The 72,089-nt window shown below is 33.8% G+C and overlaps 5 protein-coding genes across 5 annotated transcripts; 3 read left to right on the forward strand and 2 right to left on the reverse strand.

Moving 5' to 3' along the window:
* Positions 1–4,015: 4,015 nt before the first annotated feature.
* LOC114713157 (exocyst complex component EXO70B1-like) lies at positions 4,016–4,915 on the reverse strand. Its single transcript, XM_028897745.1, has one exon. The coding sequence runs from the start codon at positions 4,913–4,915 to the stop codon at positions 4,016–4,018; it is 900 nt and encodes a 299-aa protein (XP_028753578.1).
* Positions 4,916–8,321: 3,406 nt separating this feature from the next.
* Positions 8,322–8,711, forward strand: LOC114713158 (uncharacterized mitochondrial protein AtMg00860-like). Its single transcript, XM_028897746.1, has one exon. It carries the CDS (start codon positions 8,322–8,324, stop codon positions 8,709–8,711), a length of 390 nt encoding a protein of 129 aa, XP_028753579.1.
* A 1,573-nt stretch (positions 8,712–10,284) lies between these two features.
* Positions 10,285–17,181, forward strand: LOC114713159 (uncharacterized). Its single transcript, XM_028897747.1, has 4 exons — positions 10,285–10,513; positions 15,997–16,526; positions 16,767–16,880; positions 16,962–17,181. The coding sequence occupies exons 1-4, from the start codon at positions 10,285–10,287 to the stop codon at positions 17,028–17,030; spliced, it is 942 nt and encodes a 313-aa protein (XP_028753580.1). The 3' UTR covers positions 17,031–17,181.
* A 14,088-nt stretch (positions 17,182–31,269) lies between these two features.
* LOC114713161 (uncharacterized) lies at positions 31,270–32,553 on the reverse strand. The gene has a single exon (XM_028897748.1). It carries the CDS (start codon positions 32,551–32,553, stop codon positions 31,270–31,272), a length of 1,284 nt encoding a protein of 427 aa, XP_028753581.1.
* Positions 32,554–55,249: 22,696 nt separating this feature from the next.
* LOC114713162 (UBP1-associated proteins 1C-like) lies at positions 55,250–56,329 on the forward strand. Its single transcript, XM_028897749.1, has 3 exons — positions 55,250–55,732; positions 55,974–56,087; positions 56,169–56,329. The coding sequence occupies exons 1-3, from the start codon at positions 55,250–55,252 to the stop codon at positions 56,235–56,237; spliced, it is 666 nt and encodes a 221-aa protein (XP_028753582.1). The 3' UTR covers positions 56,238–56,329.
* Positions 56,330–72,089: the final 15,760 nt, after the last annotated feature.

Consider the following 72,089-nt stretch of genomic DNA (forward strand, 5'->3'; position numbering starts at 1 on the left):
TGAAAACCAAAAAGATTAGAAATTCTAGAAGACCTTTGTGACTTGGAGTGAGAAAAGAGAAAGTGGGAAGAAATGGCTTGACTTTCATTAATGATATATTATTTCTGGTTCTAATTATAAGATCTTCTTTATCTCATTTGTAGTACAAATAAAATCTTATAATTAGAACTGAATGTAGTATGATGGTATATATACATAATAGTTTAGATATAACTGAATAACAAACTTTACAATTCAACTTAACTTAACAGAATGTTAATCTCGATCCTACACTTGTCAACCTTTATGATGGCAAAATTGGCAATCTTGTGTTTGATTAAAGTATAATATGCAAGGCATTTTGATTCTATAACAGTATCATCTGCAAATTGCTATATACAAGCCCAGTCTCTTTGCTGCTGCAAATCAATGGTAACCAATAGTAAATAATTAAAGTATGTTTAAGCTCAAGACACTCGTTTAAAATAATTATTATTAAATGCACACTCCTGGTCAAATAATGCATGCATGGAAGCTCAATTCTTCAAATAATGCATGCATGGAAGCTCAAGTCTTTTTAATGACTATCCTCTTGCAAACACAAGGACAACATTATTAGAAACTTGTTTGATGCTCACTAGATACCGTTTTAACATATCCTGGCGAAATTCAAATATGCTATCCCAATCCTTAACATAAAAATTAGTTGACTAATTTGAGTAGATTAAGAAAACTAGCTAAGTTAGTTATTTGTAATACATAGGTGTATCTTTTCTAAAATATTTTTGCTAATAAAATATATTGGCTAGAACTACTATTATTACAAGGACTATTTTTTTAAAAAAAAATGAAAGACAAAGTAAATTGGGATCTTATTCTTAATACCACAATAAAAATCAAACAAGCTCTTATATATATATATATATATATATATATATTAAGTACTGGAACTAGTATTAAGTATCGAAAGTAATTTATTTAGTTTCTTTGATAGGTCAAAGCCAGATACATAGTTATTACATTCATTCATAGAAAAATATTTGAATGTGTGTTTTGCAAGCGGCCATCCAAAAACATGCTAAAGTAGTTTCTACCTCAAGTAGTCTATTTTTTTTTTGGAAAAAAATTTGTTTGGTCTTTTACTTTGACCCATTCACACCTTTTGATTGTTGTGATTGAAATTTCAGTTGTTTGGTGTCTTTATTTAACACCTGGCGTGCATGAGAGATTGCAAGTTAAAATAATTCTCTTGATATTCTTTTTTTTGAATTAAGTAAATTACCTCTCTTCTTGTGAATATTTAGAGCATAATAGAAAGTTAAAAACTGCACATCTATATATAATGGGCTGCATTCTGGCCATTAGATATTAAAAATGAGTATATATGGAGAAATGAACATAAAAGGATATATGGAGCATAACTGGATTCGTGACCAATCCCTTAGTCTTGCACACCCTTTGTTACTACCTCCGGTCCTAATTATAGATTTTATTTGTAGACTATAAATAAGGTTTTATAATTAGAACTGAAGCTAATATTACAAATTTAATACCAAAAGCATAGTAATTAACTACTTCAAGAAACTTAACAACATTGGTATACTTGAAGGGTCCATTTTGGTTCATCCTCCGTACAGCTCAATATAATTATCAAGCCTTTAAAAGCAACATGTGTGGAATCCAGAGTAGTGAATCTTGTACAACCTTGCATTTTCTTGTATTTGTTGAACATGTTTTTTCGCCCTACAACCTTGATCATTCCTGTATATGCACCGATAGTATTTTCTGCCGATAAAATCCCATATATAGGAATCCATGAGTTGTTTAAATGTTTATAAATTTCACATTAACACCCAACTTACATAAATAAAAGCTGAACTAGCGGGGAGCAATAAATTAAAGTAGATAGGTTTATTATCCCAGAAAAAACTTGCATTTATACAAGTCAATATAACCCTTTAATTTGTACGTACAGTTTATGAAATTACCTTGGGTGCGTGCAATTGAGGATCGTCTTCTCACCATACTCCCTCCATTCATGAAAATCTTTTGCACTCGGTAATATCACCGTCCATGTTGGTTGAATATTTCTGCAACAGATTCATCGTACAATCAGATTATGCTTTGATATTTTAAGAAAAGCAATAGGAAAATCTACAAATGATTCTGCGTAATAATACCCAAAAGGCCAAAACACGAGCGCGCGCGCACTTGTTACCTGGGGTTTGTGTGCTCGTCTTTTCCCAGAAACAGCTGGTCTATATGACCCTCTATAACTTGGACTCCGAAATCTCCAGTTTCGACATCACTTAGGAACTTGATCATGAAATTCTCATAGGCAAGCAGCATAGTTCTCCTCAGTGAAGTCGTAATGACGTTTCTAAGGTGGTCATCAAAGATAACCCATGGAGACTGGTTCTCATACAAATCTTCTCAAACTGCAACTTAAAGAGCTCAAACCTGTCTCTGGCAAGTTGGGATTGAACAAGTGTCCCCTCAGAGTCCATAATGTTCAACAGTTCAAGCACTCTATCCCATGAACTTCACTGGTAAGTCTCACGGTATTGGTTCACCTTTAAAATGTGTTTGTGCATCCAATGGCCACCTAACAGGTCTGCAAGTTCACTGTTCATGGCATTTTGAACTATGTATCTTATATTGTTCATCATGAAAAAAGAGCACAGAGCTGGGTCATTATCATAGATCTTAGAGTTAGCCTCCAGATTGGTCTCCAGCAAATCCACAATCCGAAGCATTTGCTCAGATAAAGAGGGAGACGAGCACGATGATGGCAGCGATGAACCACGGGTGCCCTCGAAAGCTCTTTCGAGTTGCTGCCGACATTGACAAGCAGCTCTTAGGTAGTTCATTACATAACGGTTTGTCGGATGAAGCCTGGCTCTTGCTAGCTGCGTGCCATGGAATGAAAATATTATGGGCATATATAATAACTAGTATTTAATTATTTAAGAGCTTAGGTATTTTTTTGAGGTGCATCAACATTAACTAGAAATCAGTTTCAATACTCGTCATCTTGATGAGCATTCTAAACTCATCAGATCTCGATCGTATATATCTTATTTGAATAGTTCAAATTTAAAATATTTAATTAATTATTTTTAAATAGAAAAAATTATTTTATGAAAGAACGATAGTTAAGAGATTATTTATATTTTAAATTATATACATATTAAAATAATTATTTTGAATAAATAAAAATAAAAAAATTAAATCTAAATCATTCAAATAAAATATAGATGATTCAGATATGATGAGATGAATTTAGGTTTAATTCCCATTAAATTTTGCGTAGGCAAGTTTGATTCCTAATGCATTTAAACTTCGGCAAAAATGCCGATGATATTCCTCCACCCAATTCTTCCCTCTCACAACCAACCTCACCGTCTCACAATTTCGCGGCGATGATTTGATCAGATCGGATTGTACGTGATCCTCGAAGCAGTAGCCGATCGAGTAGAGATGGATGGACCACAACATTGGCGAGCAGCGGGACAACTGGAACACCCGCCTCCTCAACTCCATCACCCTCGCCGGATCTACCCTGGCTCCGGCTTTCAAGACACAGCTGGCGGAGGAGCAACTCAACACTACGGGGCTCTTCTGGAAGCTCCAGAACGAGATGGAGATGAAGCTCTCACGATCGGAATTAAAAGTCAGCGACAAGGACGTTAAGGACACGATGGCCAAGGTTCTGGCTCTTCATAAAGCTTACCAACGTCCTCTTTTGGGAGCAGTGATGGGAAAATTTCCAACAAGTTCGAGTTTGCAACTTGGTGGCCATCTTATTCATCAAAGAGAACCGCCTTAAGATCGAAGGAAGCGAAGAACGAATAGAGTGAGGGACTAGAGATGGAAACAAGAGATGATGGGAGAAGCTCGTAATTTTACGCGTCATTATATGAAGCATATAATTTCATAAAGTGAAAAAATGATCAGAACGGGTAAATGCAAATCAGGCATGGAGACTCGTGTGTATTTACCTTTGCCGAGTCTTGAAGAATCAGATTCTCTAGCTCTATGAAGACCCTTTGATTGCTTCTCCGAGTCTTTTACTCGCTGCGATAGCTTCATCGTGGAGAAACTCACAAATCTTATTACGGAACAGTGATTCCATGTCAGGCAAAATCTCCTCCAATGTGTCCAAAACGTCGACAATTCTGAACAAACGCTCCGGCGACAGCGTTGTGGTCGAAACGGCTTTGGCGTAATTCAATAGCTGTGTCGTTATTCCCCGACAAACTTCCATGAAGGACAGTTCGTCCCGAAGAGAGAGCGCCGAGAAGACGACACTGCAGGCATGCCGTTCCTGAGGAAACAGCGTCTTAACGACGAAGTGACAAGCTTTTGTCCATTCTTGGATGTCGTTTTTGAGAGTTTTCATCGGCAACCTGTGGACTTCATTGATGCTGAGATTTTGAAACCCGGTAGTAGTCATCTTGTCGTTTAAGAACTGTTTTCGCCAAGTGACAAAAGCGTCGTAACACTCTTCAACTAACCCAGATGCGATTGCGTCCTTTTGTTTGGACTCAAAATCTGAAGGGTAAACGAGTCTCTCAGGATTTTCTTTGTCATTCACAATTCCCAGCTGAGTGGAACACAATTGTTTTCGGAGATCGGAAGCAGGAGTATCAATTTTTATTGCCCCGTTCTCCTGGAGGGCAGTAGTACAACTAACAGTCTCCAATGGAGAATCTAAACTCCAAGGAATTAGAACGATGGCAAGGTAACATAAAGCTGCTCCGATCAAAGTGAGAAGCAAGTTGATCTTCATGAGTTGGACGGTGAGAAAACCCAGGAAAAATTTGAGAAGATCATCCTCGAATCCAAGTTGAATATTCTGCATTTTCAAGCTTAAAGACGTGAAAGTAAATGAACCACTAGAAACGACGCTGAACACGTCCGATTTTATCTTCATGAATTGGTCATAGAAATAAGAGTAGAGGGAGGTAAGGAACAAGACCAGAAATGCTACGTGATATCCGAAAAATAAATTCCGAGGAGGTTTCCATGTCTTCGCAAACAAGCTCTTGTAGGGGACGATGATACTCAAAAGAACATACAGAAGAGTCTTCCAAGTGTTAAGCTCTCCAAATATGAAGTGAAAAGATGAACTCAGAAGATAAGATAACAGCCCGATGATGGCCGATAGGAACCCCAGGTTTCTCCAGAAGTTGACCTCGGTTGCGTCCGGGATTCGACAATATTGTTCAACATATCCATGCAAACAAAGGAAAGAACTTTTAAATTCCCATCAAAATGGAATTTCTTTTCTGCATGATTCTCTCTCTGGGTTTTCGACTCTTCCATTGATGGAAGTTTATATGGCAAAAACAAGTTTTACCAACATCCGTTCGGCCTGGTATGAGGCAAGCTGAGCTGACTATGACACAGCTGTACATTTCTGAGGTTACAAGAGCACAACTGTGTTTTAATGGACTTTGATTATCCAAGTTAGATGCTTGAAAAGTGTTCTAAAGAGAAAGAAAGATGAAGAGAGAAAAGAGAGAGTTGGTGGAAAAAGAAGAAATGTTGCGCCTGAATACTCAAAACCCAAGGCCCTATGTTGCATTCCCTTCGAAAGCTTTACAACTTCAGTAACATGATTGATCTCATTCTAAGGCACACAAACAGACAAAGAGAGTGGGGCATGAGAGAGTGTATGTAATGAACGGAGCGGACGGCCCAATACAAGGTCCCATAACAACCCATGAAGAAATGGATGCGGTCAGGCCCAGACGAAATCAGAGAATGAGAAGAAGAACCTGGAAGCTGAGGGACCCAACCAAATCAGCATAAAAGGATCAGAGTTGGTTAGAGAGGGATGATTGGTTTTGATTCAGAATCTCTCTCTGTGGTCTTTCTCTCTCCTCGGAGGTTTCTTTCTGTTTTTCTCTCTCATAATCCTTTCGACCCTGTTGCATTACCGATTACGTCGTTGTTGCTTGATATATATTTGTATTGGCTGAGGTTACAACTGTAACAGATTCATTAATAGAAATATACATTCAGCCTCTTGATTTTGTGATCATAACAGATTTGGTGCTTTCGTTGAGAGAGAAACGATGGCTGACAACACTAGAATGAAGGAGCTACAAGCTGAACAGAGGAAAACCAACGAGTTTATTGAAGATTCCAAGGAGCGTTTCAGCAAGATAGAAGGCATGTTCGAGAAAATGATGTTGCGAATGGATGCCATGCATCAGAAGATTGAATCCTCTGGAATACATTCCTGAGAAGGATCGCTTTCATCTGAAATACCCGTTGTGCAACTAGTAGCTTATGTAAGCAAGCGGATTAGGATGGATTTTCCTCGCTTTGATGGAACTGATGCTTTGAACTGGATATTTAGAGCTGAGCAGTATTTCAGATTGTATGAAGTACCGGATGCGCAGAAGCTAATCATCGCCTCGATTCATTTTGACGGGGAGGTATTACCGTGGTTTCAAATGATGGAAAAGGCTAACCGGATTCCTTCATGGTTTGCTTTGACAGCTGCGATGGAGCAACAATATGGTCCCTCGGAGTTTGATTGTGCCTGATCACAACTCTTTAAGCTGACTCAACGAGGTGCATTGGACGACTACCACGAGAAGTTCATTGCCCTTTCCAATCGAACGGAAGGTATTCCGAAGGCGGCCTTACTGGACTGTTACTTAGGTGGGCTAAAATCGGAACTGAAGCGAGATGTGCTGGTGCACAAACCCAATACGGTTCTCAAAGCCATGTCACTAGCCCGTCTCTTCACAGAAGCTAGTGATTACGGATCATCGTCAAAGTCACGTGGCGGGAGTTATGGAGGGGGTAGCTACCAGAGTAAACACGTGAGTAGTAACTCTCAGAACACGGCGAGCTTGACAGTCATTAATAGTGGTGGAGGAAAAACTAATTTGCCCCCTCTACTACCCACACCGAATAGACCCCCAATCAAACGGATAACGCCGGCTGAGATGCAGGTGAGAAGGGAAAAGGGTCTCTGTTATACATGCAACGAAAAGTTCTCCCCGACTCATAAGTGCGCAAACAAGTAGTTAATGATGTTGCAGTGTGAGGATGAACCACTGGAAGAAGTTGAGGTAGAAGCTGATGAGACCTTTATGGAAAGCACGTTACACCACTTATCAGTACATGCGATGAGAGGGACCCAAGGGCTAGCTACAATCCGTTTTAACGGATCGATACAGGGCACCAAGGTACAGATCCTGCTTGACGGAGGAAGTTCGGACAACTTTTTACATCCTCGGATAGTTCAACATCTCCAATTACCAGTGGAGTATACTACAGAAGTTCGAGTGGTAGGGGGACTGGACAAGAAAATAAGAAGGACCAATCAAAGGGTTACAAAGGTCCCAATGTAGATAGGAGAGAATGTTATACCTATGACCATGCTCGTCTTGCCTGTTGTTGGGGTGGATATGATCATGGGGGCCGATTGGTTGGAAACGTTAGGACCCCACGTGGAGGACTACAGCTCGTCCACTATCAAATTCTTATCAAACGGTCACTGGGTAATATTGAAAGGATTCTATGGGAACTCGATTTCATAGGCAAGTGTTCATCACCTCACCCGCCTGCAACAGACCGATGCTTGGGCAAAATGCTTCATGGTAGAACTCATGGACCCTTATATAATGGACATACCCGCTGATGTACCTCCTGATTTAGCTCAGAAATTGTGACATTACAGCTCTGTTTTCCAAAAACCACGCGGATTACCTTCGTCTCAGGGACATGAACATCGAATTGAGCTCCTTCTGGGAACCCAACCAGTGAAGGTTCGGCCATATAGGTACCCGGTAAGCCAGAAGATAGAAATAGAGAAAATGGTAGAAGAATTGTTGTTAGAGGGGATGATCCAGCCTAGTAGTAATCCCTTTTCTGCTCCCGTAATATTGGTCAAGAAGAAGGACGGTACATGGCAATTTTGTATTGATTATCGAGCTTTGAATGCCGTAACCGTTAAGGACACTTTTCCAATGCCCACTGTAGATGAACTAATCGATGAATTACATGGGTCTATGTATTACTCGAAACTAGACCTTAGATCGGGGTACTACCAGATTTTGATGAGAGAGCAGGACAGGGAGAAGACAGTGTTCAGGATACACCAAGGGTTATATGAATGGATGGTTATGCCCTTCGGGCTCACCAATGCACCAGCAACATTTTAGGCACTTATGAACTCCCTCTTTAAACCATATCTGCGGCGCTTTGTGCTCATTTTTTTTGACGACATTCTGGTTTATAGTGCCACCTGGGAGTTGCACCTGGATCATGTAGAGATTGTACTAGACACACTGGCTAGACACCAGTTATTCGCTAAAATGACCAAGTGTGTATTTGGGCAATGCCGTATTGATTACTTAGGACATGTCATATCAAAGAAGGGAGTAGAAATGGACGAGTCCAAGATAACAGCTATTAAGCAGTGGCCAGTTCCACAGAATGTTACACAACTAAAGGGGTTCCTGGGACTAAGTGGCTATTACCGACGGTTCATTCAGGGGTACGCTCAAATTGCAGGCCCTTTGACAAAATTACTGACCAAAGATGGGTTCCGATGGAATGATGAGGCCCACCTGGCTTTTGAAACTCTAAAAGAAGCGATCGTCCATGACCCAGTGTTAACTCTACCAGATTTCTCCAAACCATTTGTGTTGGAAATAGATGCTTCAAGGGTGGGAATTGGGGCCATGCTTAGTCAGGAGGGATGACCTGTCGCATTTTTCTCAAAAAAATTATCCACCAAGATGCAAGCACAATCGGTGTATGTCCGAGAGCTGTTTGCAATCACAGAAGCTGTCGCTAAGTTCCGTCAGTACCTCTTTGGCCACTATTTTGTGATTTGCACAGATCACTCTAGCCTGAAGCATCTAGGCAACCAAGTGATCCAGACTCCAGAACAAGAGGCATTCCTACCCAAGTTGCTCGGTTACCGATTTGACATTCAGTATAAACCAGGAAGGCATAACCAAGCCGCAGACGCTCTGTCCTGAGTTTCTTGCATGGCTCATTCTTCATTACAGAACATGTTCATGGACAGGGTGTACGAGAAGGTGCGTACCTCAAACTGGATTCAAGAATTAAAGAACAAGATTATGCGAGATCCATCTATGACAAGTGACTATCAATTGAAGCAAGCCAATTTATATTGGAGGAACCGATTGGTGATCCCTCATGATGTCCCTGAACTAATTAACGACATCCTATATGAATTCCATGCTTCGGTCTTAGGAGGACATGCTGGGTATTTCCGCACTTTTCATCGAATTGCCCAGTTGTTTTACTGGCCTCGGATGAGACAGAGTGTGCGCCAATATGTGCGATATTGTACTGCCTGTCAACAAGCTAAGGTGTCTCAGCTGCATCCCGCAGGGCTATTGGACCCACTACCCATCCCGGAAAGAATCTGGGAAGACATTGCTCTAGATTTCATTACCGGACTACCACCAGTGAAGGGACACTCTGTTATTATGGTCGTGGTGGACCGATTGTCAAAGTATGGTCACTTCATATCATTACCGGCTACTTTCACGAGTCATATGGTAGCGGAGGCTTTCCTCCAAAATGTTGTCAAGCTGCATGGGATCCCAAATACCATTGTCTCTGATCGAGACCGTACTTTTACAAGTCCTTTTTGGCGTCACTTGATGAGGTTGCAAGGCTCCACTCTCTGTTTTTCGTCAGCTTGCCACCCAGTCAGACGGTCAAACAGAAGCACTCAACAAAAGCCTCAAGCTCTATCTCCGGTGCTTTATGCATGAGCATCCACGACAGTGGCTGTAGTATTTGCCATGGGCGGAATATTGGTACAATACCTCATTTCAGACAGCGATTGGCATGGTTCCTTTTAAGATCATGTATGGAAGGGATGCCCCACCAATATTACGGCATACCACTCAAGAAGATACACCAAAAGATGTCTACCAACAGCTCCAGCAGAGGGATGAGATATTGGAAACACTTAAGAAAAACTTACAGCGAGCTCAAGAAAACATGTGATACTATGCTAATCAGAAACGAATAGAAATCGAATTTCTGGTGGGGGACTTAGTTTGGGTTAAACTTCAACCGTACCGACAGCACTCAGTCGAACTTCGAAAATACCAGAAACTTGCTTTACGATAGTTTGGCCCATTCCGTGTTCTGGAGCGCATCGGTAAGGTCGCTTATAAATTAGAGTTGCCTGCAAACGCTAAGATCCATCCCGTTTTTCATATTTCTCTTCTGAAGAAATTCGTCGGGAACAATGAGTTACAGCCATCAATTCCCCTTCCTTTATTATCTATGTCGGAAGGACCTGTGGTACAGCCTGAAATTATTCTGGGTACACGTTTCGTCCAACGAGGCGACAAGTGGGTGCAGCAGTGCTTGGTTCAGTGGAATGGCCCCACCCTAAATTCGTGGGAAGATAGAGATCAGTTGTTGAACTTGTATCTTGACTTGGACCTTGAGGACAAGGTCCTGGTTAATGGGGGGAGTGATGTAATGAACGGAGCGGACAGCCCAATACAAGGTCCCATAACAACCCATGAAGAAATGGATGCGGTCAGGCCCAGACGAAGTCAGAGAATGAGAAGAAGAACCTGGAAGCTGAGGGACCTAACCGAATCAGCATAAAAGGATCAGAGTTGGTTAGAGAGGGATGATTGGTTTTGATTCAGAATCTCTCTCTGTGGTCTTTCTCTCTCCTCCGCGGCTTCTTTCTGTTTTTCTCTCTGATAATCCTTTCGACCCTGTTGCATTATCGATTACGTCGCTGTTGCTTGATATATATTTGTATTGGCTGAGGTTACAACTATAACAGATTCATTAATAGAAATATACATTCAACCTCTTGATTTTGTGATCATAACAGTGTATAGTGATACCAGATGGAGACATAAGTACCAACTTCGAACCCCTCATTAATTTCTCCATCGACCAAAGTACATAATATAAAGCGTGATTTTAGGATCACAATCGTGTAATTGTGTCTTGAATACTAATGGTATGTGTGAGCGTGATGATTATTTTTATAGTTAAGCGTAAATATTTTGTACATTTTAGTTAAATTATTTTAATTATAGTTAGTCTAATTCCAGTTTGAATTATTGTCTTGACCGGTTTAATGACCTGTTTAGTTTTCAATATCTTATTTAATTTATAAATTAATATACATAAGAATATTTTAGAAAGATGTATTAGAATTAGATACTACCTTCGGTTTTTAATATAAGAGCTAGTTTGACTTGTAATTTGATTCTAAATATAATATCTCAATCCATTTTGCTTTTAATATTTATCTTCTTCTTTTTTATCAAGTAATCCCTATATATGTTGCATATGATAAGGAGTTACTATCAATTGGTAATTCAAACACACATAACTAATAAGGTCATTTTATAAACAATAACATCTATTTGTTACAGATAACTAATTTAATTAAATTTTTTAATCTTTTCAAATTAATCAACGAGGTCTTATATTAAGGGTCGGAGGTAGTAATTTATTTAGTTTTTTCTTATATGTCAAAGCCAGATACATAGCTGTTATATTTATTCATAGAAAAATATTTCAAAGTATGTTTTGCAGACGGTCATCCAAATAAATGCTAAAATAATTTCCACCTTATTATCGTTCACTTTCAAGTAGTAAAGTAGACTGCCTATTTTTTTTAAAAGAAGTTTTGTTTGGTCTTTTACTTTGACCCATTCACACCTTTTCATTGTTTAGATTGAAGTTTCAGTTGTTTGGGGTCTTTGTTGTTTAACATTTGGCGTACGTGAATGAGAGATTGCAAACTAAATTAATTCTCGTCATATTTCTTTTTTGAATAAAGAAAATTACCTCCCTTCTTGTGAATATTTAGAGGATAATAGAACGTTAAAAACTGCACATCTATATATAATGGGCTACATTCTAGCCATCAGGTATTAAAAATGAGTACATATGGAGAACATAAAGGATATATGCAGCATAACTGGATTCGTGGCCGCTCCCTCAGTCTTGCACGCTCTCTGTTATTACAAACTTAGTAGGAAAAGCATAGTAATTGACTACTTCAAGGAACTTAACAACATTCATATGCTTGAAGGATCCATTTTGGTCCATCCTCACTACAGCCCAGCTGTTAAGCTTTGAAAGCAGCATGTGTGGAAGCCAGAGTAGCGAATCTTGTACAACCTTGGGTTTTCTTGTATTTGCCGAACATGCTTTGTCGCCCTACAACCTTGATCATCCCTGTATATGCACCACCAGTATTTTCTGCCAATACTACAATCCCAAATAATATATGAATCCATGAGATTGTTTAAATATAATGTCTATAAATTTCACATTAACATCCAATGTCCTAGTCGGGAGCAATAAATTAAGGTAGATAGATTTATTATCCCAGAAAAAATTGCATTTATATAAGTCAATATAATCCTTTAATCTGTACAGTTTATGAAATTACCTTGGGTGTGTCCTACTGAGGATCGTCTTCTCACCATACTCCTCCCATTCATGAAAATCTTTTGCACTCGGTAACACCACCGTCCATGTTGGTTGAATATTGCTGCAGCAGATTCATCGTCCAATCAGATTATGCTTTGATATTTTAAGAAAACCAATAGGAAAATCTACGGATGATTCTGGGTAATAAATTATTTAGTCAGATCCATTTTCGGATAAATTGAGATTAAAAAAACAATTATGCTTTATAAAATAAAAAAATAAATAAAATACCCTAGAATTTGTTAAAGAACAAATAAGTGCGGGCAAATTTCCAAATCCTAATTCAGACATCTTGTATCATTTTAAAATTTTTAAATCTTACAAAATTACACAAATGTCCTTCACTATTCTTTTTTTAAATATTGCCACTGTAGCACTCTTAGCCAATTTTAGGCTACCGGAGTTCTGACGCCCGTGACCGACGCCCGTGACCTTGTGGGTGGCTAGCCGCTAGAACTTCGATGACTGCTCTTTTTTATGCTTTGACTTTATTTGTTTTTAGAGCTCCGATGATTACTCTTGTTTAGCTACTGACTGTTCTAGTATTGTGATTGACTACTCTAGTTTCATTTCAAAAATTCAAAAAATGCATTAAATGTTGTTGGAAATCTAGTTGTTATTTTTTGTTTAGTTATTTACTACTCTTGTGCAATCAATAACTATATAAAAGTAGTCACCAAAACTTTGAAAATAAAAGTAATCAATAGTTAAATTAAAGTAGTCAATAACTATATGAAAGCAGTCATCGGGAATAATGATAGTGTTGTCATTTCATAATATTTTAATATTTTAAAATACTGCAAAGAGTCTGATTTGAGATTTTGAAATTCATTCACCCTAATTTATTCTTTAGCATTTTTGAAAGTATTTTGATGTCTTTCTTCCTATAAAATACTAGTACTAATAAGATGTCATCGTATACAATGGGGTGGCAACTTTTGTGAAGTAAAGGTTAGGAAAAACTATTTCGATACGTTTGACAATAATATTGTTAACACTGTTGAAATTCTCTCCTCACTTTAATTATATATCTTTTATATCTAAAAATGATTATTCTGTGTTCTATATACTACCTCTGTTACCTAATATAAAACCCAATTGATTAATTTGAAAAGATTAAAAAAATTAGTTAAATCTGTTATTTATAATAGATATGTGTTTTCTTCTCTAAAACACCCTTATGAATCATGTGTGTTAGTTAAATTATTATTTAATGAAATATTTAACATGCGCAACTATTGCAGAGATTATTTTATTAAAAAAATAGATAAATATGAGAGACAAAATAAATTAAAACCTTGTATTTAGGACCAACTTAAATATCAAACCAGTTCTTATATTAAACACAGAAGGCAGCATATTTAAAGAAAACTAATATTTTCCTTTGCCGCCTGTTTCAGAGGGAAAAATGTAACGATGATTATTTAAATTTGTTTCGAAACTAGAACATAATTAAGAAAAATTGATGCACAGACTTGGTCAAAAAAGATATTTTTTAAAAAAAATTAAGGTATAGCGATTGATCTTAACTGCATTTCTTAACTCACATGAAATCCTCATTTTTTTTAATCATATAATTCACGCATTTATTGCCTTTTATTTAAACTCACAATCTCATGTTTAGAAAAATTCATTACGTTGCGAGAGAGATGGGCCCACCCTTTTCATGGCATGAGAACCTTTCTGAGGCGGCAAGCAAGGACGTATAGATTTTACGATGTCTGAGAATAGATTTTGTGTTCTCTCTTAGCAAAATTTGTCTAGTCAACATCCGTTACGCGTTTTCTCTGACTGCTACAAAAAATTGTTAATATAGAAAAGAAAAAACTATTTTGGGTACCTATATTTTTTTATTTTTAATTTAGTATCTATGTATTTTTTCTCTTAATTAAATATTTAATTTTACGTTATTAACATCTTTAACTCTTACATAGAAACTAAAAATACTAATAGAACAAAGTTATAAGAGCTCATGTTGTTAAAAAAAAATTAAATTATTTAATTAAGGAAAAAAAACACAGATATCAATTTAAAAATTAAGAGAAAGTATAGGTACCTTCAATATGGTTTTTTTTTCCAAAAATTTATTTAAAAATAAGGTAAAATTATACAAACTTTTCTTAAACTTTATGTCATATGTCAATCATCTGATTAACTTTTGAAACTTTATCATAATCATGTCTCACTTTAACAATATCATTATTTATTTGCTAATAGTGACTTAAATTTTAAAAAAATTTATCTAAACATAACTCAAAATTTGAGAAGATTATAGTCATGCAGAAATAACATCTAAGAAATATAAACTTCATAGTTTGGGATTACATGTATATTCTTCGAAGTTTGGAGATTCCATTAAATTCTAATTACAAGTTATTAAGAAAAATTATATACACCCGAGAATTTTATGCAATTTGAAGTTAGAATAATAAAAAAATGGATGCAACTCTAAATCATATACTTTGAGGCTACGCAATCTTGCTGTGAGGCGATTAAACAAGCCCTGGATTTGTATTGTTTTTGGTCGGGAAAAGAATTAAATCATACTAAATCTTCATCAATTTTTAGCCCAAATATTCCTCACGATCTGAAAATTCAGTTGTCAAGCTTCATGCAAGTTTGTTTTTCTGCTCGACTAGCTACGAACATATTTGGATACTTTAGATATTTTGGCAGGAATAAATCTCACATCTGCAACCATGTTCTTTCTACAAGATTAAAAGTAGAATTGTAGCTTGGAAAGCTCACCTTCTCTTGTCTGTATCACTACAAACAAGAAAAAAATAGTGAACTACCAATATTAGTGCCTCTGATCGAGGTTATGGATTTTGTGGCAAAGCAGGTACTTAATTACTGCTCCTGATTAATTAAGGAGAAAATGATAATAAAATACCTTCTGAATTTCAAAATGACAAATAAGGCATCCGAATAAACAAAATGACAAATAAGGCATTAAATATCAATTTGAAATTTTGATTTTTGATCTCAAAACATGTTGCAAAACCCATTGAAAAAGTAGTGACTCTCACTATGAAAGTTATAAATCCCACTATATGTTTTCGTAAAATTCAGCGTGGAATTATATTAGTTTTTTTTATAGAGAAGTTGCCCAACCCCTCAAAACAGGTTGTAAAACCTATTGATCAAGTATTAAATCTCACTATAAAAGTTGTAAATCTCATCATGTGTTTGTAAAATTCAGCAAAACTTGCCCAGCCCTTCAAAACATGTTGCAAAACCCATTGACGAAGTAGTAACTCTCGCTATGAAAGCTGTAAATCCCACTATGTGTTTTGTAAAATTCAAAATCAAAATTCCAAATTGGTAGATGATGCCATCTTTGTCTTTTTGTTTATTTGAATGCCTTATTTACCTCTTCATTTAGAATCCACGCAGTTATTAGTTCTATTGTAAAAAACAACTGATTATCTGAAATACCCTTACAGATGTGTCATGTTAATAATTGGGAATTGAATTGTGCCTGTACTTGGTTCCCAGAATCTTAAGTTATTAACTAAGCTTTGTTGCTGGCTGCACTGCCACCAAATTCATTCTCCTTGATTTATTTGTTGCTTTTCAGCCTCTGCAACACAAGAGCTACGAGTAAGCAAACACTTCTTCTCCATGCCGATGGAAAGAAACACAGGGCAAAAGCTCGGGCATTCCATGCTGCAAAGCAACAACCAACTCAGATGGGCGCATCTTCTCCGGATGCAAAGCTTCCAGTGGAGCAAGCTTCCAATGATAAGGTCCAACTCAACAATAATGGACAGCAGACAAAATTGCAAGATCCATCTGAACACAATAACTTGAAATCGGGGAATGAAATCTCTCAATCAAATAAAAAGAGGAAATCTGATGTGGCGGAGGATGACCCTAACAGGAAAAAGGGCAGGGATGACAATTCAGGTGAGTTGGGAAATGGGGAAGTAGTTCAGGCTGAAGGAGCAGAGGCTGGGAGAAAAGAAGATCGTTTGAAGAAAGAAACGATGGTTAATGACAAGAAGAACAAAAAGTGGAAGAAGTTTATCAAATCAGCGTTGAAATCTGTAAGTATCTGTGGATTCAGAGTGATATGTGTGCTTATTTTGTGTTTTATTTTGGACGATGCGCAGTTCTTATCCTCATAGTGAGCTTGAGATTGTATGCATGGACCTTCTGTCCTCTCCGATGAATTTCCTTTAAATATGCCTTTTCCGAGTGAGGGGTAAATTTTAGCTAATTTAGTTTGCCTATGTTTTGTACGCCTGTTGTGCACTTACATGTGCTTTCTTTTTCCTGGGAAGCAGCATCCTGACGGAAAATTGAAGATGAAGAAGTTGAGAAAACATGTCTTGAAAGCCTTGCAGGAATCTGGCGTTGAAGTTGATGAAACTGAACTTAGTGAGGCACTTGAGCATAAGGTTGGCCCATTCGATTGTATTTATGTTCATTTATCTCTTCCCAATTACATCTGTTTCTTATGAAATTTCGTATGGTGATAGATCAATTCGAGTTCCAGATTTGCAGTTGAGAAGAAGTATGTGCGGTTGGTGGCCAAGGATGGTGACTAGTTGCAACCTTATAAGCTGGAATCCCTGGCTTTTATTTGGTGATATTTTGCTATTGTTTAGACGTTAATTGATATCGTTTAGAATTGAAAGGAGGCGGGTCCATTTTTGCGTCTAAACCTACTGAGGAAGTGAAGGAGGACGAGGTTGTTTTAATTTATTTTTCAAGCCTCCCCCGTCTCCCTTTACAAAAAAATTTTGCGGGAACAAATTGATCATTATTATTTAATTGTATTCAGTTGTTGTATAAAATGATTTTGAATCACTGAAAGGAAATTTCCTTTGTTGTTTATTGTTTATTATCACCATTGTTATGATATTTTTTTTATTTTTAAATTCAGTAAAATTTTAAGATGATTTTAATTAAATGAAGAGCGCAAATAAGTTTTAAAAAAAAAATCATCATGGCCAGGATATTATTAAATTCTTATCGACTTTTTTTTTGTTTTTTTGGGGGGGGGGGGGGGGGGGGATCACTCATGACTAGGCAAATCATGCGCCCTTGAAATTGAGTTCTTGCTTCTTACGGCTTGCGCAATGGCATGCTTCCGAGGGATTACTGACTTGGCCGAAAGTTCCTATATCGATTCTAAAGAGAGAAATAACATCCGCGTCTTAGTTTCGCTTGATGCATTATATTCCTCTGGTTCTAAATATATGATACTTTTTATAGTGTAATTTTATACTACAAAAGGAATCCTATATTTAAGACTAGAGGAATACATATTTTTACAAGGATATAAAGTGGAATGAGGGGCTACCGGTAGATATAAAACTTATTTGATTTTTATTTTAGTTTTAGATATAAGACTTCAATTTATTTTCTCTTATATTTATTTAATTTTTTTTAAGATAGTACTTCTAATAATAATAATTCTAGTTCATAAATTTGATTGGTAAGGATATTTTAAGAAAGACAACACATGTTTATTATAAATAACTAACTTAATTTATTTTTTTAATTTACTTAAATTAGTCAACTAGTTTTTATATTTAGGATTGAAAGTAGTAATAGATATCGTTTCGTCTCGATAGAAAAAGGGAAACGAATATTTTTCTCCTTCATATCAGAAATAATTAAGCACGAAAAACCTTTGGGGAAATCACAAATAAAGACCCTCGAATTAGCAAAATCACTCTATGGTCACCTGAATATGCTAAATTACTATGAGGGACCCGGTCTCAAATTGTAATTATGAAATCATGGCCAAATTACCAAAATACCCCTCTTTAATTTTTTTTTTTAAAAAAGAAAGCCACTGCCTCACTGGAATCCGGCCACCGGCGCCGGAGCTCCGGCGGCCGCTTCCGGCCACTGTCGGCGGCCGGACGCCGGGGTCCGGCCGCCGGAGCTCCGGCGCCGGCAGCCGCTTCCGGCGGTCTTCCTTTGTTTTTTTTTTTGAAACTGTTTTTTTTTTTAATTGGGGGGAAGTGAGGTTGGGGGGATTTGATCCCCCAACCTAATGCTTCCCAAAATAAGGAATGACCATTGAGCCAACAAATTTTTGTTAACATTATGATGCAAAAAAAAAAATATAAGTTAACTCATTTACTCTTGTTCCAGGTGATAACAACAATACATTTGGAAATAACAAGTTCTGATTGTAAAATAACACGTCTGGAATAAAAATTTAACAATATGTTTTTTTTATAACAATATATTTTGTTGCAGGCAATAACAACAATACATTTAAAAATAACAAGTTCTGATTATAAAATAACAAGTTTGGGATTAAAATTTAACAACACGTTTTTTTTTATAACAATACACTTTGTTTCAAGTGATAACAATAATACATTTAAAAATAACAAGTTCTGATTATAAGATAATAAGTCTAGGATTAAAATTTAACAACACGTTTTTTTATAACAATTAATTATTTTATACTTTTAAAAAATAAATTATTTATAACTTATAAAAAATATTTTTAATATATTTATTTCTCTAAAAAAATACTTTTTAATCTGTATATCTATAGAACTCATTATAAATCAAACTACTTCTTATAAATTATAAAGTATTTATAATAAGGCATTTTTGATTTATTAATCAGAGTATAAATTTTATATTATTTCATTCTTTAAATATTAAAATAGTTTTTATATTTAAAGAATAAAATAGTATTTTTAATTATAAATTAGAGATAAATTTCATTTATAAATTTAAGCAGTCAAAAAGTACTTTTAATCTACAATAAATTGTACTATTTATAATTTATAAGAAGTAGTTTGATTTATAATAAGTTGTATAGATATATAGATTAAAAATTTTTTAAAAGAAATAAAAAAGTGTGTTGCCATTTTCCCTAAATTTTATTTATAAATTTGAACAATAAAAAAGTATTTTTAATCTATAAAAAATTATACTTCAAGTTTGATTATAAATTGGAGATAAAAATTATTTTTTTAGAAAATTAAATAGATTACAAGTACTTTTATAAGTTATAAATAATTTATTTTCCAAAAGTATAAAATAATTAATTGTTATAAAAAAAGGTGCTGTTGAATTTTAATTCCAGACTTGTTATTTTATAATCAGAACTTGTTATTTTCAAATGTATTGTTGTTATCACTTGAAACAAAGTGTGTTGTTATAAAAAAACATGTTATTAAGTTTTAATCCCAAACTTATTATCTTATAATCAGAACTTGTTATTTTTAAATGTATTGTTGTTATCACTTGAAATAAAGTGTGTTGTTATAAAAAAAAAACGTGTTGTTAAATTTTAATCCCAAACTTGTTATTTTATAATCAGAACTTGTTATTTTTAAATGTATTGTTGTTATTGCCTGCAACAAAATATATTGTTATAAAAAAAACATATTGTTAAATTTTATTCCAGACGTGTTATTTTACAATCAGAACTTGTTATTTCCAAATGTATTGTTGTTATCACCTGGAACAAGAGTAAATGAGTTAACTTATATATTTTTTTTTGCATCATAATGTTAACAAAAATTTGTTGGCTCAATGGTCATTCCTTATTTTGGGAAGCATTAGGTTGGGGATCAAATCCCCCCAACCTCACTTCCCCCCAATTAAAAAAAAACAGTTTAAAAAAAAAAAACAAAGGAAGACCGCCGGAAGCGGCTGCCGGCGCCGGAGCTCCGGCGGCCGGACCCCGGCGTCCGGCCGGCGACAGTGGCCGGAAGCGGCCGCCGGAGCTCCGGCGCCGGTGGCCGGATTCCGGTGAGGCAGTGGCTTTCTTTTAAAAAAAAAAAATTTAAAGAGGGGTATTTTGGTAATTTGGCCATGATTTCATAATTACAATTTGAGACCTGGTCCCTCATAGTAATTTAGCATATTCAGGTGACCATAGGGTGATTTTGCTAATTCAAGGGTCTTTATTTGTGATTTCCCCAAAACCTTTTTGTTTTTTAAATTGAAAAAAAGCAGAAGCCTTGAGGTAGTTTTCTTAATTCTACATATTTTTCACGTCAACAATATAAACGGATAAACGGGAAAATGGCATGAAAAATGATTGTTGAATTTAAAATTTTCAAATTATGACCTCAAAATAAGAAAAATTCTCCTCTTCATACATGATTAAATAGAGATTTTGGTTTTTTAAAAAAAATTATAAAAATCCCCCTTACTGCCCTTCGGCATATCCAGCATCTTGAACTATTTTTTTCTAGCGTATATCCAGTATTCGAAAGTATTTTGTGATGTATCTAGCATCCTAAAGTAGTTTTCAAGTGCTTTGAAAGTATTCTTTTGCCTTAAAATGCATTAAAAAGATATTTTAGGGTATTAGACGTATTTAAAAAATATTTCAAAGTGTTGGATGTACTTGAAAAAAATATTTTGGAGTATTGGATGAACCTGAATCCTTAAATGAATTTAAAGGTTAGACTGGTCAACCCGCCATAATTTTTGAACAAGTTCATGCAAATTTGAAAAATGCAATTAACTGTATCAAATCCACAAAATTAAATAAATAATATAGCATAGATGACAAAATATGAATATATTATCTACAAAGTAATAATAAAATAGAGATGAAAATCATTAAAGTAATAATTATATATAAATAAAATTAATATAAAATTTAACACGGATAAATAACAAAATATTTGAATATCATGACCTCCATATTTGATTAAAAAATACAAATTAGAAAAGGCGAATCCACAAGTTAAGTGGGTTGGGCTAAACTTGGTTCATTTTCGAATGGGTTGCAATTTTTACAACCAATCCAAGTTAAAAAGTTAGGCCCATGTACGTTGAAAATTCTATAAATTTAAGTGAAAATATCTTGATATGGAAAACACAGATATTAATTTTTTTTACATATTTTAATTTTTTTGAAATTTTATTTTAATATAAATAATATTTTTGTTTCAATTTCTTAAACTGTTGTCATTGAGAGATTATGAACAAATTCCTTCAAAGACGGCAGTTTCCCTTTTCTATGAATAAGTATAGCTTGAATAAGATATAAAACAAATTAAAGTTGAAAGAACTAAATTAAAACATGAGCCAGAAGACCAGATCTACGTAAGGTTAAAGGGTGTTCTGTCAAAGTGGATTGCAAATCAACAGACCACTTACTCCGCAAGAATACAAGGTTGCCAAATATCTCCTACGAAATCAAGAGTGAAAAATTTAGCATCAAACATAATCAAATGAATATATCTCACAGGAAGCACATGATGTGTGCTCAGCCACAAACTAATGCATGTGATTATTTATTACAAATGTCATATAAACATCTTTGTTTTTGTTGGTTTTGAAATATGTCTTTCTTCTTCAGCTACGCAATGAAATTCATAGGACTCTTAACCAAACTCAGTGGGCTGGTGATACATGAATATCTATACAGGCTGGAGACTTACGAGATACAGAAATGGATCCCAAGGCCCAGATATTAGCACTTGTAGAGCAAGGCAAGGAGACGACAGGCCTGCTCATAATCTGCACCATGTGTTCACTCACTTTCCTTCCTCTGGGATCCTACGTTGTGTTTTTTGAATCCCATGTCTTATATTAATTACTACCTATGTTTCTTATTATTTTCTCTCTTATCTTAGATGTAAGATCTATTTTCATTACAAAATAAATTTTATATTTAGGATTGGAGGAGTAAAAGTTTATTTAACTTTTAATTTGATCTTAAATATAATACTTTAATCCATTTTTTTTCATATTTATTCATTTTTTTAAAGTAGTCCTTGTAATAATTACACATATTAAAAGTTTCATCAAATGGTAATTCTAACTAATATACATGATTAGTAAAGATATTTTAGGAAAAACAACACCTATTTATAACTAATAATTAATTTAACTAATTTTTTTAATCTTTCTAAATTAGTTAATTTTTTTAATCTTTTAAATTAGTTATCTAAGTCTTATATTGAGAATAGGAGGTAGTATTAAGTAGGTAATTGGAGACTCCATAGATACGATTTGATTGCACGATAATGGTAACGATTCAACGTCAAACAGCAACCGTATTATCTCACTGCGGCCGTTAGATCCAGAACTAATGATTATGAAAATCTCCTACCAACCTTCGAATCTGTGGCTGGGTGTTTGTCCCCCACAGTCACCCCGTTCTCAACCTGGTCAACAACTTAAATTTAATTAATTACTTTTAAAGATTTTTTATTATCATATCTTGTCCCTTAATACTACTTTTAACTAATTTTTTTAAAAAAATAAAAAATACAGCAGCTTCTTACATTAAATATAGATTTTTTTTTTTAAAAAAAAAGTGCTCGAGTTTAGAACTTTATTATAGGGTTGATGATGTCTGGGTATAGACCTTACGCGTTTTCTCTAATTGTTACAAAAATTGTTAATATAGAGAGGAAGTTGAAGGTACCTATATTTTTTTTAATTTTTAATTTCTAATTTCGTACCTATGTGTTTTTTAATTAAATATTTAATTTTGCCTTATTAACATCTTTAACTCTTGTATAGAGACTAAAAATATCAATAGAATAAAGTTATAAGAGCTGATGTTGCTAAAAAAATTTAAATATTTAATTAAAAAAAACACAGATACTAAATTAAAAATTAAGAGAAAATATAGATGCCTTCAATATAGTTTTTCCAAAAATTTATTTAAAAATAAGGTTAGATTATACAAAATTTTCTGAAACTTTATGTCATATGTGAATAATCTGATTAACTTTTGAAACCTTATCATAAACATGTCTCAATTTAACAATTATGCAGATAACTCGGGTACTGTTAGTTTATGTTCATTATTTATTTGTTAATAGTGACTTAAATTTTAAGAAAATTATCTAAACATAACTCAAAATTTGAGAAGATTATATTCATAAAGAAATAACATTTAAGAAATATAAAATTAATAGTTTGGGATTACGTATATTCTTGAAAGTTTGGAGATTCCTTACTATTAGATTTTAATTAAAAGTTATTAAGAAAAATTATATACACCCGAGAATTTTATACAATTTAAAGCTTCAACTTTCATTGGTCCTCGAAGATCCTTTTTCGGATCAAATAAGGTTAAAGAAAGCAGTGATGCCTTATAAAATAGGAAAAAAAGCAATAAAACACCCTAGAATTTGTTAAAGGACAAATCAGTGTGCTCAAATTTCAAAATCCCAATTCAGATCCCTTTTATCATTTTGAAATTTTCAAATCTTACAAAATTACACATATGTCCTTCACCATTTTTTCTTAAATATTGCCACCGTAGCACCATTAGTTGGTTTTCTGCCGTCGGAGCTTTGACATTGGTGACCTTGTCTGTGGCTAGCCGCTAGAGTCCCGTTGATACTCTTTTTTATGTTTTGACTTTTTTTTTAAGCTAATGATTACATTTGTTTTTAGAACTCCGATGACTATTCTTGTTTATCTATTGATTATTCTAGCATTGCAGTTGACTACTTTTATATATTTTTAAAAATGTGGTAACTATTCTTGTCCAGCTATTAACTCTAGTTTCGCTATTAACTATTTTTGTTTCAAAAACTCAAAAAATACATTAAATATTACTGGAAATCTAGTGACCGCTTTTTGTTTAGTTATTTACTACTCTTTTGTAGTTAATAATTACATAAAAGTAGTCACCAGGACTTTAAAAATAAAAATAGTTAATAGTTAAATTGAAATTGTCAATAGCTATATAAAAGTAGTCAACGGAAATGAGGACCGCGTTGTCATTTCATAATATTTTAAAATTTTACAATATTACAAGGAGTCTAATTTGGAATTTTGAAATTCACTCACTTTAATTTGTTCTTTAGCATTTTTGAGAGGATTTTGATGCCTTTTTCCTGTAAAATACTAGTACTAACGAGATGTTATCGTATACAATGGGGTGGCAATTTTTGTTAAGTAAAAGTTAAACAATGAAAACAAAAAATATTAAATAATAAATATCACTATGAGAATCAAAGCATGTCTCCAAAAACACTTAAATAACTTTTATCTTAAAATCTTAGGAAAAACTATTTCGATACGTTTGACAATAATATTGTTAACACTGTTGAAATTCTCTCCTCACTTTAATCATATATCTTTTATATCTAAAAATGATTATTCTGTGTTCCATACGCTACCACTGGTGCGTAATATAAAGCTCAATTGATTAATTTGGATAGATTAAAATAATTAGTTAAATTTGTTATTTATAATAAATAGGTATTTTTCTCTCTAAAACATCCTTACAAATTATGTGTGTTAGCTAAAATTATTATTTAATGAAATATTTAACATGTGTAACTACTGCATAAATTATTTTTAAAAAAATAGATAAATATAAAGAACAAAATAAATAAGACCTTATATTTATAATCAAATTAAATATCAAATTAGTTTTCATATTAAATAGAGAAGGGAGCATGTTTAAAGGAAACTAATCTTTTCCTTTACCGCCTGTTTCAGAGGGAACAATGTAATGATGATTATTTAAATTTGTTTAGAAACTAGAACATAATTAAGAAAATTTGATGCACAGACTTGGTCAAAAAAGATATTTAAAAATAAATAAATTTTAAGGTATAATCTCAGGTCCAGAAAAATTCATTATCTTACTGGCATGAGAATCTTCTTGAAGCAACTCGCTTTTAGATTGCCACGTGAATCCAATCTTAGTATCCTGTAACTTTCAGTTTGCCTATCTGTCTGGTAAATGGTACTAGGATCTAGCTTACATGCACAGTGATGCTCTGACGCATCACCCTCTTGCAAAAGAAGAAAATTAAAATATATGAGAGACGACAAAATTTAATTAATTATAGTCATGTTTTTTATATCCATTCAGTTAACTTCTCCAATCACACACGAATACTTATTCTTCTATATTTCATGTAGGTTTATAATTAAATATTATTAAATACTAATGTGTAGAAAATAAAACACATCATCATATTTGATTAGAGAAATTAACATAATTGATATAAATAATTTCACGTTATTATTGTCCTACTGATATTGATGTGTTGATGATATTAATTCATCTTGGGGCAATTGACACCTGAAGAGCCTTGTAAGATATTATTATATTTGGTGACCACAAGTTATTGAAATATCAATAAAAAAGCATATTTCTTTATGAAATTTTAAATGATTTGAGTTAACTAAAATGCTCTATATATATTTATTAAAACATTAAAAATTAAGTTCCCAACTGGTTCTTCACTCTCCATACATTATTTCTAGTGTATCTTTGATGTTTTCAATGGTTATTATAAGTTCATAAAAGTAGGTTAGAAATTTTATTAATATTGAAAAACAAAAATAGGTTAAAAAGACAGGAAATATGTCAAGGGGGAATAAAAGGATAACTTTTTTAAGAAAATTTAAGCTGCATATTTAAACTAGTTTATAATTATCAACTTAAATGATGAATAGAAAAAGAATTGGTTGAGAAAAAAACTTTTAATACTCCCTCGGTTCTAAATATAAGACCCTTATACACACTAGTATTAGTATAAGGGTCTTATATTTAGGAACGGAGGAGTATTAAGAAAACTATATTATACCAACTTAATCTATTTTCAAATCCAACCAATATATATAGCTGTGAATATGATTTGTTAATTGGCATTGAAATTTTAGCTTATCGTTTATTGTAACTTTTCAGATAAAAACCCGATTACAGAAAAGTTGATCCAAACAGACCTAATTGTGTCAATCGAGCTTATAAACTACTTATAAGCTCAAAATAAGTGATGCCAAACAGGCACTCAGTTGGTACGTGTCGATAACATCAAGAATTTCTCTTGGAAACATTAAAAGCCTAATTCAGGGGACAAAAGTACAAATTTACTCGGCCTCATTAATTGCTCCATCGTCACGACTCTCTCTCTCCTGGCACAGCGCACTCTGTCACCCGCAGCTTGACGCTCCTTCCTCACTCCGTTCGCACTGTTTGATGAGTTGGAATCGTCCAAAACACACAATATAGAGCGTGATTTTAAGGATCATAATCCTATGATTGTGTCTTGAATAACAATACTTTTTCGGGTTTCTCTCTCTAAAATCTGAACAGAAACAAAAGCAGATTCCCCCGACTAAGCTCCAATCCTGAGATTGTCGTTGCTGCTGTCATTCATGAAAACCAACTTCTTCTTTGCTTCCCATTTTTCACAGCACGTAGCCACGCACCCCTCCAGTTCCTTATTCTTTTAGTTCTATGTATTTTAAAACAAGCCTTTTTTTAATCTGTGGGTACGGTTTAGTTTCATGGTAAAGATTACTAGCGCGTGTTTTGTTGAAGCAGATATATATAACTAACTAGCAACTTGGGTGTCACTGTGACAGTTACCCAGATGAAAATGCTGGGCAGATACCAATGGCCTATGGTAAGAAAATCTATAGCTATAAGCAATATTAGTGCATCTGAGGTTATGGATTTTGTGGCAAATTAAAGCAGGCACTTAATTACTGCTCCTGATTAACCAAGCCTGTACTGGGGATAAAGGCGCGCGCGCGCGTGTATAGAGAGAGAGAGAGAGAGATAGAGGGATGAGAGAATCTGGCTTATAGTAATTGAATTTTCTCACTTAATGATGTTGCACTAGAACCATACGAGAAGATCAGAATAGTATTCCAAAATCTGCATCAGGCAAAATATTGAGAAGGGAATAATTATGGGGACAAATCAGTTACAGGAGAGATTCCTCGCTTGCGTGGGCGTGAGGGGGATGAGGAAGGGAAGTCTCTGACTGTGAGTGGGAGAGGGCACCTTGGCAGGAGAGAGAAGGGTTGCAAATGATGGAGGAAATAATGAGGTCTTTTTCCAAGATTTGCAGGTTCCAAATTGCTGCTTCTTTCTCAGTCTGGTATTATAAATTCAGATCCCTGAATTGGGCTTTTATATTCTAATTCTAAGGTATTTTGCACTATCATTTTCGTAAAAAAGTACGAAGTGAAAATGTGATCTATATTGCTCAACAGATCCATGCAAATAAAGGAAAGAACTTTTAAATTCCCATCAAAATGAAATTTCTTTTCTGGTTCTCTCTCTGGGTTTTGGACTCTTCATTGATGGGAGTTTATATGGCAAAAACAAGTTTTACCAACATCCCTTCGGCCTGACCTGAAGCAAGCTGAGCTAACTATGACACAGCTGTACATATCTGAGGTTACAAGAACACAACTGTGTTTTGATGGACTTTGATTGCCCAAGTTAGACGCTTGGAAAGTGTTCTAAAGAGAAAGAAAGATGAAGAGAGAAAAGAGAAAGTTGGTGGAAAAAGATGAAATGCATTCGATTTCAAAGCTTCACAACTTCAATAATATGAATGGTCCCATTCTAAGGCATCATGTGAGCACACAAACAGACAAAGAGAGTGGGGCAAGAGAGAGTGTACAGCGATTGCAGAAGCCGATAGGGCTTTCGTTTCATGCATTGGAAATGTTCTAAAGGTAGAATTATTGGATTGAAATTTTAATGTTTCGTATCCTTGATAAAGGAAAGCAATTTTTCTTTTGGCTTGAGTGATAGAATTGGGAAAAAAGGCCCTTTTTTGGCGGGGAAAAAGCAGATGCAAAGAGATAATTTTTTTTTGGATTTCTCTTATTAAAATCTGAACAGAAACAAAAGCGGTATAACAGTAATACAGTATAGTAGTCAAGTACCTGATTGAGAGACGGGGGGCCACCTGCCAGGTGGCACCTAAGACTTATCCTCTTTTAGGTCATCAGGATGATGGAAGGCTCCTGACGCTGACATTCAAAGTTCAAAACCCTTTTTTCGCTTTTTTGTGTTACAGCCATACGCAGACCGACATCTTTAATTTCTTTTGCTTTTTTTTTTAATAAGAACTGAGCACTGGTAAAACAAAAAAAAAAAAACCTATGCTTCATCAACGTCCGCCTCCTGATCAAAGAGCACATCTTTAATTTCTTCACGGTTAAGTCTTGAGTGGTCTAGTAATGGTATGTGGGAGCCTGATGCCTTTTTTTTTCCTAAATATTTTGTACATTTTAGTTAAATTATTTTAATTATAATTAATCTGACCCCATTTTGAACCATTGTCTTGGCCTGTTCAGTTTTCAATATCTTATTTAACTTATAAATTAATATGCATAAGAATATTTTAGAAAGATATATTAGAATTAAATCATTTATTTAATTTCAGCCAGATATGTAGCTGTTACATTTATTCATAGAAAAATGTTTCAAAGTATATATGTTTTGGAAAGGGTCATCCAAATAAATGCTAAAATAATTTCCGCCTTATTATCGTTCACTTTCAGGTAGTAAAGTACACTGTCTATTTTTTTAAAAAAACTTTGTTTGGTCTTTTACTTCGACCCATTCACACCCTTTGATTGTTTAGATTGAAATTTCAGTTGTTTGGGGTCTTTGTTTAGCATTTTGCGTGAATGAGAGATTGCAAACTAAATTAATTCTCGTGATATTTTTTTTTGAATAAAGAAAATTTCCTCTCTTCTTGTGAATATTTGGAGGATAATAGCAATTTTAAAACTGCACATCTATATATAATGGGCTACAATATTCTAGCCATCAGATATTAAAAATGAGTATATATGAAGAACATAAAGGATATATGCAGCATAACTGGATTCGTGGCCGATCCCTCAGTCTTGCACGCTCTCTGTTATTACAAACTTAATACGAAAAGCATAGTAATTGACTACTTCAATAAACTTAACAACATAACAACATTCATATGCTTGAAGGATCCATTTTGGTTCATCCTCACTACAGCCCAGCTGTCAAGCTTTGAAGGTAGCATGTGTGGAAGCCAGAGTAGCGAATCTTGTACAACCTTGGGTTTTCTTGTATTTGCCGAGCATGCTTTGTCGCCCTACAACCTTGATCATCCCTGTATATGCACCACCAGTATTTTCTGCCAATACTACAATCCCAAACAATATATGAATCCATGAGACTGTTTAAATGTTTATAAATTTCACATTAACATCCAATGTCCTAGTCGGGAGCAATAAATTAAGGTAGATAGGTTTATTATCCCAGAAAAAGTTGCATTTATATGAGTCAATATAATCCTTTAATGTGTACAGTTTATGAAATTACCTTGGGTGTGTCCTACTGAGGATCGTCTTCTCACCGTACTCCTCCCATTCATGAAAATCTTTTGCACTCGGTAACACCACCGTCCATGTTGGTTGAATATTGCTGCAGCAGATTCATCGTACAATCAGATTATGCTTTGATATTTAAAGAAAACCAATAGGAATATCTACGAATGATTCTGGGTAACCTGGGGTTTGTGTGCTCGTCTTTTCCCAGAAACAGCTGGTTTATATGACCCTCTACAACTTGGACTCCGAAATCTCCAGTTTCGACATCATTTAGGAACTTGATCATGAAATTCTCATAGGCAGGCAACATAGTTCTCCTCAGTGAAATCGTAATGGCATTTCTTAGGTGATCATCAAGGATAACCCATGGAGACTGGTTTTCACAAATCTTCTCAAACTGCAACTTAAAGAGCTCAAACCTGTCTCTAGCGTGTTGGGATTGAACAAGTGACTCATCAGAGTCCATAATGTTCAACAGTTCAAGCACTCTATCCCATGAACTTTTCTGGTAAGTCTCATGGTATTGGTTCACTTTCAAAATGTGTTTTTGCAGCCAGTTGCCACCCAACAGGTCTGCGAGTTCACTGTTCATGGCATTTTGAACTATGTATCCTATATTGTTCATCATGAAAAAAGAGCACAGAGCCGGGTCATCATCACAGATCTTAGAGTTAGCGTCCAGATTGGTCTCCAGCAAATCTACAATCCGAAGCATTTGCTCAGATAAAGAGGGAGAAGCGGACGATGATGGCAACGATGAAACATGGGTGCCCTCGAAAACTCTTTCGAGTTGCTTCCGACATTGACAAGCAGCTCTTAGGTAGTTCATCACATAACGGTTTGTCGGATGAAGCCCACCTCTGCTGGCTCCTGCTAGCTGCGTGCCATAGAATGAACGAATAAGAAAATATCATGGGCGTTTGATATTATGATATAATAATTAGTATTTAATTATTTGAGAGCATAGGTATTTTTTCGAGGTGATTCAACATTACATATTGCGTAGGCAAGTTTGATTCCTATTGTATTTAAAACTGGGGCAAAAATGCCAACGATATTCCCCCACCCAATTCTTCCCCCTCACAACCAACGTCACCGTCTCACACTTTCACGGCAATGATCTGATCAGATCGGAATTGGACGTGATCGTCGAAGCAGTAGCCGATCGAGTAGAGATGGACGGACCACAACATTGGCGAGCAGCGGGACAACCGGAACACCCACCTTCTCCACTCCATCAACACGATCACCCTCGCCGGATCTACCATGGCCGGAGTCGTCGCTGCCAACGTAGCAGCGCTTCCCGGTTTCAAGCTCTCCTCCGGCCTCCTCTTCGCCGCCGCCACGGGGATGCTTTTCATAATGAACAAGACTCAGCCGGCGAAGGAGCAACGCAACACTACGGGGCTCTTCTGGCAGCTCCAGAACGAGATCGAGACGAAGCTCTCAGGATCGGAATTAAAAAGTCAGCGACAAGGAGGTTAAGGACACTTTTGGCTCTTGATAAAGCTTACCCACTTCCTCTTTTGGGAGCAATGATAGAAACATTTCCAAACACGTTCAAGTGTGCAACATGGTGGCCATCTTATTCGTCAAAGAGAACCACCTGACGATCCAAGGAAGCGAAGAACGAACGGAGTGAGGGACTAGAAATGGAACCAAAGGATGATGGGAGAAGCTCGTAATTTTACGCTTCATTATACACAAAACATATAATTTCATGTGGCGAAAAAATGATCAGAATTGGTAAATATAAATCAGGCGTGGAGACTCGGGTGTATTTACCTTTGCCGGGTCTTGAAGAATCAGATTCTCGAGCTCTTTGAAGACTCCTGTGATTGCTTCTCCTAGCCTTTTACTCACTGCGATAGCTTCATCGTAGAGAAACTCACAAATCTTATTGCGGAACAGTGATTCTATGTCAGGCAAAATCTCCTCCAATGTGTCCAAAACGTCGACAATTCTGAACAAACGCTCCGGCGACAGCGTTGTAGTCGAAACGGCTTTGGCATAATTTAATAGCTGTGTCGTTATTCCCCGACAGACCTCCATGAAGGACAGTTCGTCCCGAGGAGAGAGCGCCGAGAAGACGACACTGCAGGCATGCCGTTCCTCGGGAAACAGCCTCTTAACGACCAAATGACAAGCTTTTGTCCATTCTTGGATGTCGTTTTTGAGAGTTTTCATCGGCAACCTGGGGACTTCATTGATGCTGAGATTCTGAAACCCCATAGTAGTCATCTGGTCGTTTAGGAACTGCTTTCGCCAAGTGATGAAAGCGTCGTAACACTCTTCAACTAACCCAGAAGCGATTGCGTCCTTGAGTTTGGACTCAAAATCTGAAGGGTAAACGAGTCTCTCAGGATTTTCACTGTCCTTCACAATTCCGAGCTGAGTGGAACACAATTGTTTTCGGAGATCGGAAGCACGAGTATCAATTTTTATTGCCACGTTCTCTTGGAGGGCAGTAATACAACTAACAGTCTCCAATGGAGAATCTAAACTCCAAGGAATTAGAACGATGGCGAAGTAACACAAAGCTGCTCCCACCAAAGCGAGAAGCAAGTTGATCGTCATGAGTTGAATGGTGAGAAAACCCAGGAAAAATTTGAGAAGATCATCCTCAAATCCCAGTTGAATATTCTGCCTTTTCAAGCTTAAAGACGTCAAAGCAAATGAAACAGTAGAAAGGAGACTGAACATGTCCGGCTTTTCCTTCACGAATTTGTCATAGAAATAAGAGTAAATTGAGGAGAGGAGCAAGGCCAGAAATGCTAGGTGAGATCTGAACAATAAATTCTGAAGAGGTTTCCATGTCTTCACGAAGAAGATACCGTAGGGAAGGATCAGACTCAAAAAAATATACAGAAGAGTCTTCCAAGTGTTCAACTCACCAAATATAAAGTGAAAAGAGGAACTCAGAAGAGAAGATAACAGGCCAATGATACTCGATAGGAATCCCAGGTTTCTCCACCAGAAGAATTCGACCTCATCTTTATCTGGGATTAGGTTAATGGACATTGTCGATCATGAAGAGTTTTCACAAGAAGGAAAGGTATGATTTGGAGAGAATAAGCTGAGGTATGGACAACGCCACTCTAAGTTGGCAAGTGACACACCCTAAAAAAGCAACACCCTAAAAAAGCAACACCCTTGCCCTTGTCCTTGCTCGGGTGATTTCATACAAAGCAGGTTGATTATTGGGTTAGCGCACAGCTCAATTATTAAAATTGGAACTTGCATGGTAATTGGCAAGTGACACGTCTTCATTTTGAATAGTTTTAACTTTTAAACAATATTTTGAGCATGTTTTTAAGAGTTATCAATTAATTTTCGGTGATTTCTAAGAGTTCATTTGAGAAATTAATTTGGGGCATTAATTGGGAGCTTTTATTGTGAATATCATAGAGTCAAAATAGAATTTAGTTTAGGATAAAATGATCAAGTAATAATAAAATATACTAGTTCTGAATCTTAAAAGGAAAAATTTAGTACTAATTCCTTTTACTTCTTCTACAATCAGGTGACGTAGTTTTCTTCAATGGATGAAAAAGAAGTTCGAATGAGCCACCGGGACGCACTGTGTGGAACTCTAGGGAGTGTGTGAGCTAGAATCTCTTAAAATATTAGTTATCAATAAAATCTCTCTTTTCACAAAAAAAAAGGCCAAAATATAAATTTAGTTCTTTAACTTTATGTAAGGTTTTAATATGATTTCTTAACTTTAAAAATGATACATTTGGTCCTTTAACCTGAAAATCATTAGGCTCAAATAATATTTTTTATAACAATCATAGTTATTTTGAAAAATAAACTTAATGTGTTAGCATTTGAGCATGTTTTATCAACGTATGTCATCATTTTTTGTAACGGTTTCAGGGTTAAGGATTAAAAGTATATTTTTTAAAATAAAAGAATCCAATTAAAACTCTTTTGCAAAGTTAAAAGACTAAATATATACTTTAGCCTAAAAAAAATAGGAAATGTTTATTATTCTTAAAACAAGGTTATTGACAGGTTGAAAATCGAGTTCTTAAATTCACTTGAGATTTGAAGAATTATTGTTAATATTTTTTTGGTAAAAGAGTTATTGTTAATATTATTATAATATTTTTATTTTAAAATCATTGAAAAAGGTTAAAATAATTTGAATTTTTTTATAAGTGATAATATTATTAGTAGCTAAATAAAACGACTTCAATAGTCAACATATATCATACAATGGTAAGCTTTGACAGCGGGTTTGAAAAATGGTGCAAGGAACAAAAATAGGAATAAAAGAAAGGGATTAAGTGGAATGTTAACGAGAGGTAAGTACTTTGACTATTTTTTGAGTTTATGACAATTACATTCTATTTCTAAAACACAGTTTAATTTAATTAGTTAATGCGGCTAGAAATATTTTTAAAAAAATTAGAAAAATATTATTTTTACCTAAAATTTATATTAAAATAAATTTTATTTACTATTTTACTTTTCATTCTAATAAATTTTTAAATTTTATTTTTACAGTTACACAATTTTATCCAAAAAAAAAAATCAAGACAGCGACTAGAAAACGACTTAAAATCAGTGTCAGTAACTTGGTGAGCAGCACTAATTTTTCATATTCTTTTGTTTTTCTCTCAAAGTCAAATTTGGCAGCAGAGGGCATACTGGTTCTTTGGCCTGCTGAGTATTGTTGCGTCAGAGTCAGAGAGCATGGCATACTGGCTTTTCACTAAATATATTATGGCTAAAATTAGTCAACGTGGCCACTGACGATTTTTTTTGGCTTGCTGCATATTTTGGAGCACCATCAAAATATCAACAAACAAATAAATTACATATATATATATATATATGGTTTGTTTTGAAAATTGCAGCACGGTTTTTTTGGGAAATCATCTCACACACACACGTGCTATCTTTAATAACTTTTGAATATTATTTCAGGATTTAGTGTCCACGTGACCAATTACCTTTTTACGCTATTTAGTTTAGTTTCCATTTGTTTTGATTTTATTATATTTGTATTTTAATTTTAAAAATTTTCACTGTACGTAGTGAAGATATTGATAATCGTAATAGAAGTAAACATCGTATTGATAAATTATATATTAATTCTGAAGAAGATGATTATAATGATAATAAGCTGGAAGAAAAGGGAGAGGGTGAAAGGGTTGATGACGGTTCTATTTTGAATGAGAAGATAATGATGATCGTCAGGCCAAAGACCAAAGCTACTATTGTTGGTAATGAAAATTCTGTAACTGAAATGCTGAAACGTATCTTACTTGGCTTCGGTGGGCCGATTCCTTGGAATGTGATGGGGACCTGATTTTGAAACTTTACTGTGTACCTGCCACCTCATGCGACGAGCCCAAACTCACAAGTTTTGAAAATATATTTTTTGAAAATATAAATTTTAAATTATTATTTAAAAAAAGGGTATTTTGATTAGAAACTTCATTTTTTCCTGCAGAGTTATTTTTTTAAGTGCATTTTGATCTTTTATATTTTAAAATCAATTTAATTGATATACTGAAAATTTTTTCCCCATTTCTTACCAGATTTCAGTGACCAAGCCATACTGTTTACTTGATTCCAGGGCCACATGTATGAACACACGGGGGGGCGGGGGGAGGGTGGAAGGGATAGAAAGTTGACTGCCCCAAATAGATATAAAGTAACGTGAGTTTGTTCAGGTTAACGGTTTGACTAAAATTGTCCCATTTTGAAAAAGCAGCGTGCGGTTCTTTTTTTTTTATTTTGGTGATAAGCTCCGCGTAGCTTTGCACTCAAAACAAACTTGATGGTGACCGATGTTCATATGCAAAAGTTTTATTGTTAAAATTATATTTTAAACCTAAAAAAAATATAGTGGGGTATTCTTAATATATACTACTTCTAGTATTAAATATAAGAATTAGTTGATTAATTTAAGTAGATTAAAAAAATTTAAGTTAGTTATTTATAATAAATAAATATTATTTTTTCTAAAATATCCTCACTAATTAAATTTATTGGTTAGAATTACTATTATTAAAATGACTATCTTAAAAAATATATATATAAGAGACAAAGTAGATATGGATCTTTTATTTAAAACTAAAATAAAAGTCAAATAAAATCTTATATTAAGAATTTAAGGTAGCACTTCTTTGGTCCTAAATATAAGACCTCTTTCGTAGTGTAAATTATATTAAAAAAAGGATATTATATTTAGGACCGGAAGAGTATATGTTTTTGCATTTGATTAGGTATAAGGCCTACTTAAAATGATTTATAAGTAGCTTTTAAATCATGATTTATAAAATAGAAAGTAAGTATATGAGAAAAATATTACCTCAACTTACATAAAACATGTTTATAAATGATTTTAAATCTAATTTGAGCCTACATGTCGTGTTGAGCGAATGAGATGATATAATCCTCCTCCTTTTTTAAAAACAATAATTTCTATTAATTTTATTTTTTTTATTTATGTAGGTTAACTTGTATCTAGTACTTTAAAATATTTTTTCCAACACTCAATAATATTCTGAATTAATTTATTTTTAATTTAGTATTGTGAAATTTTTTTAGTAACACCTAGTATTTTAAATTAATTATTTTTCAATGGATCTATCATCCTGAGTTTTTTTTTTTTTAGTAGCAGCTACCTAGCATCCTCAATTAATTAATTTTCAGTACATCCAATATCTTAAAATATTTTTATAATAATACCCAATATCCTAAATTAATTATTTTTAGTGAATCAAGCATCTGGAAGTAATTTTTCAATGACATCCAATATCCTAAATTAATTAATTAATTTTTAGTACATTTAATATTTTAAAATATTTTTCAGTAACATTTAATATACTCTATAAAATTAATTATTTCTTCATGAATCCAGCATTTGGAATTTTTCCAATAACATCTACTATTCTAAATTAATTAATTTTTAGTATATTCATTATTTTAAAAAATTTTTTAATAACATTTAGTTTTCTAAATTAATTACTTTTTAATAAATTCACCATTCGAAGTATTTCTCAATAACATTCAGTACTATAAATTAATTGTTAGTGCATTCAATATATTAAAATATTTTTCTAGTAGCCTTACTAACTAAAAAAAACACTCTCGATATACTAAAAATTAATTAATTAAAAATAATAAGTGTTATTAAAAAATATTTTAAAGTGCCATATACAAATTAATTGAAATAAATAAAAAATAGTATTAAAATTTTTTTTGGAGGGGACAAAAAAAGGAAAGGATGGTATCTCATTGCCGTTGGTGCATGACCATTCGATGAGGAGGGAATACAGATTCATGCTTCAAATGGAGTGCTTGCCTCTTCCTCTAGCTTATTTTAGCATTGTTAATTCCCTTTAAATTTAATACTATCATTTTAATTTTACTCCTACTTAACAGTTAACACACACTTTTCCCCCACAAATTAACAGTATATAATAATAAATAAAAGATAAAATTATACTTTTATAAAAATAATTTAATAAAATGATTCATAACAAGACTGAAAAAAGTTGTTTCTTTAATTTATAAATAAAACAAGGATTTTTTTTGGGTCAAAATCATTAATAGGTTTTTTTTTATCATTAAAGAGAAAACATCACGTCTTTGTTTCGCTTCATGCATTGGAAATATTTTTCGGGTAGAGAATGGATTGAAATTTAAAAAAAGCAATAAAAAGATAATGTTTCCCATCCATGATTAAAGGAAAGCAATTCTTTTTTTTTTTTTTGGCTCGAGTGATAGAATTGAGAAAAAAGACCCTTTTTTGTGGGGAAAAAGCAAAAACCTAGAAGTAATTCTCTTAATTTGACGCTCATTTTTCACACCAACAATCTAAAATGACTTGTTAAGAGCTAGTAATACAAGTTCGATCTATGAGTTCAATTCGCCAACATGTCAAAATCAACCACACTAGAATATGAGCTAGACAATTAACCCCAAAGCTAACTTGCATTAAATTGGTTTGTTTAAAATTTTTTATTAATTATTATAATTATATTATTATATGTCACGTCTCATCTGATTTTTTTTCCAAAAAATGTTTGTATATTTTTTTTTGGTGTTTTCCATAAGTTCTTCAATCAAAAAACAGTTTTTTTTTTAAAAGGTAAATAAATATGGTAGGCTCAGGTTGGCTTTCAATCAATCCAACTGTAAGTGGGCCTTTCTGGCCCAAATCTGCTGTGGGCCACCCGCATTACCACCCCACTAGAATGCCAATAGAAAAGCTTTTTCCTCACACCAAACACAATTTAGTATCACCTACCAGTTATGAAAATATTTTTTCGCAACATCATGGCAGGTAGCAATATCAGCAATGATTGTTATTATATATATATATATATATATCATCAAAATAATTAAATAGATAAGAACTAATTTAAGGGCATGAGGAAGCGTCACTTGTTGATTTGCCATTCAGGTCACTGAGGTGGAACAACAGGAGAGCAGCTCAAAACCCTACTTCCGCATACACATAATAGATGGATTTTTATGATGGCAATCTTTTGTTTCACTCCCAAGCATAATATGAAAGCCATTTTGATCCTATAATATGAAAGCTCACCTCCTCTCGTCTGTATCACTAAAAAAAAAAGATAGTGAACTACCAAAACAAATTTTGTCACTAATTAGTCATAAAAAAATATTTTGTACCTAATTCCGTTGCTAAATTTTTGGACAATTTTTTTCAAGTGAATAATACAGGACTCAAGGGCCCAATTTTATTAAATTTTAGACAAATTTAAGTGTTAATTCTATTTACTTAAGATGATAATTTAATTGATGCCTTCTTTGTTTAAATATTATTTTCACAGTTAAATCTAAATATTTTTTGTTTTTTAATTATATTAAACAACATTTTTCGTGACGTTTGGAGAAATATAAGGTTTTAACGTTGGAAATGCTTCCGATACTAAAATTCTAGAAAGAAATGATCTCTCTCTCTCTCTATTTTTTTTTCTTTAATTTAGTAAGAATAGAAATCCGTTACGTTCGTCCAAGACTTGCAGGAGAGATTCCTCGCCTGCGCGGCCGTGAGGGGGATGAGGAAGGGAAGTCGGGCTACTGTGGCAGGAGAGAGAAAGGGTGAAAATGATGGAGGAAATGATGAGATCTTTTTTCAGGATTTTTCTTTATTACATTTTTCTTATTTTTATCTATTTTTTTCATATAGTTTTTATTATAAATTTTTATATTTCATGTATAGTTAGTTTTAAATTAAAAAAAAGATGAGATGTCCCTTTCCTGTATCTTGCTAATTATCAGGACATGAGCACCCCTAACTATCATATTTACAAGACTGCAACCTAGTTCGACCGCTAATCCCAGCATTCATTTTTTTTATTTTATTAATTATCATAATTATATGTTAAATTTCATTTAATTTTTTTAAAAAAATGTCTATTATCATTTGTTTGGTGTTTTGAATAAAATATTTTAAAGAAAAATAAGGATTTTATTATATTTTTTACGTTATATAAGAAAAACTTGAAAAAAATATCATTTTTTTAAAAAAAGTAAATACATGTGGCAGGCTCAGGTTGGCTTTCATTTCAATAAATCCGCCTGTAAGCTAGCTTTGTTGATTTGTCATAAAAACGCTGAGGTGGAACAATAACGGAGCAGCTCAAAACCATACTTTCATATATTTGTGTGCATGAAAACCAAAAAGATTAGAAATCCTAGAAGACCTTTGTGACTTGGAGTGAGAAAAAAGAAAGTGGGAAGAAATGGCTTGACTTTCATTAATGATATATAATTTTTGGTTCTAATTATAAGATCTTCTTTATCTCGTTTGTAGTACAAATAAAATCTTATAATTAGAACTGAAGGTAGTATGATGATATATATACATAATAGTTTAGATATAACTGAATAACAAACTTTACAATTCAACTTAACTTAATAGAATGTTAATCTCTATCCTACACTTGTCAACCTTTATGATGGCAAAATTGGCAATCTTGTGTTTGATTAAAGTATAATATGCAAGCCATTTTGATTCTATAACAGTATCATCTGCAAATTGCTATATACAAGCCCAGTCTCTTTGCTGCTGCAAAGCAATGGTAACCAATAGTAAATAATTATTATTAAATGCACACTCCTGGTCAAATAATGCATGCATGGAAGCTCAAGTCTTTTTAATGACTATCCTCTTGCAAACACAAGGACAACATTATTAGAAACTTGTTTGATGCTCACTAGATCCCGTTTTAACATATCCTAGCGAAATTCAAATATACTATCCCAATCCTTAACATAAAAATTAGTTGACTAATTTGAGTAGATTAAGAAAACTAGATAAGTTAGTTATTTGTAATAAATAGGTGTGTCTTTTCAAAATGTTTTTGCTAATAAAATATGTTAGTTAGAACTACTATTATTACAAGGACTATCTTTAAAAAAAAAGAAAGAGAGACAAAGTAAATTGGAATCTTATTTTTAAGATCACAATAAAAATCAAACAAGCTCTTATATATATATATATATATATATATATATTAAGTACTGGAACTAGTATTAAGTATCGAAAGTAATTTATTTAGTTTCTTTGATAGGTCAAAGCCAGATACATAGTTATTACATTCATTCATAGAAAAATATTTGAATGTGTGTTTTGCAAGCGGCCATCCAAAAACATGCTAAAGTAGTTTCTACCTCAAGTAGTCTATTTTTTTTTTGGAAAAAAAATTTGTTTGGTCTTTTACTTTGAACCCTTCACACCTTTTAATTGTTCTGATTGAAATTTCAGTTGTTTGGTGTCTTTATTTAACACCTGGCGTGCATGAGAGATTGCAAGTTAAAATAATTCTCTTGATATACTTTTTTTGAATTAAGTAAATTACCTCTCTTCTTGTGAATATTTAGAGCATAATAGAAAGTTAAAAACTGCACATCTATATATAATGGGCTGCATTCTGGCCATTAGATATTAAAAATGAGTATATATGGAGAAATGAACATAAAAGGATATATGGAGCATAACTGGATTCGTGACCAATCCCTTAGTCTTGCACACCCTTTGTTATTACCTCCGGTCCTAATTATAGGTTTTATTTGTAGACTATAAATAATGTTTTATAATTAGAACTGAAGCTAATATTACAAATTTAATACCAAAAGCATAGTAATTAACTACTTCAAGAAACTTAACAACATTGATATACTTGAAGAGTCCATTTTGGTTCATCCTCCGTACAGCTCAATATAATTATTAAGCCTTTAAAAGCAACATGTGTGGAATCCAGAGTAGTGAATCTTGTACAACCTTGCATCTTCTTGTATCTGTTGAACATGTTTTGTCGCCCTACAACCTTGATCATTCCTGTATATGCACCGATAGTATTTTCTGCCGATAAAATCCCATATATAGGAATCCATGAGTTGTTTAAATGTTTATAAATTTCACATTAACACCCAACTTACATAACTAAAAGCTGAACTAGCGGGGCGCAATAAATTAAAGTAGATAGGTTTATTATCCCAGAAAAAAACTTGCGTTTATACAAGTCAATATAACCCTTTAATTTGTACGTACAGTTTATGAAATTACCTTGGGTGCGTGCAATTGAGGATCGTCTTCTCACCATACTCCCTCCATTCATGAAAATCTTTTGCACTCGGTAATATCACCGTCCATGTTGGTTGAATATTTCCGCAACAGATTCATCGTACAATCAGATTATGCTTTGATATTTTAAGAAAAGCAATAGGAAAATCTACAAATGATTCTGCGTAATAATACCCAAAAGGCCAAAACACGCGCGCGCGCGCGCGCGCACTTGTTACCTGGGGTTTGTGTGCTCGTCTTTTCCCAGAAACAGCTGGTTTATATGACCCTCTATAACTTGGACTCCGAAATCTCCAGTTTCGACATCACTTAGGAACTTGATCATGAAATTCTCATAGGCAAGCAGCATAGTTCTCCTCAGTGAAGTCGTAATGACGTTTCTAAGGTGGTCATCAAAGGTAACCCATGGAGACTGGTTCTCATACAAATCTTCTCAAACTGCAACTTAAAGAGCTCAAACCTGTCTCTGGCAAGTTGGGATTGAACAAGTGTCCCCTCAGAGTCCATAATGTTCAACAGTTCAAGCACTCTATCCCATGAACTTCACTGGTAAGTCTCACGGTATTGGTTCACCTTTAAAATGTGTTTGTGCATCCAATGGCCACCTAACAGGTCTGCAAGTTCACTGTTCATGGCATTTTGAACTATGTATCTTATATTGTTCATCATGAAAAAAGAGCACAGAGCTGGGTCATTATCATAGATCTTAGAGTTAGCCTCCAGATTGGTCTCCAGCAAATCCACAATCCGAAGCATTTGCTCAGATAAAGAGGGAGACGAGCACGATGATGGCAGCGATGAAACACGGGTGCCCTCGAAAGCTCTTTCGAGTTGCTGCCGACATTGACAAGCAGCTCTTCGGTAGTTCATTACATAACGGTTTGTCGGATGAAGCCCGCCTCTGCTGGCTCTTGCTAGCTGCGTGCCATGGAATGAAAATATTATGGGCATATATAATAACTAGTATTTAATTATTTAAGAGCTTAGGTATTTTTTTGAGGTGCATCAACATTAATAGAAATCATTTTAATGCTCGTCATTTGATGAGCATCCTAAACTTATCATCGATCGTATATATCTAATTTGAATAGTTCAAATTTAAAATATTTAATTAATTACTTTTAAATAGAAAAAATTATTTTATGAAAGAACGATAGTTAAGAGATTATTTCTTTTTAAATTATATACATATTAAAATAATTATTTTGAATAAATAAAAATAAAAAAATTAAATCTAAATCATTCAAATAAAATATAGATGATTCAGATATGATGAGATGAATTTAGGTTTAATTCCCATTAAATATTGCGTAGGCAAGTTTGATTCCTAATGCATTTAAACTTCGGCAAAAATGCCGAGGATATTCCCCCACCCAATTCTTCCCTCTCACAACCAACCTCACCGTCTCACAATTTCGCGGCGATGATTTGATCAGATCGGATTGTACGTGATCCTCGAAGCAGTAGCCGATCGAGTAGAGATGGATGGACCACAACATTGGCGAGCAGCGGGACAACTGGAACACCCGCCTCCTCAACTCCATCACCCTCGCCGGATCTACCCTGGCTCCGGCTTTCAAGACACAGCTGGCGGAGGAGCAACTCAACACTACGGGGCTCTTCTGGAAGCTCCAGAACGAGATGGAGATGAAGCTCTCACGATCGGAATTAAAAGTCAGCGACAAGGAGGTTAAGGACACGATGGCCAAGGTTCTGGCTCTTCATAAAGCTTACCCACGTCCTCTTTTGGGAGCAGTGATGGGAAAATTTCCAACAAGTTCGAGTTTGCAACTTGGTGGCCATCTTATTCATCAAAGAGAACCGCCTTAAGATCGAAGGAAGCGAAGAATGAATGGAGTGAGGGACTAGAGATGGAAACAAGAGATGATGGGAGAAGCTCGTAATTTTACGCGTCATTATATGAAGCATATAATTTCATATAGCGAAAAAATGATCAGAACGGGTAAATGCAAATCAGGCATGGAGACTCGTGTGTATTTACCTTTGCCGGGTCTTGAAGAATCAGATTCTCTAGCTCTATGAAGACCCTTTGATTGCTTCTCCGAGTCTTTTACTCGCTGCGATAGCTTCATCGTGGAGAAACTCACAAATCTTATTACGGAACAGTGATTCCATGTCAGGCAAAATCTCCTCCAATGTGTCCAAAACGTCGACAATTCTGAACAAACGCTCCGGCGACAGCGTTGTGGTCGAAACGGCTTTGGCGTAATTCAATAGCTGTGTCGTTATTCCCCCACAAACCTCCATGAAGGACAGTTCGTCCCGAAGAGAGAGCGCCGAGAAGACGACACTGCAGGCATGCCGTTCCTGAGGAAACAGCGTCTTAACGACGAAGTGACAAGCTTTTGTCCATTCTTCGATGTCGTTTTTGAGAGTTTTCATCGGCAACCTGTGGACTTCATTAATGCTGAGATTCTGAAACCCGGTAGTAGTCATCTTGTCGTTTAAGAACTGTTTTCGCCAAGTGACAAAAGCGTCGTAACACTCTTCAACTAACCCAGAAGCGATTGCGTCCTTGAGTTTGGACTCAAAATCTGAAGGGTAAACGAGTCTCTCAGGATTTTCTGTCATTCACAATTCCCAGCTGAGTGGAACACAATTGTTTTCGGAGATCGGAAGCAGGAGTATCAATTTTTATTGCCCCGTTCTCCTGGAGGGCAGTAATACAACTAACAGTCTCCAATGGAGAATCTAAACTCCAAGGAATTAGAACGATGGCAAGGTAACATAAAGCTGCTCCGATCAAAGTGAGAAGCAAGTTGATCTTCATGAGTTGGACGGTGAGAAAACCAGGAAAAATTTGAGAAGATCATCCTCGAATCCAAGTTGAATATTCTGCATTTTCAAGCTTAAAGACGTGAAAGTAAATGAACCACTAGAAACGACGCTGAACACGTCCGATTTTATCTTCATGAATTGGTCATAGAAATAAGAGTAGAGGGAGGTAAGGAACAAGACCAGAAATGCTACGTGATATCCGAAAAATAAATTCCGAGGAGGTTTCCATGTCTTCGCAAACAAGATCCTGTAGGGGACGATGATACTCAAAAGAACAGAAGAGTCTTCCAAGTGTTAAGCTCTCCAAATATGAAGTGAAAAGATGAACTCAGAAGATAAGATAACAGCCCGATGATGGCCGATAGGAACCCCAGGTTTCTCCAGAAGAAGTTGACCTCGGTTTTCGTCCGGGATTCGACTATATTGTTCAACATATCCATGCAAACAAAGGAAAGAACTTTTAAATTCCCATCAAAATGGAATTTCTTTTCTGCATGATTCTCTCTCTGGGTTTTCGACTCTTCCATTGATGGAAGTTTATATGGCAAAAACAAGTTTTACCAACATCCGTTCGGCCTGGTCTGAGGCAAGCTGAGCTGACTATGACACAGCTGTACATTTCTGAGGTTACAAGAGCACAACTGTGTTTTAATGGACTTTGATTATCCAAGTTAGATGCTTGAAAAGTGTTCTAAAGAGAAAGAAAGATGAAGAGAGAAAAGAGAGAGTTGGTGGAAAAAGAAGAAATGTTGCGCCTGAATACTCAAAACCCAAGGCCCTATGTTGCATTCCCTTCGAAAGCTTTACAACTTCAGTAACATGATTGATCTCATTCGAAGGCACACAAACGGACAAAGAGAGGGGGGCATGAGAGAGTGTACAGTGATACCAGATGGAGACATAAGTACCAACTTCGAACCCCTCATTAATTTCTCCATCGACCAAAGTACATAATATAAAGCGTGATTTTAGGATCACAATCGTGTAATTGTGTCTTGAATACTAATGGTATGTGTGAGCGTGATGATTATTTTTATAGTTAAGCCTAAATATTTTGTACATTTTAGTTAAATTATTTTAATTATAGTTAGTCTAATTCCAGTTTGAATTATTGATGACCTATTTAGTTTTCAATATCTTATTTAATTTATAAATTACTTCATCCGTTTCTTATTATAAGAGACAAATAACCAAATTACATTGATGAGAAAAACAGTTAAAATTAGTTGAAGACAATTAATGTGTAAAAAGTATAATATTTTTTCCAACAATGCCCCTATTAATAAGGAGAGAGAGTATGAGAGAGAACATTTAAATTATTAAAAGAAAAAGAAGTGGGAGGGAGAGAGAGTATGAGTTGGAGACAAAATAAATAAGGGTAAAATAGAAAATCAATATAAAAAAATAGAGACAATTTTTAAGTGTTTCTTATATATTGGAGTAATATACATAAGAATATTTTAGAAAGATGTATTAGAATTAGATACTACCTCCGGTTTTTAATATAAGAGCTAGTTTGACTTGTAATTTGATTCTAAATATAATATCTCAATTCACTTTGCTTTTAATATTTATCTATTTTTTTATCAAGTAATCCCTATAATGTTGCATATGATAAGGAGTTACTATCAATTGGTAATTCAAACACACATAACTAATAAGGTCATTTTATAAACGGAAAATTAATTCGTGAGTCCTTATAGTTTACTTCAATTTTGAATCAGATCCCTATAGTTTATTTCTTTTAAATCAAACCCTTACACTTTGATCTATTAAGCCCATCCATCCTTAAGAGTTAACACTGTTATAACACCGTTAAGTTGTGATGATGTGGCTAATAGTATGCTTCCATGACTAGCTGACATGTTAAAAATATAATATTAAAATTATTTTACTTTTAAAACTTTCAGGTAAACACGAAAAAAAATCAAGGGTTACTGTTTCTGGGTCTTCAGTTTCCGACTCCCGCCGTGGAATTCCTTGCCTTCAATTGCAATCATGATACAAGGAACGTACTTTTAAAATTCACGGTGCTATATGTCGTCAAGTATTACTCAACCATTCTTATATCTTAATCTACCCCTTATTGCTAGATTTTTGTTTCTCTTCTTTAATTTTCTTGCCGTGAGAGTTTTATTTTCTTGGTGGATCTTAATTGAGTTTTCAAAACTTCTGATATAAACCCAGTGGATCCTGTACTATTTAGCATATCCTATACTATCGAGCTTAAGTCCTTAACTGGTGAGCAATTGAAGATTAAGAAAGTAAATCATGGTAAGAAATTGAAATTGTCAAAACTTATATTGAAGAGGATGATGTCCCAACTTAGCCGCACGTTGAATACAATTTAATGGTGAAAACAGTAATCATATGTAAATCAACAATTGAAGAGGAAAATTAAAGAGTCATGTTTCATATATAAATTAAAATGTCCGATTTTATTATTTGCTCGCATCGTTGGTTTCTTCGTTGATAATATCAACATTTGGGATCTTACTTCTCTCAAGAAAACAGTAAGTTGTGCTTGTTGAAGATTTTTTTTAATATCAATTGTCTAATTAAATTTCCAAATATTGAATGATGGAAATATTCTATTCTATGACATGTACCTTGTGCAAATTTTTTATGGGATACTTTATTTATGTTCCCTGTTGCTTTGGAGTATTCCTTTTCATGCGCCTACTTATATTTTACAATCAATATAGGTCCTATTGCTGGATACAGAATCATGTTAGTCAAGCACTTCAATCAACTAAGAGGATATTATTATGAAATGGAAAGGGCTTTTCAAGAAGAGATGAGAAACATGCTCAATATCATTTGATTGGATAGTTGATCTAGCTTCTTATTGTTTGAATAAACCCTCCACTTCAATTGGTATTTTTTCATGAAAAGCAAATATGAAATAATAAATCCAGTCTTTCGTCTCCAATCAAAAGAAAAATTAGAACTAAAATTGAAGTCATTGTTTGCATACTAAATATCCAGCAAGAAAGATATAAAAGTCTACATACTAGATTAGCATTCATTGCCACAACCAAAAACAAATTGAAGACATTGTCTGCATACTAAATAACCTAAAATAGTATAACTAAAAGTCTAAAACTCCAAAAGAGTTGGGTACATCAATGGTTTGGAGGTGGGCTTTTTATTGAAGGTTGCTTACATGTTCTTCGGTTGTGACCATAATTACCACAAGCTTTACACTTGATGCTTGTATTTTGTCTCCTGATTTTGTGTGGAGGTTGTGGCTCATCTTTCTCTCTCTTTCGTCGCTTCTTAGGTCTACCAGGACGTTTGTGAAATGTTGGAGGATCTATAGGCTCTGATTCAATTTGTTCCCACAACTCTTCTCCATTTATGGGCTGTATAATGGGAGCGTAACATTCTTCATATTTGTTCAGAGTAAGATATTCATTGACATATGTATGAGGGACCTCACGCTTTTCGTAAATACAAATAACAGCATGCCTGCAAGATAAGAAACAAGTTATATATTGAATTTTTCAGATTATAACCACATAAGACAATTTATCTAATTACCTTCAAGGGATTCCAGATAACTGCCACCATCGACATTCACAAGTCTTCTCTTTGAGATCAACAATAAATCTTTGAGTGTTATATTGAACTTCAAACTTGTCGTCTCCTGCCCATCTTGGCATCCACTTTCTAGACTCTTCAACCTCCTTGTCAAGTCTCTTACGGGGACGAGGGCATACAATTCCCTTCCCATGATATTTTGCAGCTTTGATGTGATTTTCTGCAAATCTATTCATCCAATAAATCCGAATCCAATCAAGAAGACCTACAATGGGAAGTTCTCTTGCTTCCAACAACTGACTATTAAGAGATTCTGATATATTATTCATCATCATATCACATGTTGAATACTCTGAAAAGTGAGACTTGGTCCAACAAGATGGAGGAAATATCATCAAGTGATCATGCGCTTCCTTTGACACATTATGCAATTGTTTCATTAGTTCTTTCCAAGCTGGGGGATAAGTGGCCTTCGCTGCATCTCTAATCACCGTTCCACCACCATACCTTGACTTGATGTTGGCATACAAGTGCCTTACACAATATCTATGTTCAACACCTCCAAGTAATTCTCCAAAAGCTTGAACCAATCCCTACAATTAAAACATAATTGTCAGTTTTGAAATTTATGTTAAATAAGTGTAAAAATTAACTAAACATATTACCTTCTGTTGGTCTGAGATAAAAACCCATTTCTTTTCAGCCATACTACCAATATCATCAAACAATTGTTTTAAGAACCATGTCCAAGAATCTTTGTTCTCAGTCTCAACTACCGCCACAGCTAGAGGAAAATATTGATCACTAGGATCGCGAGCTACAGCCACCAACAAAATACCTCCGTATGTGCCCTTAAAGAAGCAACCATCTAATCCAATAATTGGCCTACATGCTTTCATAAAACCTCTTTTCACTGGTTCTAAGCACACATACAATCTCTTAAACACACGTGGGCAATCTACATAATAAGTAGTGTCAGTGACAAGAGCAAATGTAGATTGCGGATTTCTCTTCTTGACTTCATTACAAAAGTTTACCAACTTGTTGTACTCTTCTTTGTGGTATCCCTCTATTGTTTTCTTTGAAATCTTCCTGGCCCAAAATGCCTTGTTTATTGAAGATTGCACCATATAATTTTGTTTTACTATTGAAACCACATCTCCTAGCTTCAAATTCTTATTCATCCTCATATGATCTACTATCTTGTCTGAAACCCACTTTGATGTGGCTAACCTTGAATTAAATGTTACCCCACAAGTATGCTTTGGTCCAAGTGTTTTCACTCAAAAAGTCATTGAGCCACCAACTTTGCTTACAAGTATCAACCAACCACACTTCTTCTTGCACCTAACTCGGCATCTTTCCTTATCATTTTTAATAAACTTAACATCATACCCATGTAGCAAACAGTACTCCTTGAGGGCTTCTCGAAACTGTTGGACTGAATTAAACTCCATTCCCAACTTAAATTCAAACTCCTTGCACATTTGAGCACAATTGTATTTCTCATACCTTGTTATTGCCTTATTGTCCTTGTCATCACATGCATACTCCTCATACAACTCATCATCTTCTAGATCAGAAAGCATAGCCAACGTGTTCTCGTTCGGTAACCCAGAAGCAGTAACAGCCTCTGAATGCACGGATTCGAATTCGGCCAAATGATTAGAACCCCTACTTCCTTGACCCACATTCTCAACATCAACATCAAGAAATTGATGAAAACAATCATCATCCAACTCTGCATCATCACTATCCTCATCTTGCGGGCACGTCAAATTATCATCCTCAACCTCTATTTCGTTCCCACTCCCTAAATTTATATTCCCATTTTTTATGCCTACGTCATCTCCCCTCCTTCGTTCCATGTATACTAAACTGATAGAACAAAAGAAAAAAATTAATGAGAGAAACATAGAATGTAGAAAGCGTTTAAAAAATTATAACTTTAAAAAGCCAAAATCATTTTTATTGATTTTGATTGGAATTAATATTCAATGTATAGTTTCGGTTTCAAAAAAGATTCAAAATTTATTATGTCAAATCAACATCTTTGTTCTCTTCTCATTGTGGATAGAGAAAATCTGCACATGCTTATAAGGGTACTATTTTTTTTTTTTTAAAATTTATAGAAGATCAAAGATGGGACCTTTACAAATGGATATGAAATATGGGTTACCTGCTCAAAATTCAAAAACTGTGTTTGAGAGATGGAGAGCAAGAAATAAAATAAAACACGTTGAGGCAAAGCACCAACACGCAGCCTTACTCAGATAATACAAATCGAGACACAATACCAAAATGCAGTTTTACCTGGATAATCTTGGTCGCTGCCGTTCTTCGCACCCAATGAAAACCAAAACTGAAAGTTCTGCAACTGGCCGCAAAATTAGCGAGAGGGCGGGAATGTGATGGTTTCTTGAATCGACTGATCACGATGGTCTTAGTTAAAGGCTTCTTAGTCACCTTATTATCCGCCTGTCGTCAAAATTAATCCATGTGGTGCCAACTCATGTTTCTTTATCCACATGTCAGTTTAGTCAGCCTCTACATCATCAAAACTTAACGGTGTTATAATGGTGTTAACCTTTGAGGATGGATGGGTTTAACGGATCAAAGTATAAGGGTCCTATTCAAAAGAAATAAACTATAAGGACCTGATTCAAAATTGAAGTGAACTATAAGGACCTACGAATTAATTTTCCCTTTTATAAACAATAACATCTATTTGTTACAAATAACTAATTTAATTAAAATTTTTAATCTTTTCAAATTAGTCAACGAGGTCTTATATTAAGGGTCGGAGGTAGTAATTTATTTAGTTTTTTTTGATATGTCAAAGCCAGATACATAGCTGTTATATTTATTCATAGAAAAATATTTCAAAGTATGTTTTGCAGACGGTCATCCAAATAAATGCTAAAATAATTTCCACCTTATTATCGTTCACTTTCAAGTAGTAAAGTAGACTGCCTATTTTTTCAAAAAAAAGTTTTGTTTGGTCTTTTACTTTGACCCATTCACACATTTTCATTGTTCAGATTGAAGTTTCAGTTGTTTGGGGTCTTTGTTGTTTAACATTTGGCGTACGTGAATGAGAGATTGCAAACTAAATTAATTCTCGTCATATTTCTTTTTTGAATAAAGAAAATTACCTCCCTTCTTGTGAATATTTAGAGGATAATAGAAAGTTCAAAACTGCACATCTATATATAATGGGCTACATTCTAGCCATCAGGTATTAAAAATGAGTACATATGGAGAACATAAAGGATATATGCAGCATAACTGGATTCGTGGCCGATCCCTCAGTCTTACACGCTCTCTGTTATTACAAACTTAATACGAAAAGCATAGTAATTGACTACTTCAAGGAACTTAACAACATTCATATGCTTGAAGGATCCATTTTGGTCGATCCTCACTACAGCCCAGCTGTCAAGCTTTGAAAGCAGCATGTGTGGAAGCCAGAGTAGCGAATCTTGTACAACCTTGGGCTTTCTTGTATTTGCCGAGCATGCTTTGTCGCCCTACAACCTTGATCATCCCTGTATATGCACCACCAGTATTTTCTGCCAATACAACAATCCCAAATAATATATGAATCCATGAGATTGTTTAAATGTCTATAAATTTCACATTAACATCCAATGTACTGGTCGGGAGCAATAAATTAAGGTAGATAGATTTATTATCCCAGAAAAAATTGCATTTATGTAAGTCAATATAATCCTTTAATCTGTACAGTTTATGAAATTACCTTGCGTGTGTCCTACTGACGATCGTCTTCTCACCGTACTCCTCCCATTCATGAAAATCTTTTGCACTCGGTAACACCACCGTCCATGTTGGTTGAATATTGCTGCAGCAGATTCATCGTACAATCAGATTATGCTTTGATATTTTAAGAAAACCAATAGGAAAATCTACGGATGATTCTGGGTAATAAATAATTTAGTCAGATCCTTTTTCGGATAAATTGAGATTAAAAAAACAGTGATGCTTTATAAAATTAAAAAAAATAAAATACCCTAGACTTTGTTAAAGAACAAATAAGTGCGGGCAAATTTCCAAATCCTAATTCAGACATCTTGTATCATTTTAAAATTTTTAAATCTTACAAAATTACACAAATGTCCTTCACTATTCTTTTTTTAAATATTGCCACCGTAGCACTCTTAGCCAATTTTAGGCTACCGGAGTTCCGACGCCCGTGACCGACACCCGCGACCTTGTGGGTGGCTAGCCGCTAGAGCTTCGATAACTGCTCTTTTTTATGCTTTGACTTTCTTTTTTTTAGCTAATGACTATATTTGTTTTTAGAACTCCGATGATTACTTTTGTTTAGCTACTGACTGTTCTAGTATTGTGATTGACTACTCTAGTTTCGTTTCAAAAATTCAAAAAATGCATTAAATGTTGTTGGAAATCTAGTTATTATTTTTTGTTTAGTTATTTACTACTCTTATGCAGTTAATAGCTATATAAAAGTAGTCACCGAAACTTTGAAAATAAAAGTAATCAATAGTTAAATTAAAGTAGTCAATAACTATATGAAAGCGGTCATCGGGAATAAGGATAGTGTTATCATTTCATAATATTTTAAAATTTTAAAATAGTACAAAGAGTCTGATTTGAGATTTTGAAATTCACTCACTCTAATTTATTCTTTAGCATTTTTGAAAGTATTTTGATGTCTTTCTTCCTATAAAATACTAGTACTAATAAGATGTCATCTTATACAATGGGGTGGCAACTTTTGTGAAGTAAAGGTTAGGAAAAACTATTTCGACACGTTTGACAATGATATTGTTAACACTGTTGAAATTCTCTCCTCACTTTAATTATATATCTTTTATATCTAAAAATGATTATTCTGTGTTCTATATACTACCTCTGTTACATAATATAAAACCCAATTGATTAATTTGGGAAGATTAAAAAAATTAGTTAAATTTGTTATTTATAATAGATAGGTGTTTTTTTCTCTAAAACACCCTTATGAATCATGTGTGTTAGTTAAATTATTATTTAATGAAATATTTAACATGCGCAATTACTGCAAAGATTATTTTATTAAAAAAATAGATAAATATGAGAGACAAAATAAATTAAGACCTTGTATTTAGGACCAAATTAAATATCAAACTAGTTCTTATATTAAACACAGAAGGCAGCATATTTAAAGAAAACTAATATTTTCCTTTACCGCCTGTTTCAGAGGGAAAAATGTAACGATGATTATTTAAATTTGTTTAGAAATTAGAACATAATTAATAAAAATTGATGCACAGACTTGGTCAAAAAAGATATTTTTTTTAAAAAAATTAAGGTATAGTGATTGATCTTAACTGCATTTCTTAACTTACATGAAATCCTCATTTTTTTTTAATCATATAATTCACGCATTTATTGCCTATTCATTACGTTGCGAGAGAGATGGGCCCACCCTTTTCATGGCATGAGAATCTTTCCGAGGCAGCAAGCAAGGATGAAGAGACCTATAGCCATTAGTCAAGGCGTCTTCGTGTTTGAAAGTAGGGCTGAGCAATGTGCGGGGTGGACTAACTTGAAGATTAGCCTATAACCCGCCCATTTATTCATAAATGGGTATGGGTTAACCCATAACCTGGTAGTAGTCCATTTAACCCGTATTAAATGGGTTATGGGGCAGCCCGTTTGGGCTAACCGGGTTACGGGGTAACCCATTTATTTTTTTTAAATTTTTTTCAGTATAGTTATTTTGTATATGTAACCTTATGAAGCTGTCAATAAATTTTGCATGCCAAATAGCAAATCAAATATGAAATAACATCAATCATATTCAATCACACAACCTCACTTAGATTCGCAAACAATCAAAGTCTGATAAAATCATAAAAGTAGTCACCAATCATAAAGTCTCATAAACTTTGAAAGTTCTAACTTTCACCTAAAAGATAAAATAAAAGCTTAGACAAGCATAAAGGTTTGATAAAAGATGAATGAGAAACAATATCATCAATTAAACGAAGAATAAAAATATTTTTAAAAAATTAAAACTTAAACGGGCGGGTATAGGCAGCCCAATACCTTGCCCATAGCCCAACCCGTTTAATGGGCTACCCTGTCCATTTAAGCCCGCCCGTTTATAATCTCTTATTTGGGCTAATTGGGCGGGCTTAAATGGACAAAAATTTCATGGGTCATGGACGGGCTAGCGGGTAATGGGTTTGTTGCTCACCCCTATTTGAAAGTTGGAAAAACCCCGACAACCGCCCAGGACCTACAGATTTTACGATGTCTGAGAATAGATTTTATGTGTTCTCTCTCAGCAAAATTTGTCTAGTCAGCATCCGTTACACGTTTTCTCTGACTGCTACAAAAAATTGTTAACATAGAAAAGAAAAAACTATTTTGGGGTACCTATATTTTTTTATTTTTTAATTTGGTACCTATGTATTTTTTCTCTTAATTAAATATTTAATTTTGCCTTATTAACATCTTTAACTCTTACATAGAGACTAAAAATACTAATAGAACAAAGTTATAAGAGCTCATGTTACTAAAAAAAAAAAATTAAATGATTTAATTAAGGAAAAAAACATAGATACCAACTTAAAAATTAAGAGAAAGTATAGGTACCTTCAATATGGTTTTTTTTTTCAAAAATTTATTTAAAAATAAGGTAAAATTATACAAAATTTTCTTAAAATTTATGTCATATGTCAATCATCTGATTAACTTTTGAAACTTTATCATAATCATGTCTCAATTTAACAATATCATTATTTATTTGCTAATAGTGACTTAAATTTAAAAAAAAATATCTAAACATAACTCAAAATTTGAGAAGATTATAGTCATGCAGAAATAACATCTAAGAAATATAAACTTCATAGTTTGGGATTACATGCATATTCTTCGAAGTTTGGAGATTCCATTAAATTCTAATTACAAGTTATTAAGAAAAATTATATACACCCGAGAATTTTATGCAATTTGAAGTTAGAATAATAAAAAAATGTATGCAACACTAAATCATATACTTTGAGGCTACGCAATCTTGCTGTGAGGCGATTAAACAAGCCCTGGATTTGTATTGTTTTTGGTCGGGAAAAGAATTAAATCATACTAAATCTTCATCAATTTTTAGCCCAAATATTCCTCACGATCTGAAAATTCAGTTGTCAAGCTTCATGCAAGTTTGTTTTTCTGCTCGACTAGCTACGAAAATATTTGGATACTTTAGATATTTTGGCAGGAATAAATCTCACATCTGCAACCATGTTCTTTCTACAAGATTAAAAGTAGAATTGTAGCTTGGAAAGCTCACCTTCTCTTGTCTGTATCACTACAAACAAGAAAAAAATAGTGAACTACCAATATTAGTGCCTCTGATCGAGGTTATGGATTTTGTGGCAAAGCAGGTACTTAATTACTGCTCCTGATTAATTAAGGAGAAAATGATAATAAAATACCTTCTGAATTTCAAAATGACAAATAAGGCATCCGAATAAACAAAATGACAAATAAGGCATTAGGTATCAATATGAAATTTTGATTTTTGATCTCAAAACATGTTGCAAAACCCATTAAAAAAGTAGTGACTCTCACTATGAAAGTTATAAATCCCACTATATGTTTTTGTAAAATTCAGCGTGGAATTATATTATTTTTTTTTATAGAGAAGTTGCCCAACCCCTCAAAACAGGTTGTAAAACCTATTGATCAAGTACTAAATCTCACTATAAAAGTTGTAAATCTCATCATGTGTTTGTAAAATTCGGCAAAACTTGCCCAGCCCTTCAAAACATGTTGCTTTTCAGCCTCTGCAACACAAGAGCTACGAGTAAGCAAACACTTCTTCTCCATGCCGATGGAAAGAAACACAGGGCAAAAGCTCGGGCATTCCATGCTGCAAAGCAACAACCAACTCAGATGGACGCATCTTCTCCGGATGCAAAGCTTCCAGTGGAGCAAGCTTCCAATGATAAGGTCCAACTCAAAAATAATGGACAGCAGACAAAATTGCAAGATCCATCTGAACACAATAACTTGAAATCGGGGAATGAAATCTCTCAATCAAATAAAAAGATGAAATCTGATGTGGCGGAGGATGACCCTAACAGGAAAAAGGGCAGGGATGACAATTCAGGTGAGTTGGGAAATGGGGAAGTAGTTCAGGCTGAAGGAGCAGAGGCTGGGAGAAAAGAAGATCGTTTGAAGAAAGAAACGATGGTTAATGACAAGAAGAACAAAAAGTGGAAGAAGTTTATCAAATCAGCGTTGAAATCTGTAAGTATCTGTGGATTCAGAGTGATATGTGTGCTTATTTTGTGTTTTATTTTGGACGATGCGCAGTTCTTATCCTCATAGTGAGCTTGAGATTGTATGCATGGACCTTCTGTCCTCTCCGATGAATTTCCTTTAAATATGCCTTTTCCGAGTGAGGGGTAAATTTTAGCTAATTTAGTTTGCCTATGTTTTGTACGCCTGTTTGTGCACTTACATGTGCTTTCTTTTTCCTGGGAAGCAGCATCCTGACGGAAAATTGAAGATGAAGAAGTTGAGAAAACATGTCTTGAAAGCCTTGCAGGAATCTGGCGTTGAAGTTGATGAAACTGAACTTAGTGAGGCACTTGAGCATAAGGTTGGCCCATTCGATTGTATTTATGTTCATTTATCTCTTCCCAATTACATGTGTTTCTTATGAAATTTCGTATGGTGACAGATCAATTCGAGTTCCAGATTTGCAGTTGAGAAGAAGTATGTGCGTTTGGTGGCCATGGATGGTGACTAGTTGCAACCTTATAAGCTGGAATCCCCGGCTTTTATTTGGTGATGTTTTGCTATTGTTTAGACGTTAATTGATATCGTTTAGAATTGAAAGGAGGCGGGTCCATTTTTGCGTCTAAACCCACTACAAAAAAATCCACTTTCAGCGGCGACACTTTTGTCGCCGCTGAAAGTCTTGGTTTCAATGGCGAACTTTCAGCGGCGACTAAAAAAGTCGCCGCTGAAAGTCTTAGTTTCAGCGGCGACTTTTTTTGTCGCCGCCGAAAGTCGTCGCCTAAAGTCTGTTTTTTTAGTGACCTACTGAGGAAGTGAAGGAGGATGAGGTTGTTTTAATTTATTTTTTAAGCCTCTCCTGTCTCCCTTTACGAAAAAATTTTGTAGGAACAAATCGATTATTATTATGCAATTGTATTCAGTTGTTGTATAAAATGATTTTGAATCACTGAAAGGAAATTTCCTTTGTTGTTTATTGTTTATTATCACCATTGTTATGATATTTTTTTATTTTTAAATTCAGTAAAAGTTTAAGATGATTTTAATTAAATGAAGAGCGCAAATAAGTTTTAAAAAAAAATCATCATGGCCAGGATATTATTAAATTCTTATCGACTTTTTTTTGTTTTTTTTGGGGGGGGGGGGGGGATCACTCATGACTAGGCAAATCGCGCGCCCTTAAAAATGAGTTCTTGCTTCTTACGGCTTGCGCAATGGCATGCTTCCAAGGGATTACTGACTTGGCCGAAAGTTCCTATATCGACTCTAAAGAGAGAAATAACATCCGGGTCTTAGTTTCGCTTGATGCATTATATACCTCTGGTTCTAAATATGGGATACTTTTTTTAGTGTAATTTTACACTATAAAAGGGATCTTATATTTAAGACTAGAGGAATACATATTTTTACAAGGATATAAAGTGGAATGAAGTGCTACCGGTAGATATAAAACTCATTTGATTTTTATTTTAGTTTTAAATATAAGACTTCAATTTATTTTTTTCTTATATTTATTCAATTTTTTCAAGATAGTACTTCTAATAATAATAATTCTAGTTCATAAATTTGATTGGTAAGGATATTTTAAGAAAAACAACATGTTTATTATAAGTAACTAACTTAATTTATTTTCTTAATTTATTTAAATTAGTTAATTAGTTTTTATATTTAGGAGTGAAAGTAGTAATAGATATCGTTTCCTCTGGATAGAAAAAGGAAAACGAATATTTTTCTCCTTCATATCAGAAATAATTAAGCACGAAAAAGCTCTTTGTTTTTTAAATTGAAAAAAGCAGAAGCCTCGAGGTAGTTTTCTTAATTCTACATATTTTTCACGTCAACAATATAAACGGATAAACGGGAAAATGGCATGAAAAATGATTGTTGAATTTAAAATTTTCAAATTATGACCTCAAAATAAGTAAAATTCTCCTCTTCATACATGATTAAATAGAGATTTTGGTTTTTTTTAAAAAAAATTATAAAAATCCCCCTTACTGCCCTCCGGCATATCCAGCATCTTGAACTATTTTTTTCTAGTGTATATCCAGTATCCGAAAGTATTTTGTAATGTATCTAGCATTCTAAAGTAGTTTTCAAGTGCTTTGAAAGTATTCTTTTGCCTTAAAATGCATTAAAAAGATATTTTAGGATATTGGACGTATTTAAAAAATATTTCAAAGTGTTGGATGCACTTAAAAAGAATACTTTAGAGTATTGAGTGAACCTGAATCCTTAAATGAATTTAAAGGTTAGACCGGTCAACCCGCCATAATTTTTCAACAAGTTCATGCAAATTTGAAAAATGCAATTAACTGTATCCAAATCCAGTAAAATTAAATAAATAATGTAGCATAGATGACAAAATATGAATATATTATCTACAAAGTAATAATAAAATAAAGACGAAAATCATTAAAGTAATAATTATATATAAATAAAATTTAACGCGGATAAATAACAATATATTTGAATATCATGACCTCCATATTTGATTAAAAAATACAAATTAGAAAAGGCCAATCCACAAGTTAAGTGGGTTGGGCTAAACTTGGTTCATTTTCGAATGGGTTGCAATTTGTACACCCAAGCCAAGTTAAAAAGCTAGGCCCATGTATGTTGAAAATTCTATAAATTTAAGTGGAAATATCTTAATATGGAAAATACAGATATTAATTTTTTTTACATATTTTAATTTTTTGTGAAATTTTATTTTAATATAAATAATATTTTTTGTTTCAATTTCTTAAACTGTTGTCATTGAGAGATTATGAACAAATTCCTTCAAAGATGGCAGTTTCTTTCCCTCTTCTATGAATAAGTATAGCTTGAATAAGATATAAAACAAATTAAAGTTGAAAGAACTAAATTAAAACATGAGCCAGAAGACCAGATCTACGTAAGGTTAAAGGGTGTTATGTCAAAGTGGATTACAAATCAACTGACCACTTACTCCGCAAGAATACAAGGCTGCCAAATAGCTCCTGCAAAATCAAGAGTGAAAAATTTAGCATCAAACATAATCAAATGAATATATCTCACAGGAAGCACATGATGTGTGCTCAGCCACAAACTAATGCATGTGATTATTTATTACAAATGTCATATAAACATCTTTGTTTTTGTTGGTTTTGAAATATGTCTTTCTTCTTCAGCTACGCAATGAAATTCATAGGACTCTTAACCAAACTCGATGGGCTGGTGATACATGAATATCTATACAGGCTGGAGACTTACGAGATACAGAAATGGACCTCAAGGCCCAGATATTAGCACTTGTAGAGCAAGGCAAGGAGACGACATGCCTGCTCATAATCTGCACCATGTGTTCGCTCACTTTCCTTCCTCTGGGATCCTACGTTGTGTTTTTTTAATCCCATGTCCTATATTAATTACTAGTCCTCCGGTCCTAAACATAAGAGTACCTATATTTCTTATTATACTTTGATCCTAAATATAAGGCCTATTTACACTACAAAATAAATTTTATATTTAGGACCGGAAGAGTAAAAGCTTATTTAACTTTTAATTAGGTCCTAAATATAATATTTTCATATTTTTTTCATATTTTTTTTAAAATAGTCTTTGTAATAGTTACACATATTAAAAGTTTCATCAAATAGTAATTCTAGCTAATATAAATGATTAGTAAAGACATTTTAGAAAAGACAATACCTATTTATAACTAATAATTAATTTAACTAATTTTTTTAATTTTTTTAAATTAATTATCTAGTTTATATTAAGAATATATGGTAGTATTAAGTAGGTAATTGGAGACTCGATGGATATGATTTGATTGCACGGTGATGGTAACGATTCAACGTCACACAACAAGACTCCTGGCTGCTCAAACAGCAACCGTATTATCTCACTGTGACCGTTAGAGTCCAGAAACTAATGATTGTGAAAATCATCTACCAACTTTCAAACCTGTGGCTGGGTGTTTGTCTCCCACAGTCACCCCTTCTCAGCCTGGTCAACAACTTAAATTTAATTAATTACTTTTAAAGATTTTTTATTATCATATCTTGTCCCTTAATACTACTTTTAACTTTTTTTTTAAAAAAAAATATAGATTTTTTTTATAAAAAAAAGTGCTTGAGTTTAGAACTTTATTATAGGGTTGATGATGTCTGGGTATAGACTCTACGCATTCTCTCTTAGCAAAATTTGTCCAGTCAACATCCGTTACGCGTTTTCCCTAATTGTTATAAAAATTGTTAATATAGAGAGGAAACCTATATTGAAGATACCTATATTTTTTTAATTTTTAATCTCGTACCTATGTGTTTTTTAATTAAATATTTAATTTTGCCTTATTAATATCTTTAACTCTTCCATATAGACTAAAAATGTCAATAGAACAAAGTTATAAGAGCTAATGTTGCTAAAAAAAATTTAAATGATTTAATTAAAAAAAACACATAGATACTAAATTAAAAATTAAAAGAAAGTATAGATACCTTCAATATAATTTTTTCAAAAATGTATTTACAAATAAGGTTAGATTATACAAAATTTTCTGAAACTTTATGTCATATGTGAATAATCTGATTAACTTTTGAAACCTTATCATAAACATGTCTCAATTTAACAATTATGCGGATAACTCGGGTAGTGTTAGTTTATGTTCATTATTTATTTGTTAATAGTGACTTAAATTTTAAGAAAATTATCTAAACATAACTCAAAATTTGAGAAGATTATATTCATACAGAAATAACATTTAAGAAATATAAAATTAATAGTTTGGGATTACATGTATATTCTTGAAAGTTTGGAGATTCCTTACTATTAAATTTTAATTAAAAGTCATTAAGAAAAATTATATACACCCGAGAATTTTATGCAATTTAAAGCTTCAACTTTCATTGGTCTTCGAAGATCCTTTTTCGGATCAAATAAGGTTAAAGAAAGCAGTGATGCCTTATAAAATAGGAAAAAAAGCAATAAAACACCCTAGAATTTGTTAAAGGATAAATCGGTGTGCTCAAATTTCAAAATCCCAATTCAGATCCCTTCTATCATTTTGAAATTTTCAAATCTTACAAAATTACACATATGTCCTTCACCATTTTTTCTTAAATATTGCCACCGTAGCACTTTTAGTTGGTTTTCTGCCGCAGGAGCTTTGACATTGGTGACCTTGTCGGTGGCTAGCCGCTAGAGTCCCATTGATACTCTTTTTTATGTTTTGACTTTCTTTTTTGAGCTAATGACTACATTTGTTTTTAGAACTCCGATAACTATTCTGATTTAGCTATTGATTATTCTAGCATTGCAGTTGACTACTTTTATATATTTTTAAAAATGTGGTAACTATTCTTGTCTAGCTATTGACTCTAGTTTCGCTATTAACTACTTTTGTTTCAAAAACTCAAAAAATACATTAAATATTACTAGAAATCTAGTGACCACTTTTTGTTTAGTTATTTACTACTCTTTTGTAGTTAATAATTACATAAAAGTAGTCACCAGGACTTTAAAAATAAAAATAGTCAATAGTTAAATTAAAATTGTCAATAACTATATAAAAGTAGTCAACGGAAATGAGGACCGCATTGTCATTTCATAATATTTTAAAATTTTAAAAAATATTACAAGGAGTCCAATTTGGAATTTTGAAATTCACTCACTTTAATTTGTTCTTTAGCATTTTTGAGAGGATTTTGATGCCTTTTTCCTGTAAAATACTAGTACTAACGAGATGTTATCGTATACAATGGGGTGGCAATTTTTGTTAAGTAAAAGTTAAACAATGAAAACAAAAAATATTAAATAATAAATATCACTATGAGAATCAAAGGCATGTCTCCAAAAACACTTAAATAACTTTTATCTTAAAATCTTAGGAAAAACTATTTCGATACGTTTGACAATAATATTGTTAACACTGTTGAAATTCTCTCCTGACTTTAATCATATATCTTTTATATCTAAAAATGATTATTCTGTGTTCCATACGCTACCACTGGTGCATAATATAAAGCTCAATTGATTAATTTGGAGAGATTAAAATAATTAGTTAAATTTGTTATTTATAATAAATAAGTATTTTCTTCTCTAAAACATCCTTACAAATTATGTGTGTTAGCTAAAATTATTATTTAATGAAATATTTAACATGTGTAACTACTGCATAAATTATTTTAAAAAAATAGATAAATATGAGGAACAAAATAAATAAGACCTTATATTTAGAATCAAATTAAATATCAAATTAGTTTTCATATTAAATAGAGAAGGGAGCATGTTTAAAGGAAACTAATCTTTTCCTTTACCGCCTGTTTCAGAGGGAACAATGTAATGATAATTATTTAAATTTGTTTAGAAACTAGAACACAGACTTGGCCAAAAAAGATATTTAAAAATAAATAAATTTTAAGGTATAATCTCAGGTCCAGAAAAATTCATTATCTTACTGGCATGAGAATCTTCTTGAAGTATCCATTTTGGTTCATCCTCACTTCAGCCCAGCTGTCAAGCTTTGAAAGCAGCATGTGTGGAAGCCAGAGTAGCGAATCTTGTACAACCTTGGGTTTTCTTGTATTTGCCGAGCATGCTTTGTCGCCCTACAACCTTGATCATCCCTGTATATGCACCACCAGTATTTTCTGCCAATACTACAATCCCAAATAATATATGAATCCATGAGATTGTTTAAATGTTTATAAATATCACATTAACATCCAATGTCCTAGTCGGGAGCAATAAATTAAGGTAGATAGATTTATTATCCCAGAAAAAATTGCATTTATATAAGTCAATATAATCCTTTAATCTGTACAGTTTATGAAATTACCTTGGGTGTGTCCTACTGAGGATCGTCTTCTCACCATACTCCTCCCATTCATGAAAATCTTTTGCACTCGGTAACACCACCGTCCATGTTGGTTGAATATTGCTGCAGCAGATTCATCGTACAATCAGATTATGCTTTGATATGTTAAGAAAACCAATAGGAATATCTACGAATGATTCTGGGTAATAATACCCAAAGGGCCAAAACACACACACACACACACACACTCTTGTTACCTGGGGTTTGTGTGCTCGTCTTTTCCCAGAAACAGCTGGTTTATATGACCCTCTATAACTTGGACTCCGAAATCTCCAGTTTCGACATTATTTAGGAACTTGATCATGAAATTCTCATAGGCAGGCAACATAGTTCTCCTCAGTGAACTCGTAATGGCATTTCTTAGGTGATCATCAAGGATAACCCATGGAGACTGGTTTTCACAAATCTTCTCAAACTGTAACTTAAAGAGCTCAAACCTGTCTCTAGCGTGTTGGGATTGAACAAGTGACTCATCAGAGTCCATAATGTTCAACAGTTCAAGCACTCTATCCCATGAACTTTTCTGGTAAGTCTCATGGTATTGGTTCACTTTCAAAATGTGTTTTTGCAGCCAATCGCCACCTAACCGGTCTGCAAGTTCACTGTTCATGGCATTTTGAACTATGTATCCTATATTGTTCATCATGAAAAAAGAGCACAGGACCGGGTCATCATCACAGATCTTAGAGTTAGCCTCCAGATTGGTCTCCAGCAAATCTACAATCCGAAGCATTTGCTCAGATAAAGAGGGAGAAGCGGACGATGATGGCAACGATGAAACATGGGTGCCCTCGAAAACTCTTTCGAGTTGCCTCGGACATTGACAAGCAGCTCTTAGGTAGTTCATCACATAACGGTTTGTCGGATGAAGCCCACCTCTGCTGGCTCCTGCTAGCTGCGTGCCATAGAATGAACGAATAAGAAAATATCATGGGCGTTTGATATTATGATACTCCTCCGGTCCTAATTATAAGACCCAATTGACTTATTTGAGGAGATTAAGGAAGTAAGTTAAGTTGGTTATTTATAATAAATAAGTGTTGTCATTCCTAAAATATCCTTGCTAATTAAGTATATTGGCTAAAACTATCATTATCAGAAGGATTATCTTGGAAAAAAAAGCATAAATATAAGAAACAAAATGGATTGGGTCTTATAATTAGGACCAAATAAAAAGTCAAATTGGATCTTATAATAAGGACCGGAGGAGTATAATAATTAGTATTTAATTATTTGAGAGCATAGGTATTTTTTCGAGGTGATTCAACATTACATATTGCGTAGGCAAGTTTGATTCATATTGTATTTAAAACTGGGGCAAAAATGCCAACGATATTCCCCCACCCAATTCTTCCCTCTCACAACCAACGTCACCGTCTCACAATTTCACGGCAATGATCTGATCAGATCGGAATTGTACGTGATCGTCGAAGCAGTAGCCGATCGAGTAGAGATGGACGGACCACAACATTGGCGAGCAGCGGGACAACCGGAACACCCACCTTCTCCACTCCATCAACACGATCACCCTCGCCGGATCTACCATGACCGGAGTCGTCGCTGCCAACGTAGCAGCGCTTCCCGGTTTCAAGCTCTCCTCCGGCCTCCTCTTCGCCGCCGCCACGGGGATGCTTTTCATAATGAACAAGACTCAGCGGGCGGAGGAGCAACGCGACACTACGGGGCTCTTCTGGCAGCTCCAGAACGAGATAGAGACGAAGCCCTCAGGATCGGAATTAAAAAGTCAGCGACAAGGAGGTTAAGGACACTTTTGGCTCTTGATAAAGCTTACCCACTTCCTCTTTTGGGAGCAATGATAGAAACATTTCCAAACACGTTCAAGTGTGCAACATGGTGGCCATCTTATTCGTCAAAGAGAACCACCTGACGATCCAAGGAAGCGAAGAACGAACGGAGTGAGGGACTAGAAATGGAACCAAAGGATGATGGGAGAAGCTCGTAATTTTACGCTTCATTATACACAAAACATATAATTTCATGTGGCGAAAAAATGATCAGAATTGGTAAATATAAATCAGGCGTGGAGACTCGGGTGTATTTACCTTTGCCGGGTCTTGAAGAATCAGATTCTCGAGCTCTTTGAAGACTCCTGTGATTGCTTCTCCTAGCCTTTTACTCACTGCGATAGCTTCATCGTAGAGAAACTCACAAATCTTATTACGGAACAGTGATTCCATGTCAGGCAAAATCTCCTCCAATGTGTCCAAAACGTCGACAATTCTGAACAAACGCTCCGGCGACAGCGTTGTAGTCGAAACGGCTTTGGCATAATTCAATAGCTGTGTCATTATTCCCCGACAGACCTCCATGAAAGACAGTTCGTCCCGAGGAGAGAGCGCCGAGAAGACGACACTGCAGGCACGCCGTTCCTGAGGAAACAGCGTCTTAACGACCAAATGACAAGCTTTTGTCCATTCTTCGATGTCGTTTTTGAGAGTTTTCATCGGTAACCTGGGGACTTCATTGATGCTGAGATTCTGAAACCCCATAGTAGTCATCTGGTCGTTTAGGAACTGTTTTCGCCAAGTGATGAAAGCGTCGTAACACTCTTCAACTAACCCAGAAGCGATTGCGTCATTGAGTCTAGACTCAAAATCTGAAGGGTAAACGAATCTCTCGGGATTTTCACTGTCATTCACAAGTCCGAGCTGAGTGGAACACAATTGTTTTCGGAGATCGGAAGCACGAGTATCAATTTTTATTGCCACGTTCTCTTGGAGGGCAGTAATACAACTAACAGTCTCCAATGGAGAATCTAAACTCCAAGGAATTAGAACGATGGCGAAGTAACACAAAGCTGCTCCCACCAAAGCGAGAAGCAAGTTGATCTTCATGAGTTGGATGGTGAGAAAGCCCAGGAAAAATTTGAGAAGATCATCCTCAAATCCCAGTTGAATATTCTGTCTTTTCAAGCTTAAAGACGTCAAAGCAAATGAACCAGTAGAAAGGAGACTGAACATGTCCGGCTTTTCCTTCACGAATTTTTCATAGAAATAAGAGTAAATTGAGGAGAGGAGCAAGGCCAGAAATGCTAGGTGAGATCTGAACAATAAATTCTGAAGAGGTTTCCATGTCTTCACGAACAAGATACCGTAGGGAAGGATCAGACTCAAAAAAATATACAGAAGAGTCTTCCAAGTGTTCAACTCACCAAATATAAAGTGAAAAGAGGAACTCAGAAGAGAAGATAACAGGCCAATGATACCCGATAGGAATCCCAGGTTTCTCCACCAGAAGAATTCGACCTCATCTTTATCTGGGATTAGGTTAATGGACATTGTCGATCATGAAGAGTTTTCACAAGAAGGAAAGATATGATTTGGAGAGAATAAGCTGAGGTATGGACAACGCCACTCCAAGTTGGTAAGTGACACACCCTAAAAAAGCCACACCCTTGCCCTTGTCCTTGCTGGGGTGATTTAATACAAACCAGGTTGATTATTGGGTTAGCACACAGCTCGATTATTAAAATTGCAACTTGCATGGTAATTGGTAAGTGACACGTCTTCATTTTGAATAGTTTTAAACAATATTTTGAGCATGTTTTTAAGAGTTATCAATTAATTTTCGGTGATTTCTAAGAGTTCATTTGAGAAATTAATTTGGGGCATTAATTGGGAGCTTTTATTGTGAATATCATAGAGTCAAAATAGAATTCAGTTTAGGATAAAATGATCAAGTAATAATAAAATATACTAGTTCTGAGTCTTAAAAGGAAAAATTTAGTACTAATTCCTTTTACTTCTTCTACAATCAGGTGACGTAGTTTTCTTCAATGGATGAAAAAGAAGTTCGAATGAGCCACCGGGACACACTGTGTGGAACTCTAGGGAGTGTGTGAGCTAGAATCTCTTAAAATATTAGTTATCAATAAAATCTCTCTTTTCACAAAAAAAAAAGGCCAAAATATAAATTTAGTTCTTTAACTTTATGTAAGGTTTTAATATGGTTTCTTAACTTTAAAAATGATACATTTGGTCCTTTAACCTGAAAATCATTAGGCTCAAATAATATTTTTTACAACAATCATAGTTATTTTGAAAAATAAACTTAATGTGTTAGCATTTGAGCATGTTTTATCAACGTATGTCATCATTTTTTGTTGATGGTCTCAGAGTTATAGAATTAAAAGTATACTTTTTAAAGTAAAGGAATCCAATTAAGACTCTTTTGCAAAGTTAAAAGACTAAATATATACTTTAGCCTAAAAAAAATAGGAAACTTCTTTTATTGTTTATTATTCTTAAAACAAGGTTATTGACAGGTTGAAAATCGAGTTCTTAAATTCACTTGAGATTTGAAGAATTATTGTTAATATTTTTGTGGTAAAAGAGTTATTGTTAATATTATTATAATACTTTTATTTTAAAATAATTGAAAAGGTTAAAATAATTTTAATTTTTTTATAAGTGATAATATTATTAGTAGCTAAATAAAACGACTTCAATAGTCAACATATGGCATGCAATGGTAAGCAAGCACTAAGCAGCTGCGAAGCCGAACGGTAGAAAGCGGCGTTCTTAATGTGAAAACGTTCACAGCGGGTTGGAAAAATGACGCAAGGAACAAAAATAGTAATAAAAGAAAGGGATTAAGGTGGAATTTTAACGAGAGCAAAGTACTTTGACTATTTTTTGAGTTTATGACAATTACATTCTATTTCTAAAACACAGTTTAATTTAATTAGTTAATGCGGCTAGAAATATTTTTAAAAAATTAGAAAAATATTATTTTTACCTAAAATTTATATTAAAATAAATTTTATTTACTATTTTACTTTTCATTCTAATAAATTTTTAAATTTTATTTTTACAGTTACACAAATTTTATCCAAAAGAAAATCAAGACGTACTAATTTTTCATATTCTTTTGTTTTCTCTCAAAGTCAACTTTGGCAGCAGTGGGCATACTGTATATATTCCTGCTGAGTACTCTTGCGTCAGGGTCAGAGAGCATGGCATACTGGCTTTTCACTGAATATATTATGGCTAAAATTAGTCCACGTGGCCACTGACGATTTTTTTTGGCTTGCTGAATATTTTGGAGCACCATCAAAATATCAACAAACAAATAAATTACATACTTTGTTTTGAAAATTGCAGCACGGTTTTTTTCGGGAAATCATCTCACACGCACACATGCCATCTTTAATAACTTTTGAATATTATTTCAGGATTTAGTGTCCACATGACCAATGACCTTTTTACGCTATATAGTTTAGTTTCCATTTGTTTTGAGTTTATTATATTTGTATTTTAATTTTAAAAATTTTCACTGTACGTATTGAAGATATTGATAATTGTAATAGAAGTAAACATCGTATTGATAAATTATATATTAATTCTGAATACGATGATTATAATGATGGTTTTATTTTGAATAATGGAGAAGATAATGATGATCGTAAGGCCGAAGACCAAAGTTACTATTGACGGTAATGAAAACTGAAATGCTGAAGCGTATCTTACTCGGCTTCGGTGGGCCGATGCGTTGGAATGTGGTGGGGACCTGATTTTGAAACTTTACTGTGTACCTGACACCTAATGTCACCTGCGTTGACTCTAGCCATTCTGCTGTTGACCTCAGCTCAAAAGAAGGTTACTTTCCTTTTATCGCCCTAATTTTCACTAAGTTCAAAAGAAGGCAATATTCAATTGAAAAAAACTATTCATTCTTACATTTTTTTCCCTTCATTTTCAAGAACTTTCTTCTTCATTTCAAGCACACGATGCATTAGTATTGTCCATAATTGAATATTTTAGCTTACTTCTTGACTCCAACTTAATCGTTGCTTTCACCTCAATATCTCTGCTTTTTTGACCAGCACCTCAATATCTCTGCTGCAATATTAAACAACATTTTTCGTGACGTTTGGAGAAATATAAGGTCTTAACGTTGGAAATGCTTCCGATACTAAAGTTCTAAAAAGAAATGACCTCTCTCTCTCTCTATTTTATTTTTCTTTAATTTTGTAAGAATAGAAAAATCATCAGAAAGTTTAAATAACACATGATAGGGACTGCTGAGTCTAAGTCTCCTCATCAACCCCCAAAAAACTATAAAAAAGAATTAAAAATAAAAGTGGCCACAATGAGACGCGGAAGAGAAATTGCTTGTCGTGTACGTTGTTCCCTCTATCTACCCGCGTGCTATGCTCCAAGGCAAGGATGAGATTTAATTTTAATTTGTTAAAAATTAAAAGGTTAATCATTTTGGATTTAGTCCCAGAAATTTAAAACTAACAGTTTTGGTCCTTAAATTTTGATTTGATTTTGGTTTTGTTTCTTATTTTAGGGACAAAACATTTTAAGCCAGACCAAAAGAAAGTGAAACGTATAGATTCAGTTTTGGTGCTGGAAAATACATAGAGAGAGAGAGAGAGAGAGAGGGGATGAGAATTTGGCTTACAAGAAAGTGAGACCAAATATTGAGAAGGGAGTTAGTTACTTGTGCTGTCTCTGCTGCTTCCTCCAAGTTGTGATTAGACTCATAATTATGGCCGCAAATCCGTTACGTTCGTCCAAGATTTGCAGGAGAGATTCCTCGCGCGCGCGGGCGTGAGGGGGATGAGGAAGGGAAGTTCTGGCTGCTGTGGCAGGAGAGAGAAAGGGTGAAAATGATGGAGGAAATGATGAGATCTTTTTCCAGGATTTTTCTTTATGATATTTCCTTCATTCTTATCTATTTTTTCATATAGTTTTTATTATAAATTTTTATATTTTATGGATAGTTAATTTTTAAATTAAAAAAATAAAAAACTTCAAAAAAAACAGATGAGACGTCCCTTTCCTGCGCCTTGCTGATTATCGGGACATGAGCACCCCTAACTATCATATTTACAAGACCGCAAGCTAGTTCGACCGCTAATCCCGGCATTCTTTTTTTTTTTTAAATTAATTATCGTAATTATATGTTAAATTTCATTTATTTTTTTTAAAATGTCTATTATCATTTGTTTGGTGTTTTGAATCAAATATTTTAAAGAAAAATAAGGGTTTTATTATATTTTTTACGTTATATAAGAAAAAATTGAAAAAAAAAATCTTTTTTTTTTTGAAAAGTAAATTCATGTGGCAGGCTCAGGTTGGCTTTCATTTCAATAAACCCGCCTGTAAGCTAGCTTTATTGATTTGTCATAGAAGACACTGAGGTGGAACAATAACAGAGCAGCTCAAAACCATACTTTCATATATTTGTGTGCATGAAAACCAAAAAGATTAGAGATTCTAGAAGACCTTTGTGACTTGGGGTGAGAAAAGAGAAAGTGGGAAGAAATGGCTTGACTTTCATGAATGATAATTCGGTTCTAATTATAAGACCTTATTTATCTCATTTGTAGTATAAATAAGGTCTTATAATTAGAACTGAAGGTAATATGATGATATATATACACAATAGTTTAGATATAACTGAATAACAAACTTTACAATTCAACTTAACTTAACAGAATGTTAATCTCTATCCTACATTTGTCAACCTTTATGATGGCAAAATTGGCAATCTTGTGTTTGATTAAAGTATAATATGCAAGCCATTTTGATTCTATTACAATATCATCTGCAAATTGCTATATACAAGCCCAGTCTCTTTGCTGCTGCAAATCAATGGTAACCAATAGTAAATAATTAAAGTATGTTTAGGCTCAAGACACTCGTTTAAAATAATTATTATTAAATGCACACTCCTGGTCAAATAATGCATGCATGGAAGCTCAATTCTTCAAATAACGCATGCATGGAAGCTCAAGTCTTTTTAATGACTATCCTCTTGCAAACACAAGGACAACATTATTAGAAATTTGTTTGATGCTCACTAGATACCGTTTTAACATATCCTGGCAAAATTCAAATATACTACCCCGGTCCTTAACATAAAAACTAATTGACTAATTTGAGTAGATTAAGAAAACTAGCTAAGTTAGTTATTTGTTATAAATATGTATGTTTTTTCTAAAATATTTTTGCTAATAAAATACATTGGCTAGAACTATTATTATTACAACGGCTATCTTTAAACAAAATAAATAAATATGAGAGACAAAATAAATTGGGATCTTATTCTTAAGATCACAATAAAAATCAGACAAGCTCTTATATATACATATACATACATACATACATACATACATACATACATACATACATACATACATACATACATACATACATACATACATACATACATACATACATACATACATACATACATACATACATAGAGTATTGGAACTAGTATTAAGTATTGAAAGTAATTTGTTTAGTTTCTTTGATAGGTCAAAGCCAGATGCATAGCTGTTACATTCATTCATAGAAAAATATTTGAAAGTGTGTTTTGCAAGCGGCCATCCAAAAACATGCTAAAGTAGTTTCTACCTCAAGTAGTCTGACTAAATTATCCGAAAAAGGATCTGACTAAATTATTTATTACCCAAAATCATCCGTAGATTTTCCTATTGGTTTTCTTACTACTCTTGTGTAGTCAATAGCTATATAAAAATAGTCACCGAAACTTTAAAAATAAAAGTAATCAATAGTTAAATTAAAGTAGTCAATAGCTATATGAAAGCAGTCATCGGGAATAAGGATAGTGCTGTCATTTCATAATATTTTAAAATTTTAAAATAGTACAAAGAGTCTAATTTGAGATTTTGCAATTCACTCACCCTAATTTATTCTTTAGCATTTTTGAAAGTATTTTGATGTCTTTCTTCCTATAAAATACTAGTACTAATAAGATGTCATCGTATACAATGGGGTGGCAACTTTTGTGAAGCAAAGGTTAGGAAAAACTATTTCGATACGTTTGACAATAATATTGTTAACACTGTTGAAATTTTCTCCTCACTTTAATTATATATCTTTTATATCTAAAAATGATTATTCTGTGTTCTATATATTACCTCTATTACATAATATAGAACCCAATTGATTAATTTGGAAAGATTAAAAAAATTAGTTAAATTTGTTATTTATAATAGATAGATGTTTTTATTTCTCTAAAACACCCTTACGAATCATGTGTGTTAGTTAAATTATTATTTAATGAAATATTTAACATATACAACTATTGCAGAGATTATTTTATATAAAAAAATAGATAAATATGAGAGACAAAATAAATTAGGGCCTTGTATTTAAGATCAAATTAAATATCAAACTAACTCTTATATTAAACACAGAAGGCAGCATATTTAAAGGAAACTAATATTTTCCTTTACTGCCTGTTTCAGAGGGAAAAATGTAACGATGATTATTTAAATTTGTTTAGAAACTAGAACATAATTAAGAAAAATTGATGCACAGACTTGGTCAAAAAAGATATTTTTAAAAAAAAATTTTAAGGTATAGTGATTGATCTTAACTGCATTTCTTAACTTACATGAAATCCTCATTTTTTATAATCATATAATTCACGCATTTATTGCCTTTTATTTAAACTCACGATCTCATGTTAAGAAAAATTCATTACGTTGCGAGAGGGATGGGCCCATCCTTTTCA

This window comes from Neltuma alba, unplaced genomic scaffold, assembly GCF_004799145.2.
Source record: "Neltuma alba isolate B1F8T4 unplaced genomic scaffold, ASM479914v2 tig00011419_pilon, whole genome shotgun sequence".
NCBI lineage: Eukaryota > Viridiplantae > Streptophyta > Magnoliopsida > Fabales > Fabaceae > Neltuma > Neltuma alba.

Bases quoted from the DNA above. Each gene is read 5' to 3' on its own strand.
- LOC114713157 (XM_028897745.1), bottom strand. From the start codon at position 4,915: ATGAAGATAAAATCGGACGTGTTCAGCGTCGTTTCTAGTGGTTCATTT.
- LOC114713162 (XM_028897749.1), top strand. From the start codon at position 55,250: ATGTTGCTTTTCAGCCTCTGCAACACAAGAGCTACGAGTAAGCAAACA. The intron at 55,733-55,973 runs GTAAGTATCTGT...CCTGGGAAGCAG, and splicing joins TCAAATCAGCGTTGAAATCT to CATCCTGACGGAAAATTGAA. The intron at 56,088-56,168 runs GTTGGCCCATTC...GTATGGTGACAG, and splicing joins GTGAGGCACTTGAGCATAAG to ATCAATTCGAGTTCCAGATT.
- LOC114713161 (XM_028897748.1), bottom strand. From the start codon at position 32,553: ATGTCCATTAACCTAATCCCAGATAAAGATGAGGTCGAATTCTTCTGG.
- LOC114713158 (XM_028897746.1), top strand. From the start codon at position 8,322: ATGACCAAGTGTGTATTTGGGCAATGCCGTATTGATTACTTAGGACAT.
- LOC114713159 (XM_028897747.1), top strand. From the start codon at position 10,285: ATGTCGGAAGGACCTGTGGTACAGCCTGAAATTATTCTGGGTACACGT. The intron at 10,514-15,996 runs GTCCCATAACAA...TTATTAACTAAG, and splicing joins AGCGGACAGCCCAATACAAG to CTTTGTTGCTGGCTGCACTG. The intron at 16,881-16,961 runs GTTGGCCCATTC...GTATGGTGATAG, and splicing joins GTGAGGCACTTGAGCATAAG to ATCAATTCGAGTTCCAGATT.